We start from the raw sequence: 64,985 nt of genomic DNA, 5'->3' as shown, positions 1-64,985 counted from the left end.
AAGCTGTGCCAGTATGGTGAAAGGCGTAAGGAGGAAAACACCAGCAATCTAATCACAGTAATAATCTGGCAGTTGTTAATTTAATACTAGTATTATGGAAATATGTACACAAAGTAGACGTTGTATCATTGATTTCTTAAAGAAGGAATACTACAACATTCAAAAATAATATTATTTATAATATATGTTCAGTAGGGTTTGCATTTTTGAAACATTAAATAAAATTTTGTGAAATGGTGAATTGAAGGTACTTTATTAGCTCATCCTGCCCCGAAGGTCTGGAGAGCTTATTTATAGTGGCGCAGCGTACTTGCGTCCAGCGGCAGTCGTCACCGTCTGGCCCCGTCACCTTTTCACAAAAATCCCTACTAGTCATAAACAGCTGAAATGGATTTTCACCAAATTTAGGCCTGAAGGGCACTTTCATGGGATAAAAGGTGAACCATTATTTTGTATAAACAATGGGTCTGGTCCGCTCCAGGGGCCTTAAGGGCGGGGCCCAATAGGGAAAATATAGCAATTAAATCTCTTTAAATTTATTTTCTTATTCTTCTGTGGGAAACTTCTGTGGAAATGAAGGGATTTAGTTCTAATTTCGCTTCCTTCGGTGAAGTGGAACCAATATTGTATAAACGAGTGGGGGGGTGTTCCCTTAAGGGATGATCAATTTAAATAAATAGATTAAATAAAGTAGATTAAGTTCAATTCTAAAGCCTTCAAGTTGGTAGCTTGTGTTCTTAGTTTTGTTCTCTTAGTTTGGAGGCCTGTCACTTCAGCGCATCTCTATATAGTTCATACATAGATGGCCCGTCACCTCAGTGCATCTCTATATAGTCAGACATTTGAGGCCCGTCACTTTAGCGCATCTCCTATAAATCTTGCATTGGAGAGCCCGTCACCTCAGCGGAGGCATCTCTATAAAGACTTTACATTAGAGGCCCGTCACTTCAGCGCATCTCTGTATACTCAGTTATTGTCAGAGGCCCGCTCTGGTCCTCAGCGCATCTCTATATAGTCAGAATTGGAGGCCCTTCATCTCAGCGCATCTCTATATAAGTCAGACATTGGAGGCCTGTCACTTCAGCGCATCTCTATATAATCTTGACATTGGAGGCCCGTCACTTCAGCGCATCTCTATAAAGATCTTGCATCATTGAGAGGCCCGCACACTTCAGCGCATCTCTGTATACTCAGTTATTGGAGGCCTGTCACCTCCTAGCGCATCTCTATATAGTCAGACATTGGAGGCCCGTCACTTCAGCGCATCTCTATATAGTCAGACATTGGAGGCCCGTCACCTCATCGCATCTCTGTATACTCAGTTATTGGAGGCCCGTCACCTCAGCGCATCTCTGTATAGTCAGACATTGGAGGCCCGTCACTTCAGCGCATCTCTGTATACTCAGTTATTGGAGGCCCGTCACCTCAGCGCATCTCTATATAGTCAGACATTGGAGGCCCGTCACTTCAGCGCATCTCTGTATACTCAGTTATTGGAGGCCTGTCACCTCAGCGCATCTCTATATAGTCAGACATTGGAGGCCCGTCACTTCAGCGCATTTCTATATAGTCAGACATTGGAAACCCGTCACCTCAGCGCATCTCTATAAAGACTTACATTAGAGGCCCGTCACTTCAGCGCATCTCTGTATACTCAGTTATTGGAGGCCCGTCACCTCAGCGCATCTCTATATAGTCAGACATTGGAGGCCCGTCACTTCAGCGCATCTCTATAAAGACTTACATTAGAGGCCCGTCACTTCAGCGCATCTCTGTATACTCAGTTATTGGAGACCCGTCACCTCAGCGCATCTCTATATAGTCAGACATTGGAGGCCCGTCACTTCAGCGCATCTCTGTATACTCAGTTATTGGAGGCCCGTCACCTCAGCGCATCTCTGTATACTCAGTTATTGGAGGCCCGTCACCTCAGCACATCTCTATATAGTCAGACATTGGAGGCCTGTCACTTCAGCGCATCTCTATATATCAGGCATTGGAGGCCCGTCACCTCAGCGCATCTCTATATAAGAGGACCTTACATTAGAGGCCCGTCACCTCAGCGCATCTCTCTCTATATAAACATTAGAGGCCCTTCACTTCACGCATCTCTGTATTCAGATTTATTTGGAGGCCCGCACTTCAGCGCACTTCAAAAGCGCATCTCTGTATACTCTAAGTTATTGGAGGCCTGTCACCTCAGCGCATCTCTATATAGTCAGACATTGGAGGCCCGTCACTTCAGGCGCGCATCTCTATATAATCTTGCATTGCAGGCCCGTCACTCTCAGCACATACAGTCAGACATTGGAGGCCCGTCACCTCAGCGCATCTCTATATAGTCAGACATTAGAGGCCCGTCACCTCAGCGCATCTCCAATAAAGACTTACATTAGAGGCCCGTCACTTCAGCGCATCTGTATACTGTATACTCAGTTATTGGATTGCAGGCCCGATCACCCTCAGCGCATCTCTATATAGTCAGACATTGGAGGCCCACCACCTCAGCGCATCTCTATATAGTCAGACATTGGAGGCCTGTCACCTCAGCGCATCTCTATATAGTCAGTCATTGGAGGCCCGTCACCTCAGCGCATCTCTGTATACTCAGTCAGACATTGGAGGCCCGTCACCTCAGCGCATCTCTATATCAATCAGTGCATTGGAGGCCCGTCACCTCAGCGCATCTCTCTATACCTCAGCGCCAATCTCTATATAGTCAGACAATGGAGCCCCGTCGCTCAGACTTATTGGAATTGGAAGGTCCCCGTCACCTACGTCTCATCTCTATATAGTCAGACATTGGAAGGCCTGTCACCCCTCAGCGCCATCTCTATAAAGACTTACATTAGAGGCCCGTCACTACTCATCTCGTAACTCATCTCTGTATAGCGCATCTCAGTAGTCAGACATTGGAGGCCCGTCACTTCAGCGCATCTCTGTATAGACTCAGTTATTGGAGGCCCGTCACTTCAGCGCATCTCTATATACTCAGTTATTGGAGGCCCGTCACCTCAGCGCATCTCTATATAGTCAGACATTGGAGGCCCGTCACCTCAGCGCATCTCTATATAATCTTGCAGTGAGACCCGTCACCTCAGCACATCTCTGTATACTCAGTTATTGGAGGCCTGTCACCTCAGCGCATCTCTATATAGTCAGACATTGGAGGCCCGTCACCTCAGCGCATCTCTATATAGTCAGACATTGGAGGCCCGTCACCTCAGCGCATCTCCATAAAGACTTACATTAGAGGCCCGTCACTTCAGCGCATCTCTGTATACTCAGTTATTGGAGGCCCGTCACTTCAGCGCATCTCTGTATACTAAGTTATTGGAGGCCCGTCACCTCAGCGCATCTCTGTATACTCAGTTATTGGAGGCCCGTCACCTCAGCGCATCTCTATATAGTCAGACATTGGAGGCCCGTCACCTCAGCGCATCTCTATATAGTCAGACATTGGAGGCCCGTCACTTCAGCGCATCTCTATACACTCTCTGGAGGCATCTCTATATGCAGGCCCATTACCTCAGCGCAGCGCATCTCTATATAGTCAGTTGGAGGCACTTCAGCGCATCTCTATATACTCAGTCAGCGAACATGGGAGGCCCGTCACCTCAGCGCATCTCTATATAGTCAGACATTGGAGGCCCGTCACCTCAGCGCATCTCTGTATACTCAGACATTGGAGGCCCGTCACTTCAGCGCATCTCTATACAATCTTGCATTGGAGGCCCGTCACCTCAGCGCATCTCTATAAAGACTTACATTAGAGGCCCGTCACTTCAGCGCATCTCTGTATACTCAGTTATTTCCTAGGAGGCCCTGTCACCTCAGCGCATCTCTATATAGTCAGACATTGGATGGCCCTTCACCTCAGCGCATCTCTATATAGTCAGACATTGGAGGCCCGTCACTTCAGCGCATCTCTATAATAATCTTGCATTGGAGGCCCGTCACCTCAGCGCATCTCTCTATAAAGACTTACATTAGAGGCCCGTCACTTCAGCGCATCTCTGTATACTCAGTTATTGGAGGCCCGTCTCCTCAGCGCATCTCTATATAGTCAGACATTGGAGGCCCGTCACTTCAGCGCATCTCTATATAGTCAGACATTGGAGGCCCGTCACTTCAGCGCATCTCTATTATAAATCTTGCATTGGAGGCCCGTCACCTCAGCGCATCTCTATAAAGCCTTACATTAGAGGCCCGTCACTTCAGCGCATCTCTGTATAGGCCTGTCAGCGCATTATATTCAGGGAGGCCCGTCACTTCAGCGCATCTCTATATAGTCAGACATTGGAGGCCCGTCACTTCAGCGCATCTCTTATAATCTTGCATTGGAGGCCCGTCACCTCAGCGCATCTCTATAAAGTCTTACATTAGAGGCCCGTCACTTCAGCGCATCTCTGTATACTCAGTTATTGGAGGCCCCGTCACTCAGCGCATCTCTATATAGTCAGACATTGGAGGCCCGTCACTTCAGCGCATCTCTGTATACTTAGTTTATTGGAGGCCTGTCACCTCACCTCTCTTATATAGTCGACATTGGAGGCCCGTCACCTCATCTCTATAAAGCCTTACATTGGAGGCCTGTCACTTCAGCGCATCTCTGTATACTCAGTTATTGGAGGCCCGTCACCTCAGCGCATCTCTGTATAGTCAGACATTGGAGGCCCGTCACCTCAGCGCATCTCTGTATACTCAGTTATTGGAGGCCCGTCACCTCAGCGCATCTCTGTATAGTCAGACATTGGAGGCCCGTCACCTCAGCGCATCTCTATATAGTCAGACATTGGAGGCCCGTCACCTCAGCGCATCTCTATATAGTCAGACATTGGAGGCCCGTCACCTCAGCGCATCTCTGTATACTCAGTTATTGGAGGCCCGTCACCTCAGCGCATCTCTGTATAGTCAGACATTGGAGGCCCGTCACTTCAGCGCATCTCTGTATACTCAGTTATTGGAGGCCCGTCACCTCAGCGCATCTCTATATAGTCAGACATTGGAGGCCTGTCACCTCAGCGCATCTCTATATAGTCAGACATTGGAGGCCCGTCACCTCAGCGCATCTCTGTATACTCAGACATTGGAGGCCCGTCACTTCAGCGCATCTCTATATAATCTTACATTGGAGGCCCGTCACCTCAGTGATCTCTATATTGGCTTTCTATTTTCTAGATTCCCAACTTGCATGATTATGCTCAGACGAAAAGGGTTCACCTTCAGCCTACAAGGAAGGTTGATTGTCAGGCAAAGATAACTATCAGACATGTTAAGATGTATATGGACTACACCTCTGACTTGAGTATGAAAGACCGCAGACGCAGTATTCTAATGAATGATTTGAGGAAACGGCTCCAAAATGATCCTGACTATGGTGATACAAGGATTTATGTATCACTCCCTTTAGCTGACGGGCATAACAATCACATTCCTTCACCAGAATCGGTAATGGGAAACAGAGTTGATGATACAGTCAAAACTAAAATCAGAGAGTTTGTGAGTGATGGGATAACAAATGTAGGCATTATCAAAAGATTGCTGAAGACTTTTGTTGACAAGAAGTATGATGACAAGGATTCCAAACCTTCCCCAATGGATAGGTCATATTTTCCTACCAACAAAGACATAAAAAACCATATCTGTTTAACTCTTTCCTCTAAGCATTCTTCTCAATGTGATCAGGAAAATTTGGAAGACTGGTTAAAAAAGATGAAAGAAGAAGACCCCTCAAGGAAGATACATTTTAGACCAGCCAGCGATTGTGAGGATGGTTCAACCAGCAAGTTCCTTTTTATCCACCAGGAAGAATGGCAACAACGATTATTAAACTTGTATGGTAATACCTTGTGTTTGCTTGACGCAACCTATAAAACCACCAAGTATGCCCTACCATTATTCCTTGTTGTTGTGAGGACCAATGTGGACTATATACCAGTATGCCAATTCATAACAGAAGATGAAACCATGAGCAGCATCCAGGAAGCGTTATCCATACTGAAATCTTGGAATGAAGATTGGAAGCCATCGTATTTCATGGTTGGTTTTTGTGAAAATACATATTTATCTCCATATCCATCAAAGTTTGACTGGACATTAAACAATGGATCCATCCATCCAATCATATCTCCCAAAACAATTGAATTTAAGTTACAATATATCATGTGCATCGGTCAAGTGGTTTGGTATTACCTGTACTCAAATGGATCATTTTTAGCATTCATCTAGTCCAAAGAGCAATTGAGTTGATGGTGTATTAGTGTCCATTGTTTGTAAACCATAATGTGAAGTTTTTAATCATGATGTACTGTTTTTTTTTTATATAGCTGGATTATGATGAGGCAGAAATTGGTGCAGTGACTGCAGAATTTCCTGACGGGAAAATATTGATGTGTGCCTTCCACAGAGAGCAAGCTTGGGAGAGGTGGTCTAGAAGTGGTAGGTTAATTCAAATTTCAGGAGCAAATGAGCAAAAGTCCAACTTCAAACAGTGCAATATGGCTGAATGATACGTTGTTGAGCTACATGTATATTTAAGGGTTTGACCTTTCACATGTAAAGGTATTAATAGTACAAGTTGATAACTTTTGCCACTCTACAAAATTATCAATCATGTTTATATTCCCATTTTAAAAATTAAAAACTGTTTTGAAAAGCGCCTATTAAGACCATGGGTCCCTTTTTTATGTTTTTTACTGATTTGAAATTTATATTGAATGTGTCGCAGAGGATAATGTTCCAAGTGAAGACAGGGAGGAATTCCTTCGCCATCTGAGAGCAGTTGCTGATGCCCCTTCAGAGGAAACTCTACAGGAGGCCATTCAAAGTCTGGAAGAGAAGTCTTTCTACCGGGGATCTCTAAGGAGATATGTTGAGAGCAAATGGCTTTCTGTAAAGGAGGTAATACTTTTTTACTAAAGTACTGAATTGGCATATGGTAAAGGGGTAAATTTGGTCATATTGCTATGTATGTGTAAATGACCTCGTCTCAGAAAGTCAGAATGACATGGCCAAGGGTTGTCAGCCAAGTAATATGTTAAACTCCCAAAAATAAAGAGATAGATAAATGAAAGTATGAATAGATATCATATCTGTCTCGTATGCTTTATGCATCATCTTTGTGGTTTTTGGAGACTTGGAGGGAGGCGGGGTGAATTTGTGTAAACGATATAAATGGATGTCATACTTTATATGTACCTATCAACTTGATATGCTTAAAATTTTCTCTTGAATAAGACAGCTTCGTGTAAATTAAATCCATAATTGAAAATTGATGTTTTTGTTATGGACCTTTTCTGTGATTTTTATCTCTCAAAAAAAAAATGCAAAATTAAATTGCACAAAAAAGAAATTTTTTAAACTATTAATTTCATTTATATCCATAACTAGAATATATTTATTTATAGAGTTGGTGTCGTGCCTGTATCGCTCCTGGATTCCATTTACCTGTGACAACCAACAATGGTGTGGAAACCCTAAACAAGTCATTGAAGCATTTCTATTTGAAGTTGTCCAGTTCTGCTTCGCTCAGCAACCTTGTGCAGATAATTTTCAAGGATTTCCTGCCAGACCTGTATCAAACATATTTGATGTTGAACTTTAGGTAATATATCTTAGATCAGCACAAACTGCATGAGCATTTTTGTTTCATTTAGGAAATACATGACTGTACATTTATGTATTAGTTACTCATCATTGCACATATATTAGAAATGAAATAGTTATGATAGTTCTTGAAAATGTCTGGTAACTTCTACTGGAAAGCAAGTATACATGTTTTTTATTCCTGACAGATGATACAACAATTAAGTATGGATTGTCATATTTTTGACATACATTGGGTGTTTTAGCATACCATATAGTGCACTAATCAAATGGTGCACATTACCATCATATACAGTCCAACCCTGTTATTATGAATTCATGGGGACCCCTGAAATCCTTTTGTATAATGCAGGATTTGTACTAAGTGGGATCGAACCCAGAAAATAAAACAACATGATGCCTTTGATCAGAGATATACTTTACGTTTTATTGAAAACTGTTCATCCCCTGTATATGGATTACCCACTGTATACACATAATGGGAGTACAAACAGTGATCAATGGTTACAATTAACCTGGTTTTGTCAATTTTTGTTTTGTGGGTTTAAGATAATACAAAACGTGTCCAGGAGACTTGAATATTGTTACATAAGGGTTTTGTACTATCCGAATTCATATTAATGAATGAGTTGGTCTGTATTTGCTAGAACACTGATTGTATGTAACATACCAATGCATGTCAAAATAATGACAACCTTTGCTTGTACATCTAAGTAGTCATTTCCATTATATAAAGAAAATGTAAAATATAAAATTAAAACATCTGCATAGAGAAAAATAGCATTTGATGGAACAGCCTTTGATTTGACAGGAAATAGTACTCCAAAAATGTAAATCACTATATTGAGATTTTCATTTTCAGATCAACCTCCAACTTCAAACCCTACCAGGGCATCCCTTCTTATCTACATGATCGCCCTCATCATATTGTACAGCACATGCTGAAGAGGCTCAGTAAGGGAGAGGAAGATTTCCAGAGCAGTGATATCAGCCTGAATACCGTGGGTCTCTACACTGTTAAAAGTGACTCCAGGAAATACACTGTGTCTTTGGGCAGTGAGTCTGCATACCCGGACTGTAGTTGTGATGATTTTAGGAGGAATTTTCTGCCATGTAAGCACATGTTTGCTGTGTTCACATTTACCAACTCAGACTTTTTGGATCTTCCTTTATTGTATAGAAGTAACCCACTGCTCACTTTAGACACTTCCTCAGTAAAAACACATTCTGGGTTGTGTGCATTGACCAGACAACCGGTGACGGAGGAAGCAATCTCTTCAACAAAGGAAGACAGCATTGATACCGTGAAAGTCCAGAGAAATGTCCTCAGTAAACTTAAACACATCCAGACTTTGGTGTACCTTTGTAAGGACAATAATACTTTACAAAATGCAAATGACCTCTTGGAGGAAGTGGCAACTGCATTGAAAGAAAATGTACCTCATGATGCCAACTTACCATTAGGTCCATCAGCAAAGTTACGGAAATTACCAACAAGAAGAAAATATTTCAGACGGCATGGGAAGTATCAGCGCAGAGTAGGTGCCAAAGCCCAAAAGATGCGAGCTGCAGCAGTGTTAGGTAAACACATATCACGATAAAATAATGTTCAAAACTACATATTCATGACATTGAATAACTTTCCAATAAGTCCTTAATCATTAAGGGCCCAATAGGGGATCGAAATAGAGGGATTTCCTGTTGAATCACTACTTGTCATTAAGTCCTTGATGGATTTACACCAGATTTGGTCAGAAAACATCCTTGGGTGAAAGGGACCTTGCATAAATGGTGGTTCTTACCCCATGGGTGCGAAGGTCGGCCCCAATAGGGGAAATATAGCAGATTGTAGAAATCCATTGTCAATTATATAGATGGAAGTAGTCACATCCTTGGGTGAAGGTGAATAGATTTAGTGTAATCCTAGGCTTCTAGGGGCCAGAGGAATTGGGATTAATTGGGGAAATATAGTGAATTATCCTGTTGCAAGCATCAAGGTTTAGTTTAAGTTTGATATGAAGCAACATTTGGTAAAGAAGAACAACTTTTGTATAAACTGTGATCCTGTGCTCTTGGCACCAGAGAGATGGTGGGGGGGGGGGGGGGGGGGGGGAATATACATATGTATAACGTTAGTAGTAGGATCCAAAACGGAAATATCTAGCAATTAAAAAAAATTCTTCTTCTGATATAGGAATAAAAATAATTGGTTTATATTTAGTCTATAGCGTCCTTGTATGAAATGGGTCAGCTATGGGTCAAATTTAAATACTATATATATTAAATAGCATAATTGAATCTGAAAACCTGTTGTGGAAAGCACTTCTTGCTAATTTCATAATTAGAAATATCTATTATCATTCAATTAGAACTTTTATTACTTTTATAATTCATGTTTTTTTTGTTTATTTCATTGATATTTATTGCAGAAATTGGTAACATGGCAAGAAAGAAACCAATGAAGGCCAAGATCCATTCAAAAACCAGTAAGTTAATGGCTCGATACACTATCTATCTATGTGCTCATACTATTGTTCATGAAGGTACTATGTGTCTCTTGTCAAAATCTTAATAGAATCTTTCTCTCTCTTGAGGGTGTGACATCAAAATCACAACACGGGATAATTAATGAATTTCCAAACTGAGGCTTTCCACAAGGGTAGTGACTATATGGTGTCACTTTTCAAGAATGGGAATGGTTATTTTTCTCCAATATACAAAAGAATGATTGAGATAGTCTCAACCTACCTCTCTTACCTAAGGAGACATTAAAATGGGTCTGTCAACTGTGCGTCAATGTTCAATGTGCACAACAGTTAACAACACTACACTTAACAGGGAAATCTGTAATGGCTGAAATTAGAACACCACAGGATACATTCCTCAATATGTATGAAATATGATCATAATTTTAATAAAAATTTCTGTGTTAAGACACACTCACATCAAAACAAGAGAATGTATCAATACTAGAAGCTGTTATTTAGATGCAGGTAATGAATATCTTGAAATGCTAGTACTCTTATTGTAGGAACTCCTCCTTCGCTGGATGGCCCGGTCTTGACAGATAATCCTCCCTCACTGGATGGCTCGGACTTGACAGACAATCCTCCCTCACTGGATGGCCCGGTCTTGACAGATAATCCTCCCTCACTGGATGGCCCGGTCTTGGCAGATAATCCTCCCTCACTGGATGGCCCGGTCTTGGCAGATAATCCTCCCTCACTGGATGGCCCGGTCTTGGCAGATAATCCTCCCTCACCGGATGGCCCGGTCTTGGCAGATAATCTTCCCTCATCACTGGATGGCCCGGTCTTGGCAGATAATCCTCCCTCACCGGATGGCCCAGTCTTGGCAGATAATCTTCCCTCATCACTGGATGGCCCGGTCTTGGCAGATAATCCTCCATCGTTACATGGCCCAGTCTTGGCAGATAATCCTCCCTCACTGGATGGCCCCATTTCGCCACATAAACCAGGTAATGTCTCAGGATATAGTTTTTAGCCCTCCATTATCAGGTGGTGGGCTATTTAGATTGACTATGGTCTCTGGTCCATTGTCCGTCAATCCGTCCGTTAACAATTCTTATTAGCCCTTATTTATCAGGAAGGGACCTGTCTCAAATTTCATATGCGGGTTCCACATAAGCCCTTAATTGTGCATAATGCATTTTGAGACTGATCCGTCAAAAGATGGCAGACAGGCTGCCATCTTCAATTCTTATCATTAAAGCTTGTTACCACAATTTCTCAGAAAGAGCTGAAGTGATTTTTCTCAAATTTCATATGCAGGTTCCCCTAGGGTCCTAGTCGTGCATATGACATTTTTGGATTGATCCTTCAATGAGATTGCCGTTTATAAACTTTTCATTCAAATGTTAAAGTAATGTACAAAAGAGAAAATAGCTCTTATTTCAGCTCTGAAACACTTCAGTGGGAGGATGGTTACTTGTGTTGACTTGAAATGAATATTCAAGTTATAAAGCACATCTAAATGTTTTATGTTTTACAGGTATTTTAAATGAATTACCGGTATACATTATTTTTAGGAAACTAAATATCTGCTTTCGTCCATCCCTTTACAGAATATTTCACAGAGGTAATGGTTTTAAATATTACCATACTTGGGTGTGTGTAACCTTTCAAACTTTCTGTATTCTTCCATTGCTTATATAGCCTTGCCACTGCTCGCCTTTTCACCTTCTGTCATGTAGACATTAGATTTCAATTCTTTCTGTAATTAGAGCTGGTGACGGGTAAACAGATATACTGATCTAACTAATTTTCTAACTTCAAAGTACTTTTAAATTATAGAGGTTTTTTTTTATTTCACATAATATACTGAGATTTTACATGAAGTAAATAAGATGTAATTTGTGGATGTAATTTATTCATATGCAAAGGTATTGGATCCTTTTTCACATTGCATGGCACTCAACAATTTATCGGACCAGATTGATGGTTTCAGTTATTTCTGCATGAATATATGAATATATAAGAACCTAGCTTTATATATATGTATATATATATATACCAGCATGATAAAAAGCGTACATACAAATGTAACCAATCAAGACTTGGCAGACTATTAACATTGAATTTCTTTGTAATACAATTTCATGAAAGATTATTATCATTCATGAACATCGATATTTCAAATTCACCGGATTAATGAAGCTTTTTGAAGGTGTTAAAGACCCACTACATTTCCAAAACAGATTTTAATTTTTAAATTTTTACTGTGAAATAAGTTCAATAGTTTTATGGAATCTCAAAAGTTATCAAATGACCATTATCACTACACATGAATAATTTCCAGAACTTGGGTAGACTTAATGTTTATCCTCGTCGTCCTAGACGTGGTTGGCTATCAGTACAACTGCACACAGTAAAACAGTGAAATGAGCTTCTTTGTTAAGCAAAGGTTTACATATGGAACCTTGCATTTGTTTGGTGTTTAACCTCATCTTAGGTTAGCAATGAAGATGTTCTAACATTATAACTGTTATCATTTAAATTTTGTTTTGGAAACATAGTGGCCCTTTAAAGTGACATTTAAATGTCAAGTATATAAATGTATCCTGTTGTGATTGTGATCTTGATGTTGTACTTTCTTGGGTGATAATTGTTTTTCTGTGTCTGTTATGGCAGCATCTTTAGGGAACAATCAACTAAATGAAAAAAAAAGACCTTCAAAATGGCCCCTGTGTATTGAAGATTGAGCCCACGATAGAATTTTGACCTGGCCACTGATTGGCTGGTTTTATATATAATCATGAAATTCAAAAGTAGAGATGTTTTCTGACAGAGAATATTCCTACATAGCAATGATATGAATTTGGAAATTGCAAAATGTACTTTCTTTCAAAATGGTTACCCTGGTTGGAGTTTGAATTGAAGAACCCTAACTTTTTTCTCTATCTATATTAAAACCTAGCCTTTAATAATAGAACACAGTAGCTAACTAATATTCAGTTGTTTAATACATTATAAAATTTACAAACTCCAACATTGTGGTCTATGAAAATTATTAAGTTGGTTAATCTTCTTTGACATTTCCATAAAATCTCCACTAATATCTTGTCATTCAAATAATTATGTTTCTTTCTTTGCCTACAGCTGCATGTAGTAGTTCAACAGTAGTTGCAACACCAAGTGATGTTTTATTTGATGCTGATTATGGTAAATATTCCTGTTAAAAAAATTGCGTATTTCATTTAACATATTTCAAATATATTGAAAGTAAACATAACTTAATTTGATTCTCCTATTGATTCATTTCATGTAAATTGAAAACATATCAATATATTGCTGACATTATACCTGTAAATGATTATACAATGAGTTTTTAAAACATAACCCTCTTTGTTTCATAACAGGTGAAACTTTACCTATGCCTATATTAACTAATGTATACATATATTTGAAAAAAATCATTCCACTATATGTTTGCAGTTGTACAAAAAATTTGGACGATTGGACCTGTTGGTCATCTCCTTGCCAAAGTTGGCCCAAATCTTATCACAGATCATTCAATTAAGTTTCTGCAAACAACTTTGAGTGATGAGGTAATGCTTTCTTTAATGTTTATTGCCATAATGCAGTCTCCAGTTTATCCAAGATATATTGAAATCTGGATCTACATCTGTGATTTGACAATAGATACATATATTTTCATTTTTCCCCTGATTGGTGATATCTGACAGTGAGAATGGATAATCACCCTGAAAGACCTAAAATAATAAGTTAGCAGGTTGTTTTAAATACTCCTTTTGAGCCTGTGAGCTTATCGGTATGCAATGGTGCTGCGTCCGTCATTTGTTTATTGTTCGTTCGTCCAACAAATGGCCAGAAACATCCTTGGGGGAAATAGAACAGAGATTGGAAGGGTTGGGGTCTAATATGGGAAATTAGAATTAAATTTTAAAATTTCTTCAGAAAAGAGACAATGATTTTGTTTTATTGTATTAAGAACATTACTACGGCATTACAAACCAGGTGAGCGATTCATTTAGCCAAAGTTGTGGACAAAAATACATATTTTGTATCTTTATCAATTGAATAAAACTTTCAAGTTAGAGTTAATAAAAAAAACGATAATCTTATTATCATTAAATACTTGTATCAGGTAATTTGAGATGAAACTTGAGATACTCTTGAGTCAGGAATATATTTTCAGAATTTGATAACGGTTGAATGAAATTACTATGATGATTTATAATCTGTCAGTTGAGGTTTAATAAAGAGAAAGAATATATTTTCATATCTTAAAATAATACATCATTATTATGTTAAAAGTTCTCGTTTTCATCTTTATTTTCTGTCAAATGGAACATAAAAAAATCAAAAGTGAAAAAAAAAATCAGTTATAGCAAAAATATATGTATGGTTGACGTGTCAACGTTTGTTCTTAATTGTTACAGGTCATGGATGCGTACCTATTTCTTTTAACATCAGTGTCCATGGTAAGTTTTAAGCCCATCATCATTACATGGGGGGCTATTCAAATCGCCTTTCGTCCATGGTCCATTGTCCGTCCGTCTGTCCTTTCGTCCATCTGTTAACATTTCTTGTTACTGCTATTTCTCAGAAAGAGCTATACAATATAAAGGGATCTTTTTTCAAATTTGATATGTAGGTTCTCCTAGAGTCTTAGTTGTGAATATTGCATTTTTGGACCGATCGGTTTTTAACAAGATGGCCGACCAGCGTCATCTTGGATTTTGATTGTGAAAGTTTAAAAACCAGAGAAAAGATCCTTCTGTCATTTGTCAGACATATATCATTCTTTGATGGGCGCTGTTGTTATTTGATTTAATTGCATGTGCTTGTACAAGTACATGCATGCATACAAAAACATAATACAGTTAAATTATGAATACATAAATATATACAACATTAAAACACTTGCACTTTTTACTCAATGTGATTAGCTATTGAAATACGATTTATTTTGGTTTAGAACAAAAGAATATATCACATGGAGACAGCAGTAGCCAAAGCCATTTTTGAAGATTCAAGTTTGATTCATGGTGGACTAAGACGGGTTTGTAATAATTATTTGGTCATATGTATCTTCAAATTCCATTGTGCAATGTGTGTTGTAATATTTTAATATTTTAATGTGGAATCATTATCAACAGAATGTGCTCATTTACCCCTGAGTCTGATGACAGAGTGATAGGGCCTTTAAAGAGAACCATTGCTAAAATTCCCCCTTATAGAATGCTTCTACTCCTGGGTTTCACCTAAACCTGATTTATATTCATGATCATTTGAAGAGAGCAATCTGGTTTTTTTCGTGAAATGATCTCAGATCTCAGATAGACCTCAAATGAAAAAAAAAAGTTTTAAACACTTTATTTAGTTGATACTCATAAAATTGATCATATTGATCCACTACCAAAAAAACTACCTTTAATGTCTGTCTGTCTGTCTGTCTGTCTGTCTGTCTGCCTGAGAATCTTGTCATGTTCCTCTTGTCACATCTTTGAATCAGATAGATTACTTTGTACATATTTAAGTATCCTATGCCATTGCTAGCCTATATTCATTTGTAGTACATTTGTAACATGACATTTACTTGCATATTTCAGTTAAATTTGACTGACTATGATGTCATGATTGGGGCCGTTAATGAAAGCAATTCGCACTGGACACTGTGTGCCGTGTATCCAAAACAAAGGAGACTGATCTATGTAAACCCACTCGGAGAAACGCAGGCCAAGAAAGATTTGATCCTAATGAATTGGAGGTATGTTAAAAGTTCTACATTTAAACGCTTCTGGCAAAGATATTTGTGCAACAAAGTGGAGAAGGGGGTATTCAGGTTGCCCACCTAAATTACTGGGAATGATATTTGGTGACAGTATTTCTTACACATTGTAGCTGTACATAATTCATATCCGAGCAGAGATATGACCCTTGCACGTCCTTACATGACCCTGTCTGTATATATGACGTTAAACTATTAAAACCTACAGAGTAATACTTCAATGAATGTGTTGTCAATATTTTATATTACAAAGAGTGACCTCCTACCACTTTTTTTCTCCTTGATGCCATTTATTGTTACATCCAGTAACTAGCCTAATTAAGGTGTTATTATAAGATCATATTTGTGTACAGTATTAATATTCTTTTTAAATATTTTCAAAGATTACATGATTCAATAAGGAAAAGATGCGCTATTAGTATAAAAGTTAAGTGAGCCATAACTTCGCAAACATTTTGATATCCTTTCTTTTCTTCTGTAATCATTATTCTAGGTAAATTGAAAATTAATTACTATAAGATTTTATGAATTATTCTATGAAAAACCATTTAAAGGCACAGATAAACATGCTGGTTGCTTTAAGCATATTTGCCACAACACAGATTTTGTGCACTGCAATAATTCGCGTATTTATGCTTTATGTGTATTAAAACTAAGATGGAAATATTTCTTTATAACTACTATAAAATGTAAAAATGTGACATGAAATGGTAGACCATAACTTGACTACTTTGTTTAACCCTGTGTTCCATTCGCTAGGCAGTAAATTTTGTGATTTTTGGCAGTACTACCCAAATTCATTCTGACCTCTTATTTGACTTGTAAAATTAAAACACACATGTGTAACATTAGTTGGTTATTGCTTTATATTACAGGCGATTTCTACAATACCGGTACAATATTGGCATTGACAGCCCTCCAGCAGCATCAAAGTGGCTTCTAGACACACAATGTCATATAAAACAGTATGACTCTGTATCTTGTGGGATATATGTTTTGAAGGTAATTCAGTTTTATGTTCATTGAAACAGAGGTTGGATATTAATTTAGGTTTGTCCAAATCTAATATAATTTCCATGTGTGGATCTGGTGCGCTAAATCTTTGAGACCTGTGTCGTCTGCCGTGTGTCCTTAAACAATTTACATTTTTGACTTCTTCTCCAAAACTGCTGAAGAAAAGTCAATGCCTTTTGTTATCATTTTATTTATCATATTAATTGGAATTTCACTTAAAGATGCTTCACCTCTGACAAATAGTATTTTTTCACTATTAAAAACAGGAGCAGACGATTTAGTATTTCTTTTCAGTTACAAAAGTTACTTACTTCACACCATTTCCACCATTGAAAAGCTTAGGCTTCTAATTTTACTTCAAGTTAAAAATATAAAAATCTTTAATTGCATCCCAAAAAATATCTGTGGCACTATATCCTATTTGGAATGAAGTACTGATTGCACATGCACTGAAGGCAAAATAAATTATTTTATATTATTCTTTGTGTTAATTAGACATATTCATACACGATTGAACACCAATTATTGTTCAAATGATCAATATCATTTATGCTCTGTCGGCGGTGGAGCATCTTTAATGTTCATCATAATTTACTTCCATTTATTATTACATCATAGTTTGCAGAAGATTTGTTGTCAGACCAACCTTTGCGTTTCAAATCCGCTCCAAAGGATATACTTTCCATAAGACTTGGGATAGCAACACAGTTGCTAGAAATATCAGGTAAGGGACATAAGTGTTTTAGTTTCATAATGTTGTTTTTTTCTATTAAGATATATATGCTCTATGTAAGTAATATCTTACTTGTATATCATTTATAAAATGTGGTTATTGCCCTAATAATTTTTACAACAAGCCTCTACAAAGTTACCAGGTGAATATGAGCATGGCCTTTTGGTGGAAAATTAAGTATTTTATGTTGGTGCAGTCCAACTGTACTCTTTATGATATGATTATTGTTTCCAGCCTTTTAAACATTTTGTTTTAATTGCAGAGCCACTTGATAGCTATTGCAGGGAGTGTTGTCTGACTGACACATCAGACTGTCTCTGGGTAAGGACAACATCAGTTGCTGTAGTACATGTGAACAAGTCTATTTTGTGTTTAACTTCCGTGGCTTACAACTGATTTTATGTATATACATGTAGAATCTAAAATGAACGTTCCATGGATACGAGTTCTATGAAACGAGTCTAAGAAGTTCAGCGTATAATGAATAATGAATACATGTACAGTATGCATAATGTAATAAATTAAGAAACAAGCCCAGGTAGATAAAATGTACACATTTGCCAGTATATCCCATTGTATGCTACATTGCTCCTTAGATTCAATGTGACTCATGTCCGAAGTGGTTTCACCGATCCTGTGTGGATATTCCAAGGCATAAACGGACATCAGAGATACAGACAAATCCATACCTGTGCAGGTTTTGCCTCAAAGATTATGAACCTATGGTATGTGTTATTGTTTTTAACAAAGGTATATTGAACATAGAGTTTAATGCCATACCGGGTCTGTCATCCTTTGTTGGTTCATCCAACCACAATTTAATATCTTTCCTTGCACCTCTACTGATTAAGATATAATGTGATTCAGAATGTTATTAATGTTGATCGATAATAGGCTCACAAGAAGTTTGGGATTTGCCAAAAGGGAGTTATTTGGCTAATTATTGCTATAAATAACTTCTTATATTTTGAAAAGATTTTAACTGTCTTCCTATAACTACATATGTATATGATATATTTCTCTCATACCTACGGGTGTAATACTGGCTGGTCTCAGACAATACTGCTTCCATTTATTATTACATCATAGTTTGCAGAACTAGACAATAATGTTGCATATATTAAGTCTGTATTGCATGGCAACCATTAAAAATTATGACAAAATACTACAAAATTATTATTTTCTTGGTAAAATTTTAACATTAATTTATATGTAGCTTGCTTTTGCAATTAAAGTACCATTAATACCTCTAGCCCTCCATCCTTGAAACCTATGTGAGGCAGTTGCCAGGTACTGACAGTTGGTTCGTGGTTTTTCTGCGGAGTACTCCGGCTTTCCTCCACCAACAAACCTTGCACATCCTTTTATGATCCTGACTAAAACCCCAAACCCTAATCAATATAGATATAAAGATCATTCAATGGCGAGGGCTATCACATGTGCTTTTATGTAAAATGTATTTCATTTGATTTTATTTGACAGAACAAGGTACAGCAACATGGAAGGAGTCGTCAACTACGGACAAACCCTCAAAAGGTTAATAGGTTCAGATAGATTACATAGACACATCTTTTGCAGACATAAAACACAACTCATCAATGAAGACCACGATGACCCCTATTTTTAGTTATCAGCATTGCATGCAGTAAAATAGCATTAAAATGTTTCCATGTTGATACCAGGAATCAAATTAAATCTGACCTAGGGGATATGCAACAATTTTCTGAAATATTACATTAATGGGAATTTGTTTACTTTATATATGATTCAGTTGATAGGTAATGAAAAATGTTTCATTAATTATATAAGTATAGTGAAAAACGCCTAATAGTAGGTAGAAATATGGACTCATGAGCACTTGCACCTTTAATTATGGATACTTTGGGTTATGTCCCCTAGCAGAGACACACCATAGTCTATAAAAGTGGCAGTGTTTCTGCTCCTGTTTCAACTCTTAATATGAAATAATTATTTTTATTATAAAATGCTTTTCAGACCAGGAAGAGAAGCTCTTTCATTTATGGAACACCAAGAAAGAGTGAGTACAATTATTCTTTTGAAAATTTAATGTATTTACAAATAATCCTTAGTTTCATAAGGGTAAAATATTCCTTATGATACATCCATCCCTTATTCATGAATGATCAGGAAACAATATAAGCAGCTAACGCGCACCATTGGATATGCTGGAACACCCAATATATCTTACACATGAATTTGAATAAAAAATATGACATCCGATGCTTTAATATTTTATGTATTTACTGTATGAATGACCAGTATATATTTCTAATTTCAGTGAACAGTAATAACAAAGAAAATGGAGACAAGGTAAAGCTGTATATTTCACAGTATTTTGGGTTTTTTTTACAATTTCATCCACATTTCTTGAAAACAAATGTGCATATGAAAGAAAGAAACAACATATCTCTCCGTCATTTAATGCATTAGTAGCCTGTTAGGGTCACATTGAAAAAAAAATATTATGTTGTAAAATAATAACGACTTAGTATGTTGTAATAACGACTTACTTATGTTGTAATAATGACTTAGTATCTCGTAAGAACGACTTAGTTATGTAGTAATAACAATTTAGTTATGTCATAATAACGACATAGAATGTCGTATTAATGACTTAGTATGTCGTTTTATCGACTTAGTTATGTTGTTATAACAACTTAGTATGTCGTAATAACGACTGGTACATTTGAATGTCGTAATAACGACCTAGCTATGTCGTTATAACGAACTAATATTTATTTTAATATGACCCTAACAGGCTTCCGTACATTATTGTTGTTCTCAAAATAAACCTATAACTTTGTTGTGCTTGTTATCTTAGAATATTACTGCTAGCAGACCGAAAAGACAACGGTTAATGTCACCTACAGCTGAAAATATGAAAGCTATGCAAAAGGAACAGAAGAAAGTAAGTTAATTTTCTATTGAGTTTTTCAGCTCACATTATGGATAGAACATTTTTAGGCCACCTGACCATAAGTCATGGTGACCTATTGCAATAGTCGTTTGTCCGTCCGTCGTTCTCTGTCGTGTGTAGTGCGTCGTGCGTCGTTGGTTACCATTTCCTCGTGAACGCGATAACTTGAGTAAATGTAAACCGATCTTAATAAAACTTTGTATGTAGACTAAAAATTCGAAAGATCTCGAATGAGTTTGAAAATCAACGTGATTTGATTGTAATTTATGGAGTTATTGCCCTTTGCACTAATAATTATTTTTCGACATTGTGAACGCGATAACTTGAGTAAATATAAACCAAGCTTAATGAAACTTTGTATGTAGACTAACATTGGAAAGATCTCGGACGAGTTCGAAAATCAGCTTGATTTAAGTAATTACTTAATTACGGAATAATTGCCCTTTGCGATAATAATTATTGAACCTTGTGAACACGATAATGCGAGTTAATATGCACCAATCTTAATGAAACTTTGTATATAGACCTATTAGATCTATTTTCCTATTTCATGAAGAAGACATCAGTTGGCTAGTAAATGACATAACTAATTTTTATCAAATATCAGGTGACTGTTAAGACCCATGGGCCTCTTGTTATAGAAAGTAAATAAATTTCTCCCGACAAGTAAAGTCTTAACAAAGTCACTGGAGACAAGGTAAAGCTGTGCTACATTATATTTCTTTTCTTCACAATTTCATGCATACATCATGAAAACAAATTGGCAAATGAAGAAAACAACATAACATTTTCTTGTAATTTAATGCATGAGATTTGCTTACAAATTAACAATAACTTTGTGTGCTTGTTTATCTCAGAGTATCACAACAACAAGAAATCGATTAGCGCCACCTAGTGATTCAGAACAGAAAGCTTGGGATGAGGAACTGAAGAAAGTAAGTAGCTTTTTAATTAATAATTGGGTATTTCAGCTCACCTTTTTATAAAAGAACATTAATTTCATAGGAAATAAATTAACTTTTCACAAAAGATAAGGTCTTAAATTGCATAGAAAACAGTTAATATAGGAAATCATTTTCAGAAGTTTTTGATTTAGTGAAAGGCTCAGTACATTTCCTAAACCAAAAGTCATAAGTTTATTAAAATGACTTTATGTATATAAGCATCAGAATATCTATATTCATGATCTAAAATGAAGTAATAATTACAACACCAAACTTATGCAAGATTTCTTGTGTAAATCCATTTTGATAGTGAAGGTTAAGTTCACGAACCTGCTGTATCCCAAATGGAATGCACTGTACCAGCCTAACCGAACCATACAAGTGTTTTGTTTCTTGAAGCTTACCACTTGGATGCATGATGGTGGAATGAAGATATTTCATTTGTCAGCAAAATGTTTTCTTGTACTTTGTTGAAAACAAGACCAAGAGTATTTTTACTGTATCTTATGAAAGAACCTAGCTAGATTATTTACTTCAATGTATGCCAAATATTCAAAGCGTATTTTTCATGGGGTGCCGCCATCATTGAAAAATCAAAACGCAATAATCTGTGCAACTGCTACGAATCCACAAAATGAATTGTAACACATGGTTTATGTCCCCAACCAAACACTACTGAACTGTAATTTAAGAAAAAATATATTGCCCTTCTGTTATTTAAAACATCATTTGGCTCTAATATTACGTATGTCAAATATTCAATAATACATATTGATATATAAGCCTGGTGTAAAGTTACATAGTGTAGGCCATATATGTTCAGTTAATCTGTAGTATAATTAAAAGTGTAGTATGAATGATAAAATTCATGTTGTTGTGACTTTTAGATTTCTGAGCGGTTTCATTTTAAATCTACGGTAGTTACATAGTAGTTTTCTTGTTTTTCTTCTTTCTTATCGATATTTTTTGTCATTTCTTTGACAGGAAGATGAAATGATTTGGGAGAAAGAAATTGTAGCGCCACTTTTACCAATGGAAAATATACCTCCTTTTATATGGCCACAGGTAGAGTACAGCTATATCAGTATATAGTAAGACACACTTATAACAAACAGGCTTACAAAAAAGGAATGTTAAATGTAACATTGTGAGTGATATTCCCCATCAAGCTAAGTCCCTCAGTAGGTCCAACCCCTGGGGACAGGGGAAGGACTCAGAAGGGGGAACTTTGATGAAATTTGGCTTAAGTATCCTACTCCTCATTAACCATTGAGTGGATTCTAACCATAATTGGTGTGAAAGATCATATGAGCTAGTTTCGACCCTAGTGACAAAGGGATGGGGCTTCAAAGGGGAACTTTGTTGAAATTAGGCTTTAAAATTTTACTCCTCCTTAATCCTGACCGGGTTACAACCATATTTGTCATGGAACATCTGTAGCAACAAATTATTCAAATGAATGACCTTGATGGCCATTCAAGGTCTAATGTGTAAAACAGGCTAAAATCTTCAAACAACTTCTTGTGAATATTTACGAGGTCTAGAGACATGATATTGGACCTGCAGCATACTAGGATGAAGGGCTACCCAGTTTGTTCAAATGTGACTATGTTGTTTTGTGCCAATAGTCAGACAGCAAAAATTAAAGTTTGGAGAGGAGTTCCATACAATTTCATATGAAATGAACATAAATTTAAGATACTTTGTATCATATAATTACAAGTATATTCATAACAAAGAACTTTACGTCAAAATGTATTCCAAGAATCCAGCGGAGGCCGCCTTTTTGTCTTCCAGTTATCTTAATTCTGACATCAGGTAATATTTCCTGACGTCATCTTATTGTTTCTGAATTACATCACAATGAATTTCCAGCCAATGAAAATCGCCCCAGGTCTTATTGCACTAGGTACATATTAATCAAAATTATTACACGGGCGAAATCACTGCATATCCGATGAATTATGTAATAAATATTTATATCACATGGTTCAGTATATAGTAAGAGTGATATAACCTTGACAAGTGAATTTGACAGATAATCCAACATCAATATATGCACCCGCTCACCCCCCACCACCACCACCACTGCAAAAAAGTTAGCGGTTGTGTGAGCTACTGGATATTCAGGTTGTATGTTCATCTGTCTATCTGTCCATCTGCCAACGATTGATAGATTACTCCTACTTAACCACTAGAGGGATTTAAAATAACAAATAAATGTACCTCAACATTTCGAGAGTGATACCCCATTAATACAAAGAAAAACATAAGTTTATCTCCTAATCATGAGTGGGTTTTGAGTTTTATAAGTTCAACGTCCTTTTAATAGCCAGGGTCATGTAAGGATGTGCCAGGTTTGGTGGTGCAGGAAAGCCGGAAGAACCCAGAGAAAAACCACCGAACTGGTGACCCATATTTTGAGGGCTTGTGGTAATATGTTGAGGAGACATCTTGACCGCTCTGCCACCACAGCCCTTCGTTATCACGGATGAGTGTTGTAGTTGATAACAACAAAAAATGCATGATACATATACAAATTTGACATTTCTAATTAATCCTATTTCTTCATAAACAGAACATGGATGAGGATAACGAATCTGATGATGAAAGTGACAAAGAAGGGAAACTGTCAATGGATGACATTGAAGATGCAGTAAGTACCATGGAATAAGAAGATAAACTACATTTTTAGTACTGCTAGATTTAATTATGATGATTACACTGTGTATTCTCAGAATTGGCCATTTTATGTTTGTTTTCCTATCTTAATTGCCATTTCAATATCTTTCTTGATGTATGGATTTATTAAATTGAATTTAAGTTTTTTAACTGTCCAATAAAACTTATTATGCATTATTAGGCAAAGGTGAATATTAACTGACACATAATCTTTTTGCTGCAGATACCAATCCTGTATCCCACTCTGACGCTTCTTCCATCTGGTAAATTGCCAAGGTAATTATAAGAGTTAATGATAATGAACTGCATGTACTATAATTGAAAGAAATGTTACAATTTAAAAGTTATGGAAAAGATAGAATAAATAACAAAATTGCAAGTGACACTGTCACCGTTATATGTATGAGCTAGCTTTTAATTGGAAGTTCTGATACCAGCTTATACTAGCTTATCCTGAACATTCCAGAAACGCTTCATACCAAAACTGTAACCACAATAATATCTCAGCAAAAATGGACGATCAGTTTCTTTGGTCCTATGTAGCATCAAATGTTATGGTACAGTAAAACTTATTTATAACAAATCTGTGGTTGATATAATGCAGTTATGTTCATACTTCGTAAAGGTTCTGTTGAGATATCTACATTGACTGTGTAAGTTACTACAAATGACTATAGCGAAGTGGTTTTGTTGTACACTCTGATTCATGGCGTGGCTTTGAAGTTGCGCATGGCTTTCTGTAATCTCCAAAGTTTCTGTAAGCCTGTACTTTGTCAGTTTTTTTTAACTCACCTGGTCCAAAGGGCGATTGAGCTTATGTCATGAGGTGGCATCTGTTGTTCATCCATCTACATTTCTTATCAATTGCTACTAGTATTCATAGAGTTCTAAATGGATTGTAACCAAATTTAGCCAGAAACATTCTCTGAGGAAGGTAGGGAATGAGAACAGAATTTGTAAACATTTTGGCTCTGACCCCCTTGGGCAGGAAGAATGGGTACCAATAGGAAAATTAAAGCTAAATCAATGATCCTGTATCCAGAACATTACTTTGCATTACAATACCCAGGTGAGCGATACAGGCTCTCTCGGCCTCTTGTTTCATGATATGTCTTCATTTGTACTATGAATGGATAATAATGATAGTTAAGTACCAGATAACACCTGGAGTATCAAGGATGATAGTAACTTGATATAGATGAAGGACTACTCACTTTGAAAATTACATGCTATTTTATTGCTTTCCAGCTCTTTTCATGAACAGTTTATGAAATTACCAAATCCAAGACAAACATATGGATATGGTCTGATGGAGATTGAAGCAAAGGTACACCATTTGTTTGTTTAAATGCAATTTAAACTAGAACTGTTACCAGAGTGACCGACTGTTACATCCCACTTGGGCTAATTAGACTTTGTAATTTGTAATAACTCCATTAATAGGGGACATTACAGAACCCTAAATAGTTTATTCAAGTCCCCTTTATGTCAGCTAGGGCTCTGTGTACTAAATGTTAAAATCTGTCATACAGTTTATGAGGAGTTGACGCCAGACAAAGTTCTGTTGACAGACAGACAGGCAAAAAACCAATTCCAATTGTCCCCCTTACTTTGTTGTGTGGGGTATACTTATTAATGATATCAGTTCATTTTTATACAATTAAATACTGTTATCAGTCTCCTGTTAAGAAAAGTTATAAACGTGTACGAGAAATTTCTTTGTCCGCAAGTTTTCCTTGTTAATGAGCATGTATCTGGTAGACTGCAATGAAACGATGTATGTAGTATATTGATTTGGTAAGGATTTAATTTAGGACTAAGAATAAGTTCCATAAGTTTGATGTGCATGAATGAAATAGTCTTCTGAATAGAAGTATAAGGTCATCATCACAATGGTTTAATCTGAAACAATCTAATTACTCCCACTCAAAGTCATATCAACCACATGCATGTAAAGGACTTTGTATCCAATGTTTTTTTTTGTTTTTTTTTTTCATTACAGGCATTGATGGCAATCGAGATGTGGGTCATGAAGACGTTTTCCAAAATAATCCCAAGAGAGTATGTGAATTTTGCAAAAAAAGATATACAAAAATGTTTTCCAATAACAATGTATCAGAATGAAACTCCTTCATTTTGTTAAATAATAATGTGTTTTGATTGAGTGAGATATTAATCAATTATCACAAGAAAATTTAACAATGTCGACAATTCCATGCGATATGTTAAATGGTGTTTAAATACAGTAAGACATTATATAAAGTATTCAATACAATTAACTCCTGTTCTCTTTGTTTGGAGCAGCCGGTACACAAGTTGGTCAACAGTGCGTGGTGCTGAGAAAGAACTGATGGATGCCATCAGGGAATCGTCGGTGTAAGTAAAACTTAATATGTTCATTCATGCTACAAGGCTCAAACTGTTAAAGATAATTTGATTTGCTTTGTCTGGTCCCACATTCTTTAATCTTGTCTCGGTTCTCGTACAGAATCATATGTTCATTGAAAAACCAAACATTAGAGTCATGTGTAACTTAAAGCATGGGATTATTGTAGATACTATGATACAGTATTAAGTATGATATCAAACTTCAAAAAGTAATAACCACATATAACATACCATATAATTCATGTATCATTTGTATCATGTAATTTCAGTAAAGGAGAACAGTATACAAGACATGTCATCTTGAAAGAAACTGTGACTCAAGTTGTCCAGAAAATCAGAAAAGTTACAAGAAAGGAAGCGATCAGACGGTGCTGTGTGTGTGAAGCGGAATCATGGGGAAAGGCAATCAAAATATGCATGAAAATGAAACTGTAATAGTATTCTGTAAAGGGCTTCATATATTTATGTTATTAATTCATACTTAAAGTTATATGTGTCATATTTTTCATATTTGCGAATCAAGAAGAGCTTCTAATAGGTCCTTCTCCACCGAAAATTACCAACATTTTGAAAATTACAATACTTTCAATGCACAGGTTTTATTTTTAGAAATACGAATAAGGACTGCCAAAAAACGTCTGCAGTGCACTGAAATTAGTACACAGGGTCAGACCATGAAGCCAAATTGTTGTTTACAATTTCATTTCACATTTTTACAGTATTTCTAATAATCATTAAGTAATTTCTGAAAGATTATTTCCATCTAAAGAAACATGAATTATAGAACCACGAATTTTACAATGCATAACATCTGTGTTCTCACTAACGTTTATAAGGCATCATGTATGTTTCCTTGTCCATTTGAAAGATTTACACAGCTTTATTGATCAAACCAGATGGTTTCAATATATTACTAAAGAAAAAATAATATGTCAAATATTTTGCCAATTAATTTACAGCACATATAACTTTAATCATAACTCCACTATTCTGGGGATGACTTGAAACTGTATGTTTACTTTAACAGATGTATGTACCACGAGTACAGAAAGATTTAAAATATGGCAGATCTTTTCGCCAAGAACTTATATTTTGGTTCGTGAATAAGCAGCAAAATTATATTCAAGGCAATTGTGATAAACCAATAAAATCATGTTATATATTAGGAATACATTTATTATTCAAAAAACATGACCATGTAAATTTAGTGCGAGTCTGGCAGTATTATTGGTAATTAGAGTAATGCTTAGATGTTATGTGGGTTTATGTTAAATAGAATAAATGTAATATGTTAAAACGCAATATATATAAAAGTAATAGATAAAGTATCAAAATATATTTTAACATAATTACATGTAGAGAATTACAGATGAATAACATATGAGAGTAATAGATATAAAGTATCTACTATGCTAATTATGTTCTCCGCCTCCATAAAATGTATGATTTACAAATTTAGTAAATTGTCATAATGTACATGTGTGTGTTTGAAAGGCTTGGTAGATATCTAATATTTGGTTGATTCACAGGATATATTCAATCTATATCAACATCATAACATTCCAACAATTTGTGAACATATTATGTATCATGTTGTTGATCAATCCAACACTGAAACATACACTTTTTCAATAATGAATTTATAAAGCTACAATTTATTAATGTAGTGTCAGTACAATTCCAATTATTCTTATGTTTTGCTTGATTTTGCATGTGTACATTACAAAAAAGAAAACGGCTGATCAATAGCATGGTGGCATTATAAGCAGTTGCTATAAATTATTTTTTTCTCTGTCACATACTCTGGAATAGACAATCAATGTATGTTATAATACAAAATTGCTGATGGTGTAAATCATGTAAGTTATTTGTCTCTGTGAAGTCATCATTTCAAAAGACAAATTCTGATGTAAAGGAAGTGATATTATGTAAACTTCATACCACCAACGGCAATGACAATGATAAAGTGATGCAGCAAAGGACACTACGACTTTGTAAATATCCATTACATTTCATTATCATTCAGTGGTTGAGTTAATTGTCTTGTGACTTAAAAACTACAGTATAAAATACAGTTGACCATGTTTGAAAACTTGTTATGATATACATGTACATGTTACTACATTTTTGTTGCAATGATTGATGTCATTGTTATATCAGTTGTTGCTGCTAATAATTGATAATTACACATGATTTACTGCATTATGCAGAAGGAAATAACAACCATGGATGGTTAATTTTAATTAAAAAGGCCTTTCACTACCTATCATATCATGGGAATTCCTGTACAATGTTTTGTTGTATTTTACCTTTTCTGAAAGTGTTATTAGATTGAACTTATTAATCAATGATGATACTTAAGTATCTTTCCTACAATTATTTTTTCCTCTTTTTTACCACTGTGGATGTAGACATTGAGATCCTATTATGTCACATTTGTTCATATCGTGTGCTTAGATCATGTGCATTATGATGAGAAATAAGCAAGACATAAAGGGATGAACTATTGAAAACTACATGAAAATAAGCTCATGCAATTTGCTGATGATAACAGCCTCAATATTGATGGAATATGGAAAACACTTCAATGTCTCTTGAATCTTTTAGACCAATTCACTAAGTTGTCTGGTTTAAATCAAATACATGTATTGAAAAACAAGGCATTTGAAGTGGCTCATAGAGAGGAAAAAATATGTGCATAACATAACTTACATGTACACTGGATTAATTATATATTTATTGTGTTTGGTATTATTTCTTGTGTTAATTGGACAATTCTATACACACAATATAACACCAATTATTTTTCAAATGATGACTATTGTTTTTGATCTGCCGCTGGTGGAGGATCTTTAAACAGCATCATCTGATCCTATATTTATGGGATAGAATAGCAAGAGACTACTTTATCTCTGACATATGCTATGCAAAATATGAAGATTATGAAATTGGAATACTTTTGCAGAAGAAAGTATTGTTGACTAATACTTAAAAGCAATGAGAGTGGTTAGCACATTGTATTTTGGATATCTTGATTTTGAAAACTGCATATTATGAAATATAAAGTCAAATTCATACCAATTCTGCAAAAGATATATCTATACTTCAAAAGTCATAAGCTGATATATAATTTTGTAAATGTTTAAATATAACTTTGTACAATGCTACTTTTACATCAATGAGCAGAGAGAGATCTTTTTACATAGATGGGGATCCATTCCCGCTATGAATCTCCCAGAACACACTTAATAACTGATCTAAGTCTGTTTTATATATCTACCTGTATATATTGTATTAGTGTGCATTGTCTGTCATGTTTATTATGTCATGTTAAGATAAAAGTCAAGAAAATGTTAATGATGAAAATAATATTGCTATTGTCTTCCTCATAATATATCCTCTCATGACTTTTTTATAAACGTATCATAAACGTGAATACTTCCTTGTTGTTATTTTTATTGTATCTTACAATAACGATAATATCGAAAAATACTGACAGCTACAGTACAGAAATGGAATGAACGTATCTCTAAAATTCTTTATTTTGTCATTTGAATGGCTTCTGTGCTATGAAGAGAAATGGGTTGCTTTTGTACAACGTTTTAAATAGATAGGCACAGTGACATATATTGACATTAAAACTTATCACCTCACAAATATTGACAGTAAAACCTTGTCACCTCACATTTGATGACAGTAAAACCTCATCACCTCACAATTATTGACAATAAAACCTTGTCACCTAACATTTAATGACAGATAACCTTATCACAATATATATATTGACATTGACCTGCATATACAGAAATGGTTCGCCACGACCCTCAATACGTGGTGGTTTAATAGTTTGTTTTAATCAAATGAAATTGTAAATTTTAATTTTTAAATATCACTAGAAGGTTCTTAAGGATGTAAGGAAGTAATACTATATAGACATGCGTTGAGGTGACGGGCCTCCTATGTTAGACTATATGGAGATGCGCCGAGGTGACGGGCCTAGCTCCTATGTAAGGCTATATAGAGATGCGCTAAGGTGACGGGCCTCCTATGTAAGGCTATATAGAGATGTGTTGAGGTGACGGGCCTCCTATATTAGACTATATAGAGATGCGCTGAGGTGACGGGCCTTCTATGTTAGACTATATGGAGATGCGCTGAGGTGACAGGCCTCCTATGTAAGGCTATATAGAAATGCGCTGAGGTGACTGGCCTCCTATGTAAGACTATATAGAGATGCGCTGAGGTGACGGGCCTCCTATGTAAGACTATATAGAGATGCGCTGAGGTGACGGGCCTCCTATGTAAGGCTATATAGAGATGTGCTGAGGTGACTGGCCTCCTATGTAAGGCTATATAGAGATGCGCTGAGGTGACGGGCCTCCTATGTTAGACTATATAGAGATGCGCCGAGGTGACAGGCCTCCTATGTTAGACTATATGGAGATGCGTTGAGGTGACGGGCCTCCTATATTTGACTATATGGAGATGCGCTGAGGTGACGGGCCTCCAATGTAAGACTATATAGAGATGCGCTGAGGTGACGGGCCTCCTATGTAAGACTATATATAGAGATGCGTTGAGGTGACGGGCCTCCTATATTTGACTATATAGAGATGCGCTGAGGTGACGGGCCTCCATGTAAGACTATATGAGAGTGCTGAGGTGAGGTGACGGGCCTCCTATGTTAAGGTATATATAGAGATGCGCTGAGGTGACGGGCCTCCTATGTGTATAGACTATATAGAGATGCGCTGAGGTGACGGGCCTCCTATGTTAGACTATATAGAGATGCGCTGAGGTGACGGGCCTCCTATGTTAGACTATATAGAGATGCGCTGAGGTGACGGGCCTCCTATGTTAGACTATATAGAGATGCGCTGAGGTGACGGGCCTCCTATGTTAGACTATATAGAGATGCGCTGAGGTGACGGGCCTCCTATGTAAGACTATATAGAGATGCGCTGAGGTGACGGGCCTCCTATGTAAGACTATATAGAGATGCGCTGAGGTGACGGGCCTCCTATGTAAGACTATATAGAGATGCGCTGAGGTGACGGGCCTCCTATGTTAGACTATATAGAGATGCGCCGAGGTGACGTCTTATGTTAGACTATATAGAGATGCGCGAGGTGACGGGCCTCCTATGTTAGACTATATAGAGATGCGCGAGGTGACGAGGCCTCCTATGTTAGACTATATAGAGATGCGCCGAGGTGACGGGCCTCCTATGTAAGGCTATATAGAGATGCGCTGAGGTGACGGGCCTCCTATGTTAGACTATAGACTATATAGAGATGCGCTGAGGTGACGAGCCTCCTATGTTAGACTATATAGAGATGTGCTGAGGTGACGGGCCTCCTATGTTAGACTATATAGAGATGCGCTGAGGTGACGAGCCTCCTATGTTAGACTATATAGAGATGCGCTGAGGTGACGGGCCTCCTATGTTAGACTATATAGAGATGCGCTGAGGTGACGGGCCTCCTATGTTAGACTATATAGAGATGCGCTGAGGTGACGGGCCTCCTATGTTAGACTATATAGAGATGCGCGAGGTGACGGCCTCCTATGTTAGACTATATGGAGATGCGTTGAGGTGACGGGCCTCCTTATTTGACTATATATGGAGATGCGCTGAGGTGACGGGCCTCCAATGTAAGACTATATAGAGATGTGCTGAGGTGACGGGCCTCCTATGTAAGACTATATGGAGATGCGCTGAGGTGACGGGCCTAGCTCCTATGTAAGGCTATATAGAGATGCGCTGAGGTGACGGGCCTCCTATGTAAGGCTATATAGAGATGCGCTGAGGTGACGGGCTCTATGTAAGGCTATATAGAGATGTGTGACGGGCCTCCTATGTTAGACTATATAGAGATGCGCTGAGGTGACGGGCCTCCTATGTAAGGCTATATAGAGATGCGCTGAGGTGACGGGCCTCCTATGTAAGGCTATATAGAGATGCGCTGAGGTGACGGGCCTAGCTCCTATGTAAGGCTATATAGAGATGCGCTGAGGTGACAGGCCTCATATGTTAGGCTATATAGAGATGTGCTGAGCTGACGGGCCTCCTATGTAAGGCTATATAGAGATGCGCTGAGGTGACGGGCCTCCTATGTTAGACTATATAGAGATGCGCTGAGGTGACGGGCCTTCTATGTTAGACTATATGGAGATGCGCTGAGGTGACGGGCCTCCTATGTAAGGCTATATAGAAATGCGCTGACGTGACGGGCCTCCTATGTAAGACTATATAGAGATGTGCTGAGGTGACGGGCCTTCTACATGTATGTTGGACTATATAGAGGTGTGCTGAGGTGACCAGCCTTTGAAAACTATTATCAGAGATTGGTCATATGAAAATAGTTAGGGAGTTAATCATGGAAAGTCAATTACTTGGGAATAAGTAAGTATTAAGCAAACAAACAGTTTTGCAAAAGACCATACAATTCACTCTACACGTGCTTGATTAAGAGGCAACTCGGATGAGGGTTATTCTCTATTTAGTAATACTTCACTCTTTTGTAAGTGTGTGTTCAAAGTTGTCAGAATGGAGTATACAGTTCTACTGAAGTATTGTGTTTTAATTTTGGAAAGAAGAACCAGTTTGATAAGTATGGACATTGTAAAACATAGAATACATCTAAACATGTTCTAAATTTCCCCGTGGTGTTGCTGGGATTTACCAAGGACATTTCTTTTTTAAATCCTTGCATTTACTTAGTGATCATCCGGGTACGTACATGTACATGCACATAAGCTATTTTCAGACATACACATTTACGTGTTCAATTTTTATATATTTTTAATAAAAGAAAACAAACACAATGCGGTTTTAATATGTTATTTCTTCTAAATTCAACACTTCTTTGTGCAAGTTGTCAAGCATTTATGGGGAACATACATCGATTTTGGGACTCTCTGGACATAGTTTTTTTCCGAATTTTTTGATGTGCAAAATATACTGGCTGGCGACATATTATCGTGAAAAAATAGATGAACTTCAGTCTTATTGGGATTAAAAGATGCAAGCGATGCTATCTTATCTAAATCGCTATTAAGTACGTTAGTTCTGCTGTATATTCCAATTAAACCTTGTAACATAGTTATGCATTTATCTATGTAATACAACTTGAGGAACAACATAACAGAATAAATATACACACAACATGTACCATTACAGCTTTCAGTGTACTTTTTCAAGAATAATTAGTAAAATAAATAAAACGTATTCTTTAGTTGCTTGTGTATTATCCATCAATTAAATAAATTCATGCTATCTAAATCTGCTGAGAAAGGCAGAGTAATAATATTTCTTTCGTAAAGACACAACATTATCTTAATTTGTGAATGGAAGATTTATAAGCAGAAGCATATATCAAATATTTATAGTTTATGTTTTAAGATGTTGAATAATATAGGAGTATGTGTCATCATACACTCTTCATTCAACAGCAAATAAATACATGTATATGTTACATACTTATAAACATTATAATATACATGTATTCATGTAAAGTTACACTGATGAAAACACTTCCAAATATACAGCTTCAACTCCATGTATTGTCATTTTTCTTTTATTGTACTATATATAGGGAACCATGAAGGACCATATACCTGAAACACATTTTTATGGTAATCAAAATCAATGTATACTTTTGTGCACACAAAAAAGATGTTCAGATGATGTAATTCATTACATATACATGTACAGCATGCAGTGTTTGAAGGATTCTACAGTCAGACCAAAACACTGATTCTAAATTTAAAATACCTGTATTATTGAGATTTGCTGTAATGAATGTCCAACAGGAAAAACACAAGATACTTAACTTAGTATAGTATTTAATCTGTAATATCATATTTAAGCTGATACACCATGTATGTCTTCTAAATACTACTAATGTATTCAAAGATTCTTTTCACAATCCAGTTTTATGAAGAAAATATCCATGTACCAGTCTACATTTGTAGAGAATAATGGAAATGATAATTCTACAGTTTTTCTTTAGTGAACATTGAAGTAAACCTGTACAAAAAAGGATATTCTTATATCCACACACACCTGAAAATGTGTCTCCTTTGTTATGATTTAACAAGATTATACAATAGTTGAAACATATGTTTCTGAAAGAATTTCAAAATATGTTTAAAAAATACCAATAATTTCTTAACATTCCTTGGATTGTCTGACATACATTGCACTTCATGGTCCTAGCAAACATTTTAAATACATGGCTAAACAGTTGATTTTTGTTAAAAAAAAAAAAAAAAAAAAAGACGAAGAAAAAAGTTATACTGCGGTTATATCTATTGTCTGTGGATTTTCTTTATTTATCAGGAAATCTTGTTTTCAGACTCTCAGCTGTCAAGAAACTGACATGAAGACACAGTTGTTTGTTACATTTTGTTAACATTATTTGAAGCACCCGATCACTACAAGATATGCATGCAATCAAGGATCTTTGCAATTTTCCCAATCATAGGGACCATTTTCAAAATTAAGCGGCCAATGGTAAAGGGGCCCATCCATAATTATCCCCACATGTCTACATATAAGACCAAAAATATGTCTGTTTAGTATTTAGGGTTACATTGGCAAAAACATAGGGTCGGTAGGTTGGGAGGATTTTTTTAGTGTCTTTCACTCTGAAATAATGGCCAGAACTGGAGTTTGAGATCGAAATCCTGACTTTTATTTTTTTTTTCGTAGAAAAGTGGTAAAAAATAGGGTCGAGGGTAAAAAATTAAGGTCGGTCGGGTAACCCAAAACAGAAATATTATTGTTTTTGGCCTAATATATATATATATATACAGATGTATCCATGCAATCTCCCAGACTCCCACATATAAAACAATTTGTTATTCAAAACAAGGACAAAGACTGATTTAATTATGATTTATTGATTTCTGGTGGATGACTGCTGATGCAAGTGCATATTTTCTCTCCTAACATGCATATGCATACACCTAAAGTTGTTTGCGACATGTACATGTGATGTACCGTGTTTCGTATTTGTCTATCATTATAATCAGAGATGTACAAGATAATAAATAAATTCTTCAAAAATAAAATAAACAAAATAAACGCTGAAAATACAGTTGAACTAGAAATAAACATAAATTCCTTTTTTTTAACTATTATTTTTTTCGTAACGGGCCGTTCTGACTGGGGCCGTTTATACAGTGGAGTCGTTTTAGAAGGGGTGGGGCCGAAAAGACGATTTACAGGATCGGGCAGGATCGGGCAGAAACGGGCAGAATCGGGCAGGATCGGGCAGAATCGGACAGAATCGGGCAGAATCGGAGTACAAAATAGTCGTTAAAATGATAAATATGTATTTAATTATAGTGTAGCTATCAGTTTTATTAATTTGTTAACCGATTTGACCAAAAAAAGGTATAAAAATCATATTTTTCTTGCATGGTCGGACAGAAAATTACCGAGCAGGATCGGTCAATTTTAAAACTGATTGCTAATTTAAATCAGAGAAAAAATATTCAAAATAGTTAATATGACTATGATCTTGATAAATAAATGTGAAATATTTAGGTATTTTCACAAAACCCACGTAATACTAATGGCGCAAAGATCAATTGCAATTTGCAGTTCGGATAAAATGGACTCTATATATACGGCCGGGCAGGATAGGTCTTTCGTAAATATAAACATTCATAAATCGTGCTCTACTTTTAATTAGATTTAATAAGAATAACTATATCATTATTAGTTAAACTAATTGATATATGTATGAACTGAAAAGGGAAAATTTATCAATGTACATTGCGCTAGCTTAGATAAGTGTTAAATGGTCCGAAACGACGATTTACAGGATCGGGCAGAAACAGACTTTTTGATTTATAGTTTTTACCGAAATGTAAAATATTATATTTTATATACCTTATTTTATACAACCAATACCGGTATGTATGGACTATGACGAGAAGTTTAATGTACTGCACAAGATAAAAGTAAAGTGGCTTGAATTTAAAAAAAAATACGGTATACATATTTGCGCAGAAACGGACTTTGATTTGTACTATATTTTCTACGTTTATATATCAATTATAATTAATATTATTATTATGTCTTTTACTCAATAGGTTCCATTATAGTTAAGCAGGACAGTGTGAGATGTAATTTGTTTCCTTTATATGCAGGATCGGACTCTAACAAGGCAGGATAGAACTCTAAAAAGTCAGGATCGGACTTTATTTCCGCAGGATCGAACTCTTATAAGGCACGATCGAACTCTTATAAGGCACGATCAGGCTCTAAAAAGGCAGGATCGGACTTTAAAAAGGCAGGATCGGACTTTAAAAAAAGCAGGATCGGCCTCTAAAAAGGCAGGATCGAACTTTATTTCCGCAGGATCGGACTCTAATAAGGCATGATCGGACTTTAAAAAGGCAGGATCGAACTCTAAAAAGGCCGGATCGGACTTTAAAAAAGGCAGGATCGGACCTTAAAAAGGCAGGATCGGACTCTAATAAGGCAGGATCGGTCTCTACAAAGGCAGGATCGTACTTTAAAAAGGCAGGATCGGACATTAAAAAGGCAGGATCGGCCTCTAAAAAGGCAGGATCGGACTTGAAAAAGGCAGGATCGGACTTTAAAAAGGCAGGATCGGACTCTAAAAAGGCAGGATCGGACTCTAATAAGGCAGGATCGGACATTATTTCGGCAGGATCGGACTTTAAAAAGGCAGGATCGGGCTATAAAAAGGCAGGATCGGACTTTATTTCGGCAGGATCGGCCTCTAATAAGGCAGGATCGGTCTCTAAAAAGGCAGGATCGGACTTTAAAAAGGCAGGATCGGACTGTAATAAGGCAGGATCGGACATTAATAAGGCAGGATCGGACTTGAAAAAGGCAGGATCGGACTTTAAAAAGGCAGGATCGGACTTTAAAAAGGCAGGATCGGACTTTAAAAAGGCAGGATCGGACTCTAAAAAGGCAGGATCGGACTTTAAAAAGGCAGGATCGGACTTTAAAAAGGCAGGATCGGACTTTAAAAAGGCAGGATCGGACTTTAAAAAGGCAGGATCGGGCTTTAAAAAGGCAGGATCGGACTTTATTTCGGCAGGATCGGACTCTAATAAGGCAGGATCGGACTTTAAAAAGGCAGGATCGGACTCTAAAAAGGCAGGATCGGACTCTAATAAGGCAGGATCGGTCTCTACAAAGGCAGGATCGTACTTTAAAAAGGAAGGATCGGACTGTAATAAGGCAGGATCGGACATTAAAACGGCAGGATCGGCCTCTAAAAAGGCAGGATCGGACTTGAAAAAGGCAGGATCGGACTTGAAAAAGGCAGGATCGGACCTTAAAAAGGCAGGATCGGACTCTAATAAGGCAGGATCGGACATTATTTCGGCAGGATCGGACTTTAAAAAGGCAGGATCGGGCTATAAAAAGGCAGGATCGGACTTGAAAAAGGCAGGATCGGACTTTAAAAAGGCAGGATCGGACTTTAAAAAGGCAGGATCGGACTTTAAAAAGGCAGGATCGGACTGTAATAAGGCAGGATCGGACATTAAAAAGGCAGGATCGGACTTTAAAAAGGCAGGATCGGACTTTAAAAAGGCAGGATCGGACTTTAAAAAGGCAGGATCGGACTTTAAAAAGGCAGGATCGGACATTAATTCGGCAGGATCGGACTCTAATAAGGCAGGATCGGACATTATTTCGGCAGGATCGGACTTTAAAAAGGCAGGATCGGACATTAATAAGGCAGGATCGGACTCTAAAAAGGTAGGATCGGACTTGAAAAAGGCAGGATCGGACTTTAAAAAGGCAGGATCGGACTCTAAAAAGGCAGGATCGGACTCTAAAAAGGCAGGATCGGACTTTTATAAGGCAGGATCAGACTCTAAAAAGGCAGGATCGGACTTTAAAAAGGCAGGATCGGACTCTAATAAGGCAGGATCGGACATTATTTCGGCAGGATCGGACTCTAAAAAGGCAGGATCGGACTCTAAAAAGGCAGGATCGAGACGGACTTAAAAAGGGCAGGATCGGACTTTAAAAAGGCAGGATCGGACTTTAAAAAGGCAGGATCGGACTTTAAAAAGGCAGGATCGGACTCTTATAAGGCAGGATCGGACTCTTAAAAAGGCAGGATCGGACTTTAAAAAGGCAGGATCGGACTCTTATAAGGCAGGATCGGGCCTTAAAAAGGCAGGATTGGACTTTAAAAAGGCAGGATCGGACTTTAAAAAGGCAGGATCGGACTTTAAAAAGGCAGGATCGGACTCTTAAAAGGCAGGATCGGACTCTTAAAAGGCAGGATCGGACTTGAAAAAGGCAGGATCGGACTTTAAAAAGGCAGGATCGGACTCTAAAAAGGCAGGATCGGACTTTAAAAAGGCAGGATCGGACTTTAAAAAGGCAGGATCGGACTCTAATAAGGCAGGATCGGACATTAATTCGGCAGGATCGGACTTTAAAAAGGCAGGATCGGACTTTAAAAAGGCAGGATCGGACTTGAATAAGGCAGGATCGGACTTTAAAAAGGCAGGATCGGACTTGAAAAAGGCAGGATCGGACTCTAAAAAGGCAGGATCGGACCTTAAAAAGGCAGGATCGGACTTTAAAAAAGGCAGGATCGGACTTTAAAAAGGCAGGATCGGACCTTAAAAAGGCAGGATCGGACTTTAAAAAGGCAGGATCGGACTTAAAAAAGGCAGGATCGGACTTGAAAAAGGCAGGATCGGACAGCGGACTTAAAAAGGCAGGATCGGACTTTAAAAGGCAGGATCGACCTTAAAAGGCAGGATCGACTTAAAAGGCAGGATCGGACATTATTCGGCAGGATCGGACTTTAAAAAGGCAGGATCGGACTTAAAAAGGAGGATCGGACTTGAAAAAGGCAGGATCGGACTTAAAAAGGCAGGATCGGACTAAAAGGCAGGATCGGACTTAATAAGGCAGGATCGGACATTAAAAGGCAGGATCGGACTTAAAAAGGCAGGATCGGACTTAAAGGCAAAAGGCAGGATCGGACTCTAATAAGGCAGGATCGGACATTATTTCGGCAGGATCGGACTTTAAAAAGGCAGGATCGGACTTTAAAAAGGCAGGATCGGACTTAAAAAGGCAGGATCGGACTGTAATAAGGCAGGATCGGACATTAAAAAGGCAGGATCGGACATTAATAAGGCAGGATCGGACTCTAATAAGGCGGGATCGGACATTATTTCGGCAGGATCGGACTTTAAAAAGGCAGGATCGGACTTTAAAAAGGCAGGATCGGACTTTAAAAAGGCAGGATCGGACTTGAAAAAGGCAGGATCGGACTTTAAAAAGGCAGGATTGGCCTCTAAAAAGGCAGGATCGGACTTTATTTCGGCAGGATCGGACTCTTATAAGGCAAAATCGGGCCTTAAAAAGGCAGGATTGGACTTTAAAAAGGCAGGATCGGACTTGAAAAAGGCAGGATCGGACCTTAAAAAGGCAGGATTGGCCTCTAAAAAGGCAGGATCGGCCTCTAAAAAGGCAGGATCGGACTTTAAAATGGCAGGATCGGACCTTAAAAAGGCAGGACCGGACTCTTAAAAGGCAGGATCGGACTTTATTTCGGCAGGATCGGACTCTTATAGGGCAGTATCGGCTCTAAAAAGGCAGGATCTGACCCTAAAAAGGCTTGGGTTAGTTTGGGCTAATCTTTAAATCTTAAATAATTGTTTACCTTGATGGCATCCTGTGTATCATTTTCAAAATATTAGGTATACAAAACAATATATAATCGGAAAACATACAATCCGAGAAAGATTTTTAAATTCTTAATTGCATTTTATGTTTTGCATTATATGCGAGTTCAGTAAAAGTTGAATGTTTGCCAATATTTGTTTTCTTTTTCTTAAAGTTATATGTCATAATGTGTCATAACTGGACGGAAGTTTCCTTCAGTAATCTTTTGAAAACCATAAGGTTTCGTGAATTGAGCTGTGAAAATTATTCAAATAGGCAGACAAACGTACAAACATTAGTTACAATTCGTTTCGAATGTAATAGATATAAATGATTTTTTTAATCGTCAGTAAACATTTCCATATATAAACAAAAGAAAAACATAACAGGTGGGGTGGGTTATTAGGTACGATTACTATTTAATTTATATCCCTCATCTAGTGTAGTTTTCCTAATCAATAAAAACTGCATCTATGTTAGGATCGAATACATTGAAATAAACTTGTCTAAATTAATAAAGCAAAACAAATGTTAACACAGGAAACAAATCATAAAAAATGTGTTTCCCCTTTTTTATGCATTGCACATTAACCTACATGCTTATCTTGATACATGGATTTAAAAAATCATTTTAGTTAAAAGATGTTTTTTATTTTTTTAATTGTAAAATGACTCGATCATTTATCACAATCTAACTAACAATTTGTAAACGTTATTTATTTATGAGATAATTATGAGAATTAGCGAACTTTTCCACAGGTAAGCTTAAGAAATAGCAAAAACAACATGTTGGCTGAGTGGGAATGAACCAATTTCACAACAAAATAATTATTTCAGTAAAATTTATTAACGTGTCACACATTTTTACGCAACATATACAATTAAAAAAAAATATTCTTCAGTGGTAAAATGCCCAGCCAAGTTATTTAGTTGCCGGTGAAGGATATTAAAGAAGAAATATCAATGCTTTATTTTCTCGGCGCGCAATGAGAATAAAATAAAATGATTTGACGACAAGCTGAGAATAAAATAAAATGATTTGATATCACGCAGTGTCCCGACTGTCTATGGGTTATTTACAATTGTAACAATTACTAGAACCAGAGATTAAAATAGTGATTAAATCTCTGCTAGAACGAAGACACTTTGTATATTTATTAAAAATATTTACAAAAACATTAGACCTCCTTCATGAAATGTTAATGGATTTGCATGTTTAACTCATTGGAAGTTTCTAAACTCATGATGCAGAATTATCACTACAAAACTTACTTCATATAACTTACTATACTTAGAATCTAAAAATATCATAATTTGAAATTTGTGTATCAGGGATGACAATACGTTTGTATTTTATGTATATATGTTTTAAACATTGTAAATGTGAAAGTTGAAGTCTTAACTGGCATAAATTTCATACTTTCGCATGCTTCTACAACGTACGATGTTCAGGAAATTGATATATATCACGGCTATCGGAAATTGGTCTATTTCAATGCATTTGTATCTATATTATATTGTATTTGTATGTTTGAAATATGATAGAGGGGATGAGTAAATGGTTGGATAATACACGTATAAGAAATAAATTATTTAGATTACGTTTGGGTTATTTATGGGATAATCTAGAACATTGAGTTTAATTAAAATCAGAATATTTAATAATTTAAAAAAAAAAATCCGTTTAGAATTTATCAATTCGTCTCCTTGTTCTTTTTTTGAAACAGTATTTAAGTACACCTGTGCCGATTTGTTATTTCCGTACGGCGTTAAATAGTGTCATACTGTGATAATTGATATTTCCAGCGGTACTCATAATGGCTGTATCTCCATTTGCCCACTTTTTATAAACTGATTGTTATGACAAGGATTATAGTCTATTTCAGAGAAGTAAACCTGGATTTACCTGTGTTTTACCTGTGAATTTCATCTGTGCGACTGTACTTATTCCATAAGGGTATCATTTACGCATAACATGTACATGTATGAAAATTTTTTACAATACAATAATACGATACAATATTTTATTTATTGGAGTGTCACACATTTTTACAACAGGGTAAAAAACAGCCATGATAAATAATTTACCAATTAGAATAAAAATGCCCAGACAGATCTGACTTACGAGACACTTAAAAGAATATATATATATTTAAAAAGTATCAAATTATCCAGTTAAAAAAAATCGAACCTTTCCGAAGTAGAATATATTATAAAAAGTATAGCTATAAAATTACTGTTTTTCTGGGAAAATTGCGTGTCCAAAACTATCTGGAGGTTTACTGTATATAAGTTAACGAAATTTCAAAATCAGCAAAACTTTTAACAATTTCTCATTGTTCTTCAGTTATAGTATAAACATTCGCATTCTCTCAAACAATTTGCAGTCTGCAGAAGTCTATCTTCTGTAGAAATGCTTAGGTTTTTTATAGGGTGATAAAAGTGATGCACATTGATATATATATATAATACATATATTATCAAATCATGCTTTACTAAGTTTTGCAGGCTACTGTGAACAAAAGATATCTCAATTAATCCAAATATTACATTCTGACTAAAAAGTATATTTAATTTATTGATATCTCATACTTAGTAATTATTTCATGGAGGATATTTCAGCGACCATCTGGATGTTTCCAAAAAAAATCGCGAAAATATCATGCTTGATGAAAGTAAGTGAGCTACACGATGTTTAAATGGAGTTTCTACAAAGTACGGGTCATGACACCTCCAAAGGAGATTGTGGATGAACACAGTTATGGGTACTGTTTACCACCACAAGCGTAGATTTTGTGATTTTGGCTTGGTTTTTGAGGTGCCCATTAGAGCCGAGACGACATTTTGACCGGACAGGGAAATGTCTACCTAGCATATTTTTCGTAAATTTCCCGATTCATCAAGCCATAACTTCGCCAATACTTGGTCAACTTTGTCCATCAAGCACTCAATGGAAAGATAGATTATTTCTCTTTAATATAAGATATCCGTCAATGTTGTATAGAACCCATTTATTAAAATAATCACGGTTTTAAAAAATAGGTATGTTTTTCTCGACAGCCGAGTTCATACCCTTGATACTATAATATATATATATATATATGTATACTGTTAGTTTAAAAAAATCGTGCCAGGTCCCTGTGCACACGGACACATATTACAAATAGAACAGAGGAACAACACACCCACCTCACGTGCGGACAAGTCAGGAAATAGACAGAAAGAAAGGAGAAAGAGAGTCTGACCAGCTCTCGGAGCTTTGTCCAGACTACTCGAGAGAAACAGAAAGTCGGAATTTATACCAGAAAAGACCATTGAGAATAGAGAACAGAAATTTAAAGTAGCCAATGAGAAGAGAGATAACAGATTGAAAGTGAAAGTAGAACACAAATAACAGGAATCGAACCCGGGTCTCCGGGGTGGAAATCTACGGCTCTACCGACTGAGCCAAAGAAGCATGCTCCGTCAGCTGAATGACAGAGACCGTATTTAACACTATTTACAAGTCACACCGACCCGCTCCTTTTACACACGAATATGTCCAATTAGGGATCTAGCTGACAACAAATTCATGTATTACTTCACTATATGATTAAACCTAGTAAGTGCAGTGTATATTTTCAGTTTGACATTGTTATTTGCAATATAGGAGCATGTGTTCCTGAGACAAGATATGTGTAGAATGATGCACGTGTGTCAAGTCCCGTGCTTTATATGTTGGTCAGGGAAGGTAACTAATTTAAGCAGAGCAAAAAAAAAAAAAATGGCTGCCACTTCGGATACACTCACAATTTTACAATCAAAGTACAGGGATTTCGAAACACTGTTTCAATCGCTTACCTTCTGTTCAACGAATTAACGCTTGGCTAGCTGTTGATACAGGCATGGGTAATGGCATAACGTAAGATGTTTTGATGCTATCCTCATTCTAGGCATACTACGAAGCGTAGGCAATATGGAGGTGATCGATGTTATTCAAAACCGGGAGCGGGTACTGTAGTTTTTTGATTGGTCCACCAATGAGATACAGTCTCTCAAATACTCATTTAAATACTTTTACAAATATGGTCATCCGTGGTTTGGGACCATCGTCCCTCTGATAAAGTGATTAGTACAAATTCATCACAGTGTCCTCTTGCAAAGAAATTTCAAACACATTATCATTCTGATTATTGTCTTAGAAAGTCTGGTTGATGTAGGTTTGGATTTCCTTTTTCAGAATGCAATTACTAAGTAATTTAGATTTGGGGTCTGAGAATTTAAAAAGTCGTTTTTATGAAACAAAACGTGCAGTATTGCCAACTCACCCGATTTCCCCGGGCTGACCCGTTTTTTAGACATTTTAGAATGAGTAACCCGATTGACCCGTCGGGTCATCAAATAACCCGATTTTCAGCACTTGTACCAAAGTGTTAAAAAGCTCACAAAAATTACGTCAGATAAAGCCATAAGTGCAATTTTAATTACACCTCAGGGCTTAAGACTCATATCAGGCCCCTGTATAATGCAGGTAGCTATGTTTGTGTTTACACAAACTTCCATAAAGATGTGAAATTGTAGCAATTAATCTATTCAGTCATGCATCACGATGTCCATGATCGTTTTTAGCCACAGCCAGCTAGCAAAATCAGACATGGCCAATTAATACTGTTCAAAATCAGAAATAATCTCTTCAAAAGTACAAACAATTATGATTTCAGACAAAGATTTACTCACATGAATAAAACATATTCAACGTGAACGGTATCCTGTTGAAGTAGGCAGGCAAGCCAATCATAATGGCCGCCATTTTGTTTAGTCAAAGATAATAGTGAAACCGGACATGTGTAGAACAAAAAAAAAACCCAGGATTTTATTTATTTAATATTTTTTTATTTTTTTTTATTTTCAGATATTAATTATATCACGTTACGTGGTAAGAGGGCAATCTGATTAAAATGCAGATCCTTATACCCACTCCGTTATATGAAGGATCTGACAATATCCCATAGGGGGTCACGTCCAGATGACCTTTATACCACGTGGTCTTCATATCGGATACATTTTCTACACCTTGTCACATCCATCAAAAACGATATTTCGTCCCAGTATACTTATACAATTAGCTTTATTGTTCTTTGGGCGAGATGACTATGTAAACCAAAATAATTCTGACAGTTTTTTCAAAATATTTCGTCCCTGAAATTCACTGTCAAAATTTTGCAAGTAGCAATTTGATTGGCTATTTTCAAAGGTCACCTGGACATGACCCCTTATGGGATTTTCTCAGATCCTCATTTCAAACGTAGTGATAATAAGGATCTGTATTTTAATCAGATTGGGTGAGAGGGATGCGTACTTAAATGCATACAATAAGATTATTCTAGAAAATTGGCAAGCAAATATGGATATCCAAGTGATTGGAAATAGTAAAGCAGCTGCCTATTATGTTTGTGCATATTTATGTAAATCAGAGCCAGAAGATTTAAAATTTGCTCTTTCTTCACTACTTTCATCCATGGATAGGACAGTAAATCAACGAACACGTATGTTAAGAATAGGATCATGTATTCTAAAAACCAGAAAACTTAGTGCACAGGAAGCAGCATACAGACTGCTTAATGACCTTAATCTAATATTTTCTTCAAGGACTGTTTTATCATTGAATACTGAACCACCAAGGAAAAGATTTCTAGTGTTAAAATCAAAGAAAGATAGAGAAGAGCTTGATGAGAAAAGTACAGACATCTTTCATAACAATCTAATTGACTACTACAAAGCTAGACCAGCATGCTTACACACAGTTTGTTTGTATGAATTTACACAGTGGTTTGTTAAATGTCAACTCTCTGATAAATCCCCAAACTCATCTAGGTTAGAAAGAATAAAGTTGAAATCACCTTTTGAACATGTTTGCATAAGAAAAAGAAAGAAAGCAGTTGTGATAAGACTTCCCAAGCTGTCAATTGCAACAGATGATTATTTTTACAGTCTACTGATGTCATATATACCTTTTGAAAATGAAGATGATTTGTTAAGATCACCAGATGGTAGTCTTTATGATAGTGCTAGAGATGCATTTTATGAAAAGAAAAGTAATATAGATATTAAACATTTGCATTCTCATGCATTGATAGAGGAAATTGAAAATGCATTGAGATTTATTCACTATTCAAGAGTTGAATTGGCTTCAAGTTCCAATTTTGCTGATGATGAAATAAACAAAGAGAGTGCCAACATCTCTATACCATTAGACTCAGAATGTGTAGATTGTTTTGATGTCAATGACAACAATTCTGTGAATCACATTACAGACACCCAACATATACATGAATTGCAGGTGTATCTTTCAAGAAATGAACTTGAATTGAAACTGGAAAAGTTAAAAGGTAGTCAAAGAAGTGTTATGAAAACTATAATGGATCATTACAAAAAGAGATTTAGTTCTCAGTTACTTTTGTTCATAACTGGTGGTGCTGGAGTAGGGAAAAGCTTTTTGACAAATTTAATTGTTGATTGGCTTAATCATTGCACTAGCATGCAGTTAGGTAAATCCCCTGTATTAGTGTGTGCACCAACAGGAACAGCAGCTAGAAATGTACGTGGCAATACTTTACACAGTGCATTTCATCTTCCTGTTCAACATGGTGGACAACCTACATTCTTTGAGTTAACGGGGAAATCTTTAAAGAAATTGCGCACATTATATCAAGGTATCCATACTCTGGTTATTGATGAAATTTCAATGGTAAGCTCTAGACAGTTTGAATTTGTCCATAAACGCCTCTGTAGTATTAAAGATAATACAGAATTTTTTGGTGAAATAAATGTCATCTTGGTTGGAGATCTTTTACAACTTCGGCCTGTAAAAGGACATTATGTATTTGAGAACAGATACCTTTGGTCGAATTTCAAAACTGTATTTTTTACAGAAAATGTTCGCCAAAATTGTAATAGTTCATTTGCTTAATTACTTAATAGAGCCAGGGTAGGGTTGCTGAAAAAAGAGGATATTTCATTGTCAAAGACTCGAATTATTTATCCAATCCCATATAACATAACTACAGTCTTGTATCTATTTCCCACTGTAAGACAAGTTGTAGAACATAATGACAAGATGCAAAACTTGATCAGTGATGACGTAGTTAGAATTACTGCTATTCATTACTTTTCACAAAATGACTTACAAAGGAAGCACTCTTGTGATTACCAGAAGATTTAATTCCAAATGATGATAGAAATGCTGGTGGTCTTTGTAATATCTTGCGTATTTCAAAATTTACAAGAGTGATGCTTAAAAGAAATATTTACACTGAAAATGGGTTGGTAAATGGCGCGCTTGGATTTGTTCAAGAAATAATAAAAGATCCAAATACTGGTTTAGTGAACACAGTATACATAAAATTTGATGATGAAAGTATTGGTGGTGTTTTAAAGGTGTCTCACAGTACAACGCTATGCTATTCAACCACTCTGTCAAGAGTTTTATTATTCGAGTAGAATATTGATAAGGGCACAATTTCCAATAATACCAGCATGGGCAGCAACAATACATAAAGTTCAAGGTGCATCTTTAGACATAGCAGCAATATCAATAGGAAATGATATATTTGAAAATGGCATGGCTTATGTAGCATTGAGTAGAGTGAAAACAATATCTGGTCTTTACCTGTTGGCTTTTAACCATCAAAAGATATGTCCGCCATTAAAACCACTGAGAGAATACAACAATTTGCATGAAAGAGAACAAAGATAGTTTATAGGATGTGACATGGATATAATTACTAATACAGTACAAGCTAGTATTCAAATTTTGTATACTTTGCAACACCATATCAATCAATCATTGTCTTAAATCTGCCATTCCCAAACACACTTTTACATGCAAATTTTCTTCTGCAAAGTTTAATCAAAAGAAATGTATATAAAAGCAAGAGTATCATTAATATCTTTTGGTAAAATAAAATCTTGCAATTTCATCCGAAGAAACATGTACATTTTGTATATAAAAATCAGAGTATCATTTTGCAATTAAAAATCTGTTAACATTTTGCATGCATGCATATTGATATTACCTACGGTATATTATTTTTTAACTAGGTAACTGTCATTTTATTTTTCATGAAAGTAAAAGATATTTCATATTTGTGTATTTTTTTTGTAAATATATATTGATATATAGCGTTGATGTGAATGTTTCAGATCATGCAAACTATCAGTGAAGTCAAGGCTAGTGCCCCGGGCACAAATGTTACTCTGAAAGCAATGGTCCTCTCAGTAGGAGACGTCAGTACTCAGTCTGCTGGACCTGAAAAGATGTCAGTTGTTCTGGGAGACACTTCTGGCTCGATCTCTGCTACAGTGTATGGATTGAAAAACACAAGCAAGTTTAAGAAAGAAACTGCAGTTTTACTGTTTAATGCATTGATGAAAGACAACTATTTGGCTGTTACTTCCCGGACAGAGGTAGCAAGGACACAAAGTTTTGAAGTACCAGATGCCATTATAAAGGAGACACCTGAACTATTTGGAAACAAGCAAGTCATGCTCCAGCCAATTTCATCTGCACTATCATCACCTGATAAGTCATATGCATCAGTCAAAGGAAAAGTTGTCAAGGTTGGTACTAAAACATTCAAAACTATTTTAATGAAATATATATGTCAAAACTTATATCTGTTGTAAATACACTGTGCAGTTAGCAGGATCAAGGATACATTCAATAAAGATACAGATAATGTTAGCATATATTGAATTATATTAACTACAGTACTATTGATTGAGCTTGTACTTTTCAGGTGTCCCCTGTTTCATCAAGAAGGGAAATCCCTTATCAGGAACTGAAGATAAGGGATGGTTCTGGAGCAGCTACTTTGGCTGTGTGGGAAGATGACGTACAACAATATTCTGTGGGTCAGCTGGTGCACTTTAAAAAATGCAGAGTGAGGCTATATCAAGGCAAAAAAAAAAGACTGACCACTGTCAGAGATGGACAGAGTGAAGTAAATATCTGATATATTGGGTGGTTAAGACAAATTAAAAATATATATATATAGATTTCGCAATAAAAAAGCAGAAGTCAATTATTAAGGTATCAAGTAATATATAGGATAACTATATTTTTAGTAGTAAATACATTTATCTTATAATGAAACTAAAGGCAGCATTGGCCTGTGTATAACTATAACCTTTTTATATAATGTGTAAAGTAGTTTGCTTGTGTTTGGAAGAGCTAAGTTATCACACTAGTTACATGTTTTAAAAACACATGCATATTTTTTTAAAGATACTCCATCATGATGAAGAATTAGATGAACTGACAGAAAATAGTGAAGATGACAAGGATGAAGATTTTGAAGAGGAAGGAGTATTCAGTGGCACAATTACAGCATTATTTGATGTGGATCCATATCTGGCATGCCCCAAGCCTTCGTGCCACAACAAGAAGTTAAACACGATATTGCAAGGAAACTACGTAATGTGCTGTCCCTCTTGCAATGACAAATTTGGGGCAAGTCACACCAACTGGTATGCGCGTGCCACAGTTCTTCTGGATTTGGGAACTTCTACAAAGAAACTTTCCATTTTTAAGCCAGAAATACAAAATATATTTGTGGCTAAAAACAAACTACCAGATGTTGGTCTGGACAGAGATGACATCTATGAAAAGTTCTTCGCTCTTCTTCCTATTGAAGTCAGATGCAACATCCAAAGCAATGCCATGAGAAATGTTGTCTGCAAACGAACCAATTGAGACTGAAAAAGAAGAGAAAAACTGTTTTTCTTTTAAACAGTGCCAATTGTTCTAAAATCTTATTAGTTTAGTTTGTTTTATTTATACAAGTAGTTAGTGACAATTACAGTACACATTCAGTATTGACATATGTGTATCTTAGTATTTTACTATATTTCATAAATGTAAAAATGTAGTTAGTGGCAACATTCAAATTTAGTATTGGCATTTTGTTCTTAAATCTAGGTATATTAGTTTAGTTTCATACATGTGTAATGTAATGTAGTTCAATTAGTTAGATAAAATAGAGCATGATCAGTAAATTGCCAGGATTTTGTTTTACATAATTCTATTATTTAAGAAAAAGTAGTTATTGAACATGTAAAATGTAATTAGTTGCAAAATAGATATTTAGTAAATTTTATTTTTTAATAATGTTTTTGTTAAATTTCATGTAGTGATAAATTTAGATTCATTAAATATGAATTTTAAATGGCCATTTTTTGAAAATCTTATGGTGATAAAAGAAAGATGGTAAATTTTGTTTAAAATATTGTATCCAAAAAATTTATCATATGTTTGATTTTACAAATGTACTTATTAGGGTATTTTGTTAAAAATATACTTGGTTGTTTTGTGATTGAATAACTTAAATGAAATAAATGCACTGAAACTTAAAAGTTGTTTTTTGAGTTACTGTAAGAAAACATATTAAATTCAGTATAGGCATTTGTTCCACATGAAATATTTATTTTATTTCCATACATTAAAATAGTTAAGTGTAAAATTTTTAAGCAGTTGGCATTTTTTGCCAAAATTAGATTTTTTTTTTCATAGGTTTAAATTCATTTATATAGGCTTGCGAGCTTCCATATGACATTATTTAGTATTCATAAATAGTTTTATTAACAATTTTCAAATGGCAAACGTAGAAGCATTTATTAAAACGGTCTGAATAATAAGTGGCAAAATAAATGTTCATACCTTATGGCATTTTGTTTGTTCTGAAATCTAAATACTATAACAAAGGAAATAGGGTTTTCAATGGGTTTGTTAATATGATTTATCATTATGGAATTTTTAATATATTGATTTGTTTTTGTCTTAATCACAATTTTGTTTTATCGCAGGTATTGCTAATATAAACAGTTGGATCAATGATGTTTTTTTTCCAATTTTTACATAGTACATATTGCCTAAACAGGTTTTGCTCTGCCGTTTTTGTCGAAAAGATTGTAAAATTTTTTTACAAATTTCTGCAACCAAAATATCGAGTTATTATGTACATATTTATACGTTTTTGAAGGTTATCTGTTACAAGATTGTTAAAAAAAAAACAAAAGTGTACATGTTACATATTGCATTTGAATCTAAAATGTTTGTTTGAGTATTTTTGCTTGTGTTTAAAGCTTTCATTCAGTTTATTGCACATGTAAGTTATCGGGTTTTAAAAAAATAATACGAATGGAAGGAAGTAAATGGTAACTAATAAAATGTTGTTAATTTCTTTCTTTTTCAGAAATCACAAACTTATTAATATTATTTAAGTTTTGAATGCTGATTATTCAAGGCAAATTACAGCATTATTTGACGTAATGGCATGAAGTCCCACAACAAGAATCTTGCAAGGAAAATACGTAATTTGAATTTGCCCCTTGCAATCTTGCAATGACAAATTTGGGGCAAGTCACACCAACTGTATGCGCGTGCCACAGTTCTTCAGGATTTTGTGAACTTCTAACAAAGAAACTTTCCATTTTTTAAATTAAGCCATAAATACAAAAGATATTTGGTGGCTAAAAACAAACTACCAGAAGTTGATCTGGGACAGAGATGACATCTATGAAAAGTTCTTCGCTCTTTCTTCCTATTGAAGTCAGATTCAACATCCAAAGCAATTGCCATGAGAAATGTTGTCTGCAAAAACGAACCAATTTAGAGACTGAAAAAGAAGAGAAAAACTGTTTTTTACTTTCAAAACAGTCCAATTTTTCTAAAATCTTATTATTTAGTTTTGTTTATTATACAAGTAGTTAGAGACAATTACAGTACACATTCATACTGATATAAGTATTGTTAACTTAATTTTACTATATTATTCATAAATGAAAATGTAGTTTTATTGGCAACATTCACATTTAGTATTGGCATTTGTTCCAAAATTTAGGTATATTAGTTTAATTGCATGCATGTAAAATGTAGTTAGTGGCAAAATTCATTTTCAGCATTGGCATTTGTTTAATTCAAAAATCCTAAGAATATTGATTTATTTTCAAAGGTTTAAAACTAGCTATTAAAAACGCGAAAAATAAGTGGCAAAATAAAATGTATATACTCTGTATGGCATTTTTGTTCTGAAATCTAAGTACCAGAGGAAAGGGGTTGGGTTTAGTTTTGTTAAGATACAAATACTATTGGAATTTGTCCAATATCACAACATTTGTGTAATATGCATTTCTAATTAAAGTTGCTATCATTGATGTTTTTTTTTGTCTTTATCTTTCATACATATTGCCCGCCCAGGTATTGCTCTCCTTTTTTTCGAAGGAGAGCAACTTGTTTGTACATTAAGACCAAAACTCGAGTTACATGTACATATTTACGTTCTTTAAGGTTACTGTCAACAAGTGAATCTAAAAAATATTTGCATTTGCTAAAAGGTGTTGACCTCCTTTCCCTAGCTATATGCTTTCATTCAGTATTGCAATGTAAGATATCGGGTTTAAAAAAATAATACGAATGGAAGGAAGTAAATGGTAACAAGTAAAATGTTAATTTTTTATGCTTCAGAAATCACAAACTATTAATATCATTTACAGCATTTTGCATGCTGATAATCATAATTGTTTTGAAGTAATTATGAAAAAAAGTTTCGTTTTAAAAATCACTACTATCTTTTATTTCAGAATCATAGTTTGATGGTATTACTGTAAATATTAGTTTGTGATTTCTGAAGTATAGAAAATCACCAACTTATTTGCTACCATGCTTTCTTCCATCCGTAATACTAAAATAAAGCATATTCAGATATTGCGGCCACGCGACCTCTGCATTCCTTCGCGGGCTGGTAACTAGGGAAGGTTAGCACTAAAATCACAGGCAATTGTATTTATATGTACTTGTTAGTAACACGACCGTGAAGGAAAGCGATTATGTACATGTAACTGAAGTTTTTCTTAGTGTATAAAAACTGTTACACATTACTTTATCTGTACTTGAAATACATTTTCTTTTCTTATAAATACAAAAAAAGGTTATTATAACATTTTTTTCCAAATTAAAACAATGCTGAATATACAAAATATACAGTAACGTCGTACAAAAATAGTTATTGCAATTTGCGTACATCCCGCTATCGGCCATCGTAATTCACAGCATTGCATCACAAACTAAAGGTTCCCCTCATTACTTACTAACGAATCAGGTTAACGCTATCAAAATAATTTCAATTCGAGCGTAGCTTAATATCTTTCGATGTTATTAATCAATGTTCTACAAAAGCTGGAATGGTTGTCGAAAGATGAAATACTGTATGTTATCGTGTACTATTTAGTATGTTGGTTCTGTCCCATGGCCGAGATACAACAAAAATCATTACAAATGGCAGTTTCTGCTCCTGTTTAGTACTCAGCATACCGGAAGTGGAACGGCTATATCGCCCGTTGTTAGTATAATAATATAACTGGTTGGGGTGTGTTGTAAGAGTTTCACTATACAAGAAGACACAACACGAACATACCGCAGTCTCCCAAAACACGCACTTCGCACTTCACACAAGCTGCACACCGCACGCATGTGAGGCCGTCCATACATATACATAACCCGGGCTGCTAAAAGGATTTAATTACTCAAACAAATAAACAACTTTCAGTATCGTGTACGTACAACTTAGTATCTTGTACGTACAACTTAATACCTTGTACATACAACTTAGGAACTTGTAAACTTAATATCTTGTACGTACAGATTAGTATTTTGTTCATACAACTTAGTATCTTGTACGTAAACCTTTTTATCTTGTATGTACAAGACAGTATCTTGTACGTACAACTTGTATCTTACACGTACAAGTTAGTATCTTGTTCGCACAACTTAGATTTAGTATCTTGTTTGTACAAGTTAGTTTCTTGTTTTTACAACTTATTATCCTGTACGTACATTATATCATCTTGTACGTACAACTTAGTATCATGTTCGTACAAGTTGAGTTGATCTGATATTTTTACTAATTGAAGATACTCTCTTTAGTACGACGGCGTATTAGGGCCACAATGTTTCATCTTAAACGTACAAGTTAGTATCTTGTATGTACAAGATATAATACTGTACGTAAAGTTAGTAACTTGTACGTACAAGTTAGTATCTTTATGTACAACTTATTTTCTTGTACGTAAAACTTGATTTGATCTGCTGTTCGTCACCGAAGAAATTAATCAACTTCCTTATATTCTTTATAAGTAATAAGATATTCTGTCTACTTAGCATTGCTTCAAGCACGACCACGGGTTTATAAACTAATCTGAAAAAATATAAATGTACATTAATTAGTACCTTATCTTTTTCACCATCGCAATTTGAAATTGCCGATTATCAGGTAAAACTGTAAAGTTATTTGCATTGTTTTGAAACTGGCGCTGTATAGTGGCATGCGAGGAAACTATTTAGTAGCTTGCACCGGCACTATATAGTAGCTTGAGAGGAAATCGTAAAGTAACTTGGGAGGACACTGTAAAGTAGCTTCCAAGGATACTGTATAGTAGGTTGCGAGAATGCTATACGGTAGCTTGCGAGGATACTGTATAGCAGTTTCCGAGGATACTGTATAGTAGCTTGCGAGGATACTGTATAGTAGCTTGCGAGGATACTGTATAGTAGCTTGCGAGGATACTGTATAGCAGCTTCCGAGGATACTGTGTAGTAGCTTGCGAGGATACTGTATAGTAGCTTGCGAGGATACTGTATAGTAGCTTGCGAGGATACTGTATAGTAGCTTGCGAGGATACTGTATAGTAGCTTGCGAGGATACTGTATAGTAGCTTGCGAGGATACTGATATGTTGCGATACTGTATAGCTTGCGAGGATACTGTATAGTAGCTAGCTTGCGAAGATATAGTAGCATTGCGAGTAAGCGATTTACTGTATAGTATAGCTTGCGAGTATGAGTGTATAGTAGCGAGGACACTGTATACTTTATTGATGTGACCTAGCTTGCAAGCAAGGTACATGTATAAATATTGCATATGATGCTTTCTTGTTATAGGTTGCAGATAGCTTTATAGAAGCTTGCGATGATACTGTAATACTTGATTGCAATTGATACGATAGTATTGCATAATAGGTACTGTATCAGCATAGTACAATAGTAGCTTACGATGATAATGTATAGTAGCTTATGCAATGATACTGTATAGTAGCTTGCAAATATGAGTAAGTAATATCTAGGATAGCATGTAATAGAAAGTTGCGAGATAATACTGGATATGTAGCTTGATCAATTTTACTGTATATTAGCTTGCGATCTTGTTATGTATGAAACTTTCTAGTTATAGAGTTCGGATTATAGATTTCAAAAATGTTTTATTATAAACTTGTATGATTTGTATTAGTAGAGAATATGCATGTGGATGATATATATTTAAAAGTTATGTGTAGTTTACACTTGCGATTACTACATAGTGAAATAATAGTGATATTACATCTAGAAGTAGATACTGTATGTTACTATATAGCATGTAAAAAATAGTTTACTTGCATTAGGATATACCAGCCAGTCCCAAGTTTTCAGTAGAGTTGCTATGAGATTGTAAATTCGAGGTTCTAGAATTTTACAGCGCCATAATAAGTATTATATTGAAGAGATATTGTGACTACAATATGTGTTTAGTTTAAACTTTGTTTTTTATTCACTGCAAAAGGTTAGTAGAATTTTACATCAGTACGAGAGATTTTCAAGATTCAATTTCCTATTGGATTTGTGATTAATTGATCACATAGTGATAACGTTTTTTACCAAGTTTTTTAAACATAGTAACTTGCTTTTAATCATGTACTGTATTTTGTATTGGACCAATTTAATTTACTTATAACATTGTCATTAAAGTGCATTATTAATATTGTATATATAATTACCATATTGATTACGCATCATTGCTATTTTACTCAAGTTTTTTGTGTTATTAGTATGTATTACCAGATGGTAAAAAAATTACATTTGGAGTATGTTTATGCTATCCCCCGTATATAATTGTAATTTGTATTGTGTGATTACTAATAAAACATTACACTGAAACCGAACGTCAATTGGTGGGACACTCATATTTCAGGTTGATTTGGTATACACAAAAAGCGAATTGACTCTACAAAACATGGATAAAATTTTAAGACATGTATACCATGAAGATTTTTTAAAAAAAATTGCAAAATGAAATTTAATGTTACAGCCAAATGTAGGATTAACAACAAAATAGGGGATACAAGTAGTTATTTGTCATTGTAACAATTGTAAATGATATTTCAAATGTTTTTAGTAAAGTGGATACAATGCATACAGTGCTTTCTTTGCCTGGTAGTAACTTTATTTCTTTTGTTTTTAGCACTGCAGTTTAAAATGATTGGAGTTAAGTAATCAATATTTAGAAAAAAATGTCTGAAATGGGTTAAGAATTTCCGAGTTCATGATCATTAAATCAGTATTAAAGAAATTGTGCACGATACACTAGTTTAGTTTTTTTTAAAAATTTAGCTAGTGCTTTTTTTCAGAAAATTCAATTTTTGTGTGGAAATAGAGAACAGTTAGTTTCCACACGTCACAAAAATCATGATACTTTGAAACAAAATTAAATGCACAATTAAAGTAGACCTTCAAGGTGTCATTTTGACATCAGCAGTACAGTATTCAAGCTACATTCAGTATAATTCTATTGAATGAAAATAATTTGACAAGCTTACTAAGATTATTTTCACAAAATATCTAACATTTTCTTTAAAAGTGATTACACATTGGTTTTGGTGTCTGATACATTCAAGATCATTAAGAAAAATAGGCAAATAACAAGGTATACATAATTTTGCATTTTAATGAAACATTACATGATAGTAAAAAAATGGTGACATATCAGTTTATTGCTTAAACAGGATTTTCGTATACTTGAGTATGGTGGCTAATAATTTTAATTTTATTTTTTTAATAGTGAAAGACAGGCATTTTGTTTTGACATACTGATAATCCGACGGCCACACGGCAGTACCGTATCAAAGGGGCTTTTTTTTAATCAATATATGTTGTGATACAATATACTGGAGTCTATGGTATATAGAGTACAATTTCTAGAATGATGTACACGGCAGTATGAGTCTATACATAATCAGTATTATTTCAAAATGATGTGGATACCACTCTAAACCGATTGCTATGCTTTGTGGCTATATAATCATTATCATTTGTCATAAAATGATTGGATACACGGCAGTACTATTGTGCAATGATGGTACATAATCAGTATTATAAAAAAAATGTGTGGCTACACGGCAGTACCGGAGTACTATGGTGGCTACCTAATCAGTAAATTCTTAAAATGAATGTTTGATACACGGCTAGTTGGGATCAATGGTGGCTACATAATCAGTATTAATTCTAAAATGATGTGGATACACGGCAGTACCGACTGGTGTACATAAGTATAATGCTAAAATCCGATACATGTCTAGTATTAATTGGATAAAGATGATGGATACACGGCAGGAAACGGAGTCTATGGTAATCATTGCCTACATGCATACCATTTTGTACATAGACATTGGTTCTAAAATGATGTGAGATACACGCAGTACCGGAGTAGCTATTGTTCTACATAATCCAGTATTAATTCTAAAATGATGTTGATATTACGGCAGTACCGATGTCCTATGGTGGCTACATAAACAGTATTAATTCTAAAATGGATACTTCGATACACGGCAAGTACCGGCAGTCTATGGTGGCTACAAAATCAGATTAATTCAAAAATGATGTGGATACACGGCGAGTACAAAGAGTCTAGGTGGCTAACAAAATCAGTACTTAAATCTAAAATTTTCATGTGGAATACACGGCAGTACCGGAGTCTTATGGTGGCTACATAATCAGTATTAATTCTAAAATGATGTGGATACACGGCGAGTACCGGAGTCTATGGTGGCTACATAATCAGTATTAATTCTAAAATGATGTGGATACACGGCAGTACCGGAGTCTATGGTGGCTACATAATCAGTATTATTTCTAAAATGATGTGGATACACGGCAGTACCGGAGTCTATGGTGGCTACATAATCAGTATTATTCTAAAATGATGTGGATACACGGCAGTACCGAGTCTATGGTGGCTACATAATCAGTATTAATTCTAAAATGATGTGGATACACGGCAGTACCGGAGTCTATGGTGGCTACATAATCAGTATTAATTCTAAAATGATGTGGATACACGGCAGTACCGGAGTCTATGGTGGCTACATAATCAGTATTAATTCTAAAATGATGTGGATACATGGCAAACACGGCAGTACCGGAGTCTATGGTGGCTACATAATCAGTATTAATTCTAAAATGATGTGGATACACGGCAGTACCGGAGTCTATGGTGGCTACATAATCAGTATTAATTCTAAAAATGATGTGGATACACGGCAGTACCGGAGTCTATGAGTGGCTACATAATCAGTATTAATTCTAAAATGATGTGGATACACGGCAGTACCGGAGTCTTTATGGTGGCTACATAATCAGTATTAATTCTAAAATGAATGTGGATACACGGCAGTACCGGAGTCTATGGTGGCTACATAATCAGTATTAATTCTAAAATGATGTGGATACACGGCAGTACCGGAGTCTATGGTGGCTACATAATCAGTATTAATTCTAAAATGATGTGGATACACGGCAGTACGGAGTCTATGGTGGCTACATAATCAGTATTAATTCTAAATGATGTGGATACACGGCAGTACCGGAGTCTATGGTGGCTACATAATCAGTATTAATTCTTAAAATGATGTGGATACACGGCAGTACCGGAGTCTATGGTGGCTACATAATCAGTATTAATTCTAAAATGATGTGGATACACGGCAGTACCGGAGTCTATGGTGGCTACATAATCAGTATTAATTCTAAAATGATGTGGATACACGGCAGTACCGGAGTCTATGGTGGCTACATAATCAGTATTAATTCTAAAATGATGTGGATACACGGCAGTACCGGAGTCTATGGTGGCTACATAATCAGTATTAATTCTAAAATGATGTGGATACACGGCAGTACCGGAGTCTATGGTGGCTACATAATCAGTATTAATTCTAAAATGATGTGGATACACGGCAGTACCGGAGTCTATGGTGGCTACATAATCAGTTATTAATTCTAAAATGATGTGGATACACGGCAGTACCGGAGTCTATGGTGGCTACATAATCAGTATTAATTCTAAAATGATGTGGATACACGGCAGTACCGGAGTCTATGGGGCTACATAATCAGTATTAATTCTAAAATGATGTGGATACACGGCAGTACCGGAGTCTATGGTGGCTACATAATCAGTATTAATTCTAAAATGATGTGGATACACGGCAGTACCGGAGTCTATGGTGGCTACATAATCAGTATTAATTCTTAAAATGATGTGGATACACGGCAGTACCGGAGTCTATGGTGGCTACATAATCAGTATTAATTCTAAAATGATGTGGATACACGGCAGTACCGGAGTCTATGGTGGCTACATAATCAGTATTATTCTAAAATGATGTGGATACACGGCAGTACCGGAGTCTATGGTGGCTACATAATCAGTATTAATTCTAAAATGATGTGGATACACGGCTGTAGACGGAGTCTATGGTGGCTACATAATCAGTATTAATTCTAAAATGATGTGGATACACGGCAGTACCGGAGTCTATGGTGGCTACATAATCAGTATTAATTCTAAAATGATGTGGATACACGGCAGTACCGGAGTCTATGGTGGCTACATAATCAGTATTAATTCTAAAATGATGTGGATACACGGCAGTACCGGAGTCTATGGTGGCTACATAATCAGTATTAATTCTAAAATGATGTGGATACACGGCAGTACCGGAGTCTATGGTGGCTACATAATCAGTATTAATTCTAAAATGATGTGGATACACGGCAGTACCGGAGTCTATGGTGGCTACATAATCAGTATTAATTCTAAAAGAGTGGTGGCAGTACATGGTGTTAATCAGTATTAATTCTAAAATGATGTGGATACACGGCAGTACCGGAGTCTATGGTGGCTACATAATCAGTATTAATTCTAAATGATGTGGATACACGGCAGTACCGGAGTCTATGGTGGCTACATAATCAGTATTAATTCTAAAATGATGTGGATACACGGCAGTACCGGAGTCTATGGTGGCTACATAATCAGTATTATTTCTAAAATGATGTGGATACACGGCAGTAACGGAGTCTATGAGGGCTACATAATCAGTATTAATTCTTAAATGATGTGGATACACGGCAGTACCGGAGTCTATGGTGGCTACATAATCAGTATTAATTCTAAAATGATGTGGATACACGGCAGTACCGGAGTCTATGGTGGCTACATAATCAGTATTATTCTAAAATGATGTGGATACACGGCAGTACCGGAGTCTATGGTGGCTACATAATCAGTATTAATTCTAAAATGATGTGATACACGGCAGTACCGGAGTCTATGGTGGCTACATAATCAGTATTAATTCTAAAATGATGTGGATACACGGCAGTACCGGAGTCTATGGTGGCTACATAATCAGTATTAATTCTAAAAATGATGTGGATACACGGCAGTACCGGAGTCTATGGTGGCTACATAATCAGTATTAATTCTAAAATGATGTGGATACACGGCAGTACCGGAGTCTATGGTGGCTACATAATCAGTATTAATTCTAAAATGATGTGGATACACGGCAGTACCGGAGTCTATGGTGGCTACATAATCAGTATTAATTCTAAAATGATGTGGATACACGGCAGTACCGGAGTCTATGGTGGCTACATAATCAGTATTAATTCTAAAATGATGTGGATACACGGCAGTACCGGAGTCTATGGTGGCTACATAATCAGTATTAATTCTAAAATGATGTGGATACACGGCAGTACCGGAGTCTATGGTGGCTACATAATCAGTATTAATTCTAAAATGATGTGGATACACGGCAGTACCGGAGTCTATGGTGGCTACATAATCAGTATTAATTCTAAAATGATGTGAAACACGGCAGTAGCGGAGTCTACTCAGTATTAATTCTAAAATGATGTGGATACACGGCAGTAACGGAGTCTATGGTGGCTACATAATCAGTATTAATTCTAAAATGATGTGGATACACGGCAGTACCGGAGTCTATGGTGGCTACATAATCAGTATTAATTCTAAAATGATGTGGATACACGGCAGTACCGGAGTCTATGGTGGCTACATAATCAGTATTAATTCTAAAATGATGTGGATACACGGCAGTACCGGAGTCTATGGTGGCTACATAATCAGTATTAATTCTAAAATGATGTGGATACACGGCAGTACCGGAGTCTATGGTGGCTACATAATCAGTATTAATTCTAAAATGATGTGGATACACGGCAGTACCGGAGTCTATGGTGGCTACATAATCAGTATTATTTCTAAAATGATGTGGATACACGGCAGTACCGGAGTCTATGGTGGCTACATAATCAGTATTAATTCTAAAATGATGTGGATACACGGCAGTACCGGAGTCTATGGTGGCTACATAATCAGTATTAATTCTAAAATGATGTGGATACACGGCAGTACCGGAGTCTATGGTGGCTACATAATCAGTATTAATTCTAAAATGATGTGGATACACGGCAGTACCGGAGTCTATGGTGGCTACATAATCAGTATTAATTCTAAAATGATGTGGATACACGGCAGTACCGGAGTCTATGGTGGCTACATAATCAGTATTAATTCTAAAATGATGTGGATACACGGCAGTACCGGAGTCTATGGTGGCTACATAATCAGTATTAATTCTAAAATGATGTGGATACACGGCAGTACCGGAGTCTATGGTGGCTACATAATCAGTATTAATTCTAAAATGATGTGGATACACGGCAGTACCGGAGTCTATGGTGGCTACATAATCAGTATTAATTCTAAAATGATGTGGATACACGGCAGTACCGGAGTCTATGGTGGCTACATAATCAGTATTAATTCTAAAATGATGTGGATACACGGCAGTCCGGAGTCTATGGTGGCTACATAATCAGTATTAATTCTAAAATGATGTGGATACACGGCAGTACCGGAGTCTATGGTGGCTACATAATCAGTATTAATTCTAAAATGATGTGATACACGGCAGTACCGGAGTCTATGGTGGCTACATAATCAGTATTAATTCTAAAATGATGTGGATACACGGCAGTACCGGAGTCTATGGTGGCTACATAATCAGTATTAATTCTAAAATGATGTGGATACACGGCAGTACCGGAGTCTATGGTGGCTACATAATCAGTATTAATTCTAAAATGATGTGGATACACGGCAGTAACGGAGTCTATGGTGGCTACATACTCAGTATTAATTCTAAAATGATGTGGATACACGGCAGTACCGGAGTCTATGGTGGCTACATAATCAGTATTAATTCTAAAATGATGTGGATACACGGCAGTACCGGAGTCTATGGTGGCTACATAATCAGTATTAATTCTAAAATGATGTGGATACACGGCAGTACCGGAGTCTATGGTGGCTACATAATCAGTATTAATTCTAAAATGATGTGGATACACGGCAGTACCGGAGTCTATGGTGGCTACATAATCAGTATTAATTCTAAAATGGATGTGGATACACGGCAGTACCGGAGTCTATGGTGGCTACATAATCAGTATTAATTCTAAAATGATGTGGATACACGGCAGTACCGGAGTCTATGGTGGCTACATAATCAGTATTAATTCTAAAATGATGTGGATACACGGCAGTACCGGAGTCTATGGTGGCTACATAATCAGTATTAATTCTAAAATGATGTGGATACACGGCAGTACCGGAGTCTATGGTGGCTACATAATCAGTATTAATTCTAAAATGATGTGATACACGGCAGTACCGGAGTCTATGGTGGCTACATAATCAGTATTAATTCTAAAATGATGTGGATACACGGCAGTACCGGAGTCTATGGTGGCTACATAATCAGTATTATTCTAAAATGATGTGGATACACGGCAGTACCGGAGTCTATGGTGGCTACATAATCAGTATTAATTCTAAAATGATGTGGATACACGGCAGTACCGGAGTCTATGGTGGCTACATAATCATAATCAGTATTAATTCTAAAATGATGTGGATACACGGCAGTACCTGGAGTCTATGGTGGCTACATAATCAGTATTAATTCTAAAATGATGTGGATACACGGCAGTACCGGAGTCTATGGTGGCTACATAATCAGTATTAATTCTAAAATGATGTGGATACACGGCAGTACCGGAGTCTATGGTGGCTACATAATCAGTATTAATTCTAAAATGATGTGGATACACGGCAGTACCGGAGTCTATGGTGGCTACATAATCAGTATTAATTCTAAAATGATGTGGATACACGGCAGTACCGGAGTCTATGGTGGCTACATAATCAGTATTAATTCTAAAATGATGTGGATACACGGCAGTACCGGAGTCTATGGTGGCTACATAATCAGTATTAATTCTAAAATGATGTGGATACACGCAGTACCGGAGTCTATGGTGGCTACATAATCAGTATTAATTCTAAAATGATGTGGATACACGGCAGTACCGGAGTCTATGGTGGCTACATAATCAGTATTAATTCTAAAATGATGTGGATACACGGCAGTACCGGAGTCTATGGTGGCTACATAATCAGTATTAATTCTAAAATGATGTGGATACACGGCAGTACCGGAGTCTATGGTGGCTACATAATCAGTATTAATTCTAAAATGATGTGGATACACGGCAGTACCGGAGTCTATGGTGGCTACATAATCAGTATTAATTCTTCTAAAATGATGTGGATACACGGCAGTACCGGAGTCTATGGTGGCTACATAATCAGTATTATTCTAAAATGATGTGGATACACGGCAGTACCGGAGTCTATGGTGGCTACATAATCAGTATTAATTCTAAAATGATGTGGATACACGGCAGTACCGGAGTCTATGGTGGCTACATAATCAGTATTAATTCTAAAATGATGTGGATACACGGCAGTACCGGAGTCTATGGTGGCTACATAATCAGTATTAATTCTAAAATGATGTGGATACACGGCAGTACCGGAGTCTATGGTGGCTACATAATCAGTATTAATTCTAAAATGATGTGGATACACGGCAGTACCGGAGTCTATGGTGGCTACATAATCAGTATTAATTCTAAAATGATGTGGATACACGGCAGTAACCGGAGTCTATGGTGGCTACATAATCAGTATTAATTCTAAAATGATGTGGATACACGGCAGTACCGGAGTCTATGGTGGCTACATAATCAGTATTAATTCTAAAATGATGTGGATACACGGCAGTACCGGAGTCTATGGTGGCTACATAATCAGTATTAATTCTAAAATGATGTGGATACACGGCAGTACCGGAGTCTATGGTGGCTACATAATCAGTATTAATTCTAAAATGATGTGGATACACGGCAGTACCGGAGTCTATGGTGGCTACATAATCAGTATTAATTCTAAAATGATGTGGATACACGGCAGTACCGGAGTCTATGGTGGCTACATAATCAGTATTAATTCTAAAATGATGTGGATAACACGGCAGTACCGGAGTCTATGGTGGCTACATAATCAGTATTAATTCTAAAATGATTCTGGATACAAATATGTTTCTCTATTCAATGTTCTTTGTAAGAGATAGGATAAATTAATTTTGA

At 36.1% G+C, this 64,985-nt stretch overlaps 4 protein-coding genes across 4 annotated transcripts; all 4 read left to right on the top strand.

Annotated features, from left to right (window-relative positions):
- The first annotated feature begins 5,079 nt into the window (after nt 1-5,079).
- On the top strand, nt 5,080-13,511 carry LOC138312045 (uncharacterized). Its single transcript, XM_069253122.1, has 9 exons — nt 5,080-6,042; nt 6,330-6,441; nt 6,731-6,903; nt 7,410-7,606; nt 8,471-9,189; nt 10,038-10,094; nt 10,640-11,086; nt 11,693-11,706; nt 13,227-13,511. The coding sequence occupies exons 1-9, from the start codon at nt 5,281-5,283 to the stop codon at nt 13,248-13,250; spliced, it is 2,505 nt and encodes an 834-aa protein (XP_069109223.1). The 5' UTR covers nt 5,080-5,280; the 3' UTR covers nt 13,251-13,511.
- Nucleotides 13,073-30,017, top strand: LOC138312046 (uncharacterized). The gene is made up of 21 exons (XM_069253123.1): nt 13,073-13,289; nt 13,563-13,675; nt 14,531-14,572; nt 15,070-15,153; nt 15,704-15,861; nt 16,758-16,884; nt 17,515-17,620; nt 17,892-17,950; nt 18,226-18,354; nt 19,112-19,165; nt 19,625-19,667; nt 19,929-19,960; nt 20,472-20,558; nt 21,425-21,502; nt 22,496-22,576; nt 24,090-24,167; nt 24,417-24,469; nt 25,442-25,520; nt 26,196-26,254; nt 26,498-26,569; nt 26,851-30,017. The coding sequence occupies exons 1-21, from the start codon at nt 13,205-13,207 to the stop codon at nt 27,014-27,016; spliced, it is 1,785 nt and encodes a 594-aa protein (XP_069109224.1). The 5' UTR covers nt 13,073-13,204; the 3' UTR covers nt 27,017-30,017.
- A 4,168-nt stretch (nt 30,018-34,185) lies between these two features.
- Nucleotides 34,186-38,591, top strand: LOC138312048 (aspartate and serine-rich protein-like). Its single transcript, XM_069253124.1, has 2 exons — nt 34,186-34,219; nt 38,281-38,591. The coding sequence occupies exons 1-2, from the start codon at nt 34,186-34,188 to the stop codon at nt 38,589-38,591; spliced, it is 345 nt and encodes a 114-aa protein (XP_069109225.1).
- A 9,864-nt stretch (nt 38,592-48,455) lies between these two features.
- LOC138312049 (uncharacterized) lies at nt 48,456-50,047 on the top strand. Its single transcript, XM_069253125.1, has 3 exons — nt 48,456-48,875; nt 49,055-49,258; nt 49,543-50,047. Exons 1-3 carry the CDS (start codon nt 48,462-48,464, stop codon nt 50,008-50,010), a joined length of 1,086 nt encoding a protein of 361 aa, XP_069109226.1. The 5' UTR covers nt 48,456-48,461; the 3' UTR covers nt 50,011-50,047.
- The last annotated feature ends 14,938 nt before the right edge of the window (nt 50,048-64,985 follow it).

This window comes from Argopecten irradians, unplaced genomic scaffold (genome assembly GCF_041381155.1).
Source record: "Argopecten irradians isolate NY unplaced genomic scaffold, Ai_NY scaffold_0192, whole genome shotgun sequence".
Classification (NCBI taxonomy): domain Eukaryota; kingdom Metazoa; phylum Mollusca; class Bivalvia; order Pectinida; family Pectinidae; genus Argopecten; species Argopecten irradians.
Note: the sequence above shows the minus strand (reverse complement) of the source record. Positions and strands in the feature narration are given on the sequence as shown.

What these genes read in the sequence shown, in the direction of transcription:
- LOC138312046 (XM_069253123.1), top strand. Translation starts at nt 13,205, where the DNA reads ATGTTTCTTTCTTTGCCTACAGCTGCATGTAGTAGTTCAACAGTAGTT. An exon ending in TTTATTTGATGCTGATTATG is followed by an intron (nt 13,290 to 13,562) that starts GTAAATATTCCT and finishes ATATGTTTGCAG; the next exon opens with TTGTACAAAAAATTTGGACG. An exon ending in TGCAAAAGGAACAGAAGAAA is followed by an intron (nt 20,559 to 21,424) that starts GTAAGTTAATTT and finishes TGTTTATCTCAG; the next exon opens with AGTATCACAACAACAAGAAA.
- LOC138312048 (XM_069253124.1), top strand. Translation starts at nt 34,186, where the DNA reads ATGAAGGACCATATACCTGAAACACATTTTTATG. An exon ending in ACCTGAAACACATTTTTATG is followed by an intron (nt 34,220 to 38,280) that starts GTAATCAAAATC and finishes TTATTTCGGCAG; the next exon opens with GATCGGACTTTAAAAAGGCA.
- LOC138312049 (XM_069253125.1), top strand. Translation starts at nt 48,462, where the DNA reads ATGCAAACTATCAGTGAAGTCAAGGCTAGTGCCCCGGGCACAAATGTT. An exon ending in TCAAAGGAAAAGTTGTCAAG is followed by an intron (nt 48,876 to 49,054) that starts GTTGGTACTAAA and finishes TGTACTTTTCAG; the next exon opens with GTGTCCCCTGTTTCATCAAG. An exon ending in TCAGAGATGGACAGAGTGAA is followed by an intron (nt 49,259 to 49,542) that starts GTAAATATCTGA and finishes ATTTTTTTAAAG; the next exon opens with ATACTCCATCATGATGAAGA.
- LOC138312045 (XM_069253122.1), top strand. Translation starts at nt 5,281, where the DNA reads ATGTATATGGACTACACCTCTGACTTGAGTATGAAAGACCGCAGACGC. An exon ending in GGAGAGGTGGTCTAGAAGTG is followed by an intron (nt 6,442 to 6,730) that starts GTAGGTTAATTC and finishes AATGTGTCGCAG; the next exon opens with AGGATAATGTTCCAAGTGAA. An exon ending in AATGGCTTTCTGTAAAGGAG is followed by an intron (nt 6,904 to 7,409) that starts GTAATACTTTTT and finishes ATTTATTTATAG; the next exon opens with AGTTGGTGTCGTGCCTGTAT.